Here is a 72,089-nt window from a genome sequence, read left to right as displayed (position 1 = left end):
AAACATGAGTTTCAGGATCATTTAGGATATGATTCATGCTGGAACAACTGCAGAATTTTTACTTCTCAATTCTCTATTCGAACAATATTTTACTATTGAGATATTTTCATGTATTCAGTTAGAGCTCGTGACTCTGTACTACCTAGTCTTGGGGATTTGTTGTAATTATTGTCGTGTTGGCTTGTATCACCTTTATTTTCGCATTTATATTACACACTGCTTCATAATATCATGTCTTATTGGTTTAATTGTCGTAAGTGATCAACTTACCTAGCTTTAGAGACTATGTGCCATAACGATCCTTAAGGTGGAATTTTTTGTCGTGACATTCAAGTTGGATCTTGGGGGGCTCGGGTGAGCTTCGGATTGGTTTCAGATCATTTTTGGCCTTGTGAGTTTGCTAGTTTTTTTCTTGTGTCTCAGTGTGTCGCAATCGCAAAGGGAAAAAAATTGGGGGTTGGGATGGATACACTATGTGAACGCGAGAGGTGGATCGCGAATTCAAGGGCTTGGGGGGATTGCCCTTTGCGAATGCGAAAGGCCTCATGTGAATTCCTAGGCTTCTGGAGTGTATTGGGTGGAGAGGCAGCCCTTCATCGCGAACAGGACATATGGGATGCGAACACGGAGGCTTGGCTGGGAAGTGCCTACGCGAATGCAAAGAACAATAGGCCTATGTGCTTCGCAAACGCGTCAGGTGCTTCGTGAATGCAAAGAACACCTGACGCCTAGTTAAATAAAAGATAAAAATGGGATTTCATTGTTTTTTACCATTTATTAAACCTAGAGCTCGGACTAGAGAGATTTTTGAAGATATTTTCATCCCTACTTCATGGTAAGTGATTTTCAACTAGTTTTGATGTACTTTCATAATCACCCATTGATTTTTAACCTTAAATTTAGCGATTTTAAAGTAGAAATTGGGGGGTTTTGGATAGAATTTAGGAAGTTGTTAAAATTGAGATTTATTCTCTGAATTAATGTTGGATTCGAAAAAAATCATATAACTGGGCTCGGAGGAGAATGGATAATTGGAATTTGGTTTGAATCTCGAATTTTGATCAAGTGAGCCCGGGTTGACTTTTGTTGACCTTTTCATTTTAGTTAAAGATTGACTCTAACTCACGAGTGGCAGTTCCTCCTCAAAGACTTATACAAGTACATACCTACAGTCTTAAGGTAGTTTACCATAAGAAAAGGGTCGATCTAGTTTACTAAGAAACTAGTGGATGTGAAGGGGCATCTTGTCCGGAATTCTATGCTAACACAGGGCATATTCTCAAAGGGACAAAGATTACCAAGGTGCGCAACCTGAAAGTGAAATTTGATCTGCACACTTTGAATGCGTACTTGGGGTTTGATGATGTGGAGTCGAAGGAGTATTTAGAGAAGGTGGATCATAAGGAAGAGGCTAGATCATGGCTCACAGAGATTCTTGTACCTGGACCTACTCCCCCTTGGATAGGGCAGGTGCCAATCCTCCGGAACACTCTTAGCATCGAGGAAAAAGGATGGCAGACATTCGTGTGCACCATACTTAATCTGTGATTGAATGAGAACAACCTACCCCTTCCACGAGCTATATTAGTAGCCTCTATCGTGGCGGGGTACCCGATCAATGTGGATTCCCTGATGTCAGCGAATATCTACTTGTGGCACAGTATGGTAACACATCTTACCCTACCCCAACACTATTATTAGGTATCTGATGGATACCAAGGTGGATTCCATGCCATTTGACACCAAGGTCAAGCTGATAGGGCCATTTGATAACAAGGTCTAGCTGACAGAGCCATTTGAGTAGTATAAGCTACAAGATTCGAGGAACCCAAAGAAAAGAATTCAGCCATCTACTATTGTTAGCCAGTCTGATGAGTTAGTAGTGGTAGATATTTCTTCTACTTTGGCTGAGCCTTCTACTAGTGCCACGGCTGCTATCCCTGAGCCACCATCCTCATCTCCTACTACCGTGCCTGCTCCAGCTCCTAGCCGGTGCCTATGCCTACTAGTGTGTTGTTTGCCTTGCGGGTCTCTTAGACACGAGCCTCAACATCTAGATGCAGGCAGCTACTTCAAAACTATTTGAGATCTCCAGTACAATTGCAAGACATTCATCTTCACAGGCACCATCGATCCCTCAGAAATAGACAAGAAGCTCACCATAGTCTTGGACAACCAGAAGGTGATTATGGATACACTGTTAAAGCATGGTACTGTAATAGAGCAATTGACCAAGTAAGTAAAGAAGATGAGAAAGACAAAGGCTAGCAAGTAGTTGATGTACTTCGAGCTGAGGTGACCCGGATAGCTGAGCTCGAAGATTTACCTTTTGATATGCTACTAGACCCCGCCCAGCCTCACCCAACTCCATCTTCTCATGAGGATCTCGCTACTCATACTGAAGAGTCGTGCCTTACCTACGACACTGCTGAGGCGGTACGTGATATGTTCACCTCTCATGCAGCTCCCAGACTTGATGATAGCATTCAGTTTGCTGAGTCAGCAGGGAGTGATGCTGGTGGTGACACTGTGTTGACTGTGGACACTTAGGGAATCTCTTTGCCCTCTCTACTCTTTAATCTTATTTTGTTAAGCATTAGGGACAATGCTTCTTTTTATTCAGCGGGGTAGAGCATATTTGATGATTTCATACATTTGACAACCTTGGGATGTAATAATTGGATGATTTTACTTTTTGTTATCTTTAGTATTTGTTACATTTATTAGCATCCTTAGTTGTTTATCTTTAATTGTGTTTGTTTTGGTAGATTTTATGTTTTTCTTATTAGTGTTGATAATTTAACATTTGGTTTTCTTGGTGCAGCAGTTCTTTCCAAAGATTATAATTTGTGTAAACCAGGTAACTCTTTCCGATGGATAGTGTGATAACTTTCTTAAGGGAATGGGTTAGTTTCATATTTAGGTAATAGTAGTAGTAAGTAGTAATGAATAAAAGCCCTAACTAAGTCATTCTCTAAAAAGAATCATTCATGCTTCATGTGGCACCAACTTACTTAACTGCATGCTTATGTTTTGAAATAAGATTTTTGGAAGAAATATCTCTAGTTTAGTGGCGTTGAGGATCTTGAGTTGACTTTGATAATCATTAGGTGGTTAAATGGACCATAGTGATCTTTAACATGACTGTGATTGTTGTGGGCATTAGACTCTATCTTCTTTTACGGTCTAGTTGTATGAGAGGTGAGGATAATCCTTGTTGCTAGTCCAAGTACTTGAGTGAAAAGTCTAGAACTTGCCCCGAATGTGTTTCAAGACAAAATTCTAAGTTTGCTTGATTTGAAAAAATGATTGTAGGCTTTCCTTGGACCGTTTGAGATTTCTATGCCACCCTATGATTGTATCCCTAGTCAACTACTTTGAGCCTTATATCATTCTCTATTGAAAATCATGCTACAAGCTTTTACCCCTTTGATCATAATCTTCTTTTGGCACCCAAACCTTCCTTGATACTCATATGTAATAAGTGACTCAAAGCCAAAGTTTGGGGAAAAAGTGGAGGAATCTAAAAAGGTATCAAGGCATTGAAAGTAGAGAAAAGAAACGATCTACATGAAAAGAGAAAGTATGAAAAGAAATAACAAAAAGAAAACGTAAAAAGAAAATAAAAAATGAGATTAATAAAAAGCAAATGAGACAAGTATCTCTAGTATAAGCATCAAGGGAGAAAAAGAGGAAATGAAAAGTGGAGTGCTTAAGGAAGGATGTAATCACTTATCCCATATGGTATCCTACCCCAATTCAAAAGCCTTTATTACAACTCAAAAGAAGTCGTACTTGATTTTGATCCGAGTAAGCTTATATTAGTGGAGATCTACATGAGGAGCAACCCTATTATACTTGAAGCTTTACTTGTGGATTTCCTTTGTGAGAGAAGAGTGAATCCTTTATTTCTCTAGAATTTGAGTGTTAAATATTGAAGTGAATATAGAAAATGGAAGGTAGTGTAGGAAGAGCTTAGAGTCCACCATGATTTACACAAAAGAACAAGAGTCCTTGATGAGTGAAGCCAATTCTTGAAGCTCAAATGTCACTCTAGAGTTACATGCAAGTCGTATATGTTTGAAAAATTCACCTTATTGAAAATGCATGAATATTGTGGGTAATTATTGGTCCAAACTGAGTATGAATGACTATCACGACCCCAATCCCCGGTCGTGATGGCGCCCAACACGATGCTAGGCAAGCCCGACCAATTCTCACTCACAATCACTTATGTAGAATTCATTACCAATTAATAGGATTTAATGCTAGATTAACATGAGCATAACTCTGTAGTAATAGATAAACAGTACGAAAAATCCATAAAATATCACTATAGATCCCTCCGATCTAGTGTCATGAGCCAAGAGCCTCTAATACAAGTTTGTGTAGCGACCTATACATAGAGTTGTCTAGAATGCAGAAATAAAGAGGATAAGGGAAGAAATCGGATCCTGCGGATGCCATGCAGCTACCTCGATGACTCTGGAATAAGCTGAACAGCAGCAGAAAGCCCAAACTATGCCTCCGGGATACCTGTATCTGCACACATGGTGCAGGGAGTAAAGTGAGTACTCCAACTCAGTGAGTAATAGCAATAAATAATGACTGACGGAAAGAAAACTCGTAAAACACTACGCAGTTCTATATTAAAACAGTGAGAATATCAAAAACAGCAACTGAATCAAGAAGTCAATAAAAAGTCCCTTAAGCTAGTATTCATTTCATTTACTCCTCACGATAACTGAATTCATATTTGTACTGTTGCGGCGTGTAGCCCGATCCATATAGTATACTACTGTGGAGTGCAGCCCGATCCATATATATATATATATATATATATATATATATATATATATATATATATATTGTTGCAGCGTGCAACCCGATCCAAGAATAGTCGACTGCGCTCACTGGGGGTGTGCAGACTCCGGAGGGGCTTCTTCAGCCCAAGCTCTATACTACTGCGGCGTGCAGTCTGATCCATATAATGTACTATTGCGGTGTGCAGTCTGATCCATATAATATGCTACTGCGACGTGCAGTCCGATCCATATAATGTACTATTGTGGCGTACAGTCCGATCCATATAATATACTACTATGGCGTGTAGTCCGATTCATATAATGTACTACTGCGGCGTGCAGTCCGATCCATATAATATACTACTATGGCGTGCAGTCCGATCCATATAATGTACTACTACGGCGTGCAGTCCGATCCATATAATAAACTAATGCGGCGTGCAGCCCGATCCATAGCATATCAAATACCCTTACAATGGGGTTCTCGACACCTCTCAGCCAATATAGACTTGGCCTCTCGGGCACACTAAGATAAGACGGGGTTCTCAACCCACACGTTACTCTCATTAGGATTTAACAATTTTTAAAGCTAGTTCATATCATGTTTATCAGTTAAGAACATGACTGAGGGTATGATTTTGACTAGAAAAGTGAGGTCAACCAATACAAATGCCCCCCCTAAGGGTCCTACAGATCGGCACAAGGCCCCAAACATGGCAACTAGCCCATAATATAATGATATTAATTAAGTCTCAGTCAAAAGTGCAGTAGAGTCATCAAACGGGATGGACCGAGTCCAAATCCCCAGTAGTAAAAGACTCCACGCTCATCATACAGCGTGTGTCTCATCTCAACATAGCACCACGTTGTGCAAATCCGGGGTTTCAAACACTCAGAACATCATTTATAACCATTACTCACCTCAAGAAGGCCGAAATCCTAGCTCGCTACTCCCTTGCCTCATAAATCAACCTCCTCGAGCATCGAATCTGATCAAAACCACAAGTAATACATTACAATAGGCTAAGGGAATACAACCCAATCGAAAAGACTCGAAAAATATCGAAAATCACGAAGTTGGCAAAACTCGAGCCTCGGGCCCACTTCTCGAAAAATCAAAAAATTCACATAACCGGATTCCTTATCTCGCCACGAGTCTATACAAATCAAATTTACCAAAATCCGAGCTCAATTGCTCCCTCAAACCCCAAATTTACATTCTAAAAGTCAAGCCCTAATTCTTCCCTTTTTAATCAAATTTTCCATGAATTTAAGTGTTGAATCCACAATTAAATGATGTTTCTAGGCCATAGGACTCACCTCCAATTGATTCGCAGTCAACACCCTCTTTAATCCTCGTCAAAAGCTCTCAAGGTTACTCAAAAAGGGAGGAAATGGGTTTGAGTTTGCGGATGAAATATTTTTAACACTCTGCCCGAATCACTGTAGCTAACTCTATGCGATCGCATTCAAGCCCCTGCGATCGCATAGACCAAAATCTGCAGCTCCAGAATTAACCCTATGCGATCGCATCCTATCCTCTGCGATCGCATAGCACAATGACTTTAGCCTATGCGATCGCACACCTGCTCCTGCGATCGCATTGAACAAATTTCCACGAAAATCCCAGATTAGCTTTACACTGTGCGATCGCAACATCTGCTATGCGATCACATAGCACAACCAAACAGCCCCAAAAATCCTTCTATGTGGTCGCAGCCCTTGCTATGCGATCGCATAGAGCAAAATTGCTCTGCACTGACTGCTGCATTTCTGCAGCATTTTCCAACTTCAAAAATTCCCGTTAGCCATCCGAAATCACCCCGAGGCTCCCGGGACCTCAACCAAAAGTGCCAACCTGTCCTAAAACATCATTCAAACTTGTTCCAATCATCAAAACAACACAAACAACACCAAAACCATCAAATTACATCGGATTCAAGCCTAAATTTCTTAAAAACTTCCGAAATATGCATTTGATCAAAAACCCGACCAAGACACTTCCGAATGATCTGAATTTTTGCACACACATCCAAAATCATCTAACAAAGCTACTAAAACTCTCGGAATTCCATTCCGACCCCCGTATCAAAATCTCACCTACCAACCGGATTTCGCCAAAATACTAACTTCGCCAATTTGAGCCTAATTCCACTCCGGACCTCCAAAATCAATTCCGATCACACTCTTAAGCCACATATCAACCCCCGAAGCTAACCGAATCACCAGAAATCACATCCGAGCCCTCTAACTCAATAGTCAACATCCACTTCACTTTTCCAAAACAAGTCTTCCTTAAAGAGACTAAGTGTCTCATTTCCTATCAAAACCAATCCGATTCAACTCTAACACACCGAATACCGATAACGAAACATGAAGAAGCATAAAATGGGGGAAATGGGGCAGTAACTCACGTGACGACGGGTCGGGTCATCACATCCTCCCCAACTAAAACAAACGCTCATCCTCGAGCGGGTCTAAAAACATACCTGGAGCCTCAAACAAGTGAGGATATCTACTATGCAACTCCCGCTCGGTCTCCCAAGTAGCCTCCTCCATGGGCCGACCTCTCCACTACACCTTCACCGAAGCGATATCCTTTGATCTCAATCTCCGAACCTGACGACCCAAAATAGCCAATGGCTCCATATCGTAGGTCAAGTCATCATCCAACTGGACCATGCTGAAGTCTAAAACATGAGATGGGTCCCCAACATACTTCCGGAGCATAGAAACATGGAATACCGGATGCACACTCGACAGGATGGGTGGAAAAGCAAGCTCATAAACCACCTCCCCAATCCTCCGAAGCACCTCAAAAGGCCCAATGTACCGAGGACTAAACTTGCCTTTCTTCCCAAACCTCATAACACCCTTCATGGGCAAAACCTTTAGCAAGACCTTCTCACCAACCATATAGGATACATCTCGAACCTTCCGGTCCGCATAACTCTTCTGACGTGACTGAGCTGTACGAAGTCTTTCCTGAATCACCTTCACTTTCTCTAAGGCATCCTGAACCAAGTCTGTTCCCAACATCCTAGCCTCGCTAGGCTCGAACCAACCAACTGGAGATCTACACTATCTCTCATACAAGGCCTCATATGGTGCCATCTGAATGCTGGACTAATAGCTGTTGTTGTAGGAAAACTCTGCAAGCGGCAGAAACTCATCCCAAGAACCTCCGAAATCAATAACATAGGCGCGCAACATGTCCTCCAGTATCTGAATGGTGTGCTTGGATTGTCCGTCCGTCTGAGGATGAAACGTTGTGCTCAACTCTACCTGAGTACCCAACTTTCTCTGCACGGCTCTCTAAAACTGCGAAGTAAACTGAGTACCCCTATCTGAGATAATAGACACTGGAACCCCATGCAATTGGACAATCTCCCAGATAAAGATCCCTGCCAGCCGCTCCGAAGAATAGGTAGTACATACTGGAATGAAGTGCGCGGACTTGGTCAGCCTGTCCATAATCACCCAAATCGAATCAAACTTCATCAAAGTCCAAGGAAGACCACTCACAAAATCCATAGTAACTCTCTCCCACTTCCACTCAGGAATAATCATCTGCTGGAGTACGCCACCCGATCTCTGATGCTCGTACTTTACCTGTTGACAGTTGAGACACCGAGCCACATACCCTACTATATCCTTTTTCATCCTTCTCCACCAGTAGTGCTGCCTCAAATCCTGATACATCTTTGCGGCACCTGGATGGATGGAATACCGCGAGCTGTAGGCCTCCTCCAATATCAACTCCCGAAGCCCATCCACATTGGGCACACAAATCCGGCCCTGCATCCTCAACACGCCATCACCATCAATGGTCACATCCCTGGCATCATCATGTTGAACCCTGTCCTTAATGACAAGCAAATGTGGATCATCATACTGGCGCTCTATGACGCGGTCATACAAGGAAGACCGAGAAACCACACAACCCAACACCCAACTAGGCTCTTAAATGTATAATCTCACCATCCGATTGGCCAAAGCCTGAACATCAACTGCAAAGGGCCTCTTCTCAACTGGAATGTACGCCAAACTCCCCATGCTAACCGCCTTCCGGCTCAACGCATCGGCCACCACATTGGCCTTCCCGGGGTGATACAAAATGGTAATATCAAAATCCTTGAGCAACTCAAGCCACCTCCGATGCCTCAAATTAAGATCCTTTTGCTTGAACAAATGTTGGAGACTGCGATGATCGGTGAATACCTCACAAGATACGCCATATAAATAGTGCCTCCAATTCTTCAAAGCATGAACAATGGCAACCAACTCTAAGTCATGAACAGGGTAGTTCTTCTCGTGGGGCTTCAACTGACGAGAAGCATATGCAATCACTCTACCCTCCTGCATCAACACACAGTCAATCACAACTCTCGAAGCGTCACAATAGACGGTATAAGAACCTGAAGCTGATGGTAACACCAATACCGAAGTTGTGTTCAAAGCTATCTTGAGCTTTTGAAAGCTCTTCTTGCACTCGTCTGACCATACAAATGGAGCACCCTTCTGCGTCAACTTGGTCAAGGGAGATGCAGTGGATGAAAATCCCTGAACAAACCGGCGATAATAGCCTGCTAACCCAAGAAAGCTACGAATCTCTGTGGCTGAGGACGGTCTAGGCCAACTCTATACCGCCTCTATCTTCTTTGGATCAACCTGAATACCCTCGCTGGACACCACGTGACCTAAGAAAGCCACTGACCCAAGCCAAAACTCACACTTGGAGAACTTTGCATAAAGCTTCTCCTCCCTCAATCTCTGTATACCACTCACAAATATTGTGCGTGCTCCTCCTGGCTATGCGAGTACACCAATATATCATCAATAAAAACAATCATGAACGAATCCAGATATGGCCGAAAACATTGTTCATCAAATGTATGAACGCGGATGGGGCATTAGTCAGCCCAAAAGACATAACAATAAACTCGTAGTGCCCATATCTAGTCCTAAAAGCAGTCTTCATAATATCTGAGTCCCTGATCTTCAATTGGTGATAGCCTGAATGAAGATCAATCTTGGAGAATACCCTTGCCCCCTGAAGCTGGTCAAATAAATCATTGATACGGGGCAGGGGATACTTGTTCTTCACTGTCACTCTGTTCAATTGCCTGTAGTCAATGCACATTCTCATTGTGCCATCCTTCTTTTTCACAAATAGAACCAGTGCACCCCACGGGGACACACTAGGCCGAATGAACCCCTTATCCAGGAGTTCCTGAAGCTGATCCTTTAGTTCTTTAAACTCTGCCGGTGCCATACGATATGGAGGAATGGAAATGGGCTGAGTGCCCAGCACCAGGTCAATACCAAAATCAATGTCCCTATTCGGTGGCATGCCCGGCAGGTCTGCCGGGAACACATCGGAAAACTCCCTCATAACTGGAACCGAATCAATGCTAGGAGTCTCAACTCCAACATCTCTCACATGAGCCAAATATGATAGACAACCTTTTCCAACCATACGATGGGCCTTTAGAAAAGAAATCACCCTGCTAGGCATATAGTCAGTCACGCCACGCCACTTGATCCTCGGAACACCCGGTATAGACAAAGTGACTGTCTTAGCATGACAGTCAAGAATAGCATGACACAGAGATAGCCAATCCATGCCCAGAATAACATCAAAGTCCACCATGCTCAACAGCAATAAATCAACTCGGGTCTCCAGACCCCCAAGAGTCACCAAACACGACCGATATACATGGTCTACAACAATGGTATCACCCACCGGGGTAGATACATGAACAGGTAAGGCAAGACATCCTTGGGTCGTACCCAAATGATGAGCAAAATATGAAGACACATATGAATGGGTGGAACCGGGATCAAATAATACAGAGGTATCTCTGTGGCCGACTGAAACAATACCTGTAATGACAGCATCTGAAGCAATAGTATCTGTCCTGCCAGGAACTGCATAGAAACGGGCCTAACTGCCCCTTGATCGACCTCCCCCTCTAGGGCGACCCCTGGCTGCCTGACCTCCACCCCTAGCTGGTTGGGCGGGTGGTGAAGTAATTGGAGCAGAAGTCGAGGGATGACCCCTCTGCTGAGATGAGCTAGCAGCACGGCGAGGACACTCCCTCCGCATATGCCCAAACTCTCCACACTCATAGCAACTTCCGGGTGCTGGGAACTGGGACTGAAGGGAACCCCTCGTGCCAGAGTGGCTAGCTGATGCACTCGGCCTGAATGAACCCTGAGCAGATGGAGCACAAGACGAAATCTGTGCTGGAAGAGCACTGAGAGATGGCTGACTCTATTGATAACCCTGATAACCACGACCAAAAGATCCACCTCGATACTCAGGTCGAGTTGATTGAGCAAGCCTGAAAGAACGACCCCGACCCTGCTGGAACTGGCCCCTCGAAGAAGCGCCATTGAAACTGCCAGGACCTTGAGGCCTCTTGGCCTCCCTCTCCAAACTCTCCTGACGGCGAGCCGTCTCAATATCACGAGCAATATCAACTGCATCCTCGAAGGAAATACCCATAACTCTCTCTCGAGTCATCAGAATACGAAGGTGATAATTAAGTCCATCCACGAACCTCTTAATCCTCTCCCGATTAGTCGGAACTATCCATGAGGCATAACGAGACAACTCAGAAAATCTCGCCTCATACTAAGACACAGTCATATCTCTCTGGCGAAGCCACTCAAACTGTCTACGCAGCTCCTCCCTCTAAGACTGCGGTATCCACTTCTCCAAGAAGAGAGTGGAGAACTCCTGCCAAGTCAAAGGTGCTGCACCTGCCGGCCTACGCCGCTCATACGCCTCCCACCAAGTGAAGGCCGCTCCAGTAAATTGAAATGTAGTAAAAGCCATACCGTTGGACTCAAGAATCCTGTTGTCCGAAGCATACGCTGACACTTGTCGAGAAAACCCTAGGCATCCTCGCCCTGAGCACCACTGAAAGAAGGAGGCTGAAGTCTACTGAACCTCTCGAGACGACGCTGCTCATCGTCTGGCATAACTGGGACCCTGTACTCCGGAACGGGTACCACTGGCTAAGATTGAGGTGCCTCTGGAGTCTGTAACCCTGCACTACCTGCTCAGGCGTGCGAGCAACAGGGGTCTGATTGCCTCCCCCGGCCTGCGAAGTAGCTGCTACTGTGGTGGTTGAAACTGCCTAAGCCAGGCCTGTGCAAACTATCAAGATTTGGGCCAATGTCTCCTGGACACCCGGTATCACAATGGGCACAGTTGGTGCCTGCACTGGTGCTGCTGGAGCCTGGTCCTGAGCTGGGGCAACTAAAGGATCCACAGGTGTTGCCCTTGTTGCTCTGCCTCTACCACGACCACGACCGCATCCACGGCCTCTAGTAGCCTTAGTAGGTGGTACTGGTGGTCATCCGGCGCGTCTGGTAGCTCGAGTCCTCACCATCTATGAGAGAATGGAATAAAGAGAAATTTAGTATTTGGATCAACAATTTCGCACGACAAGAATTTCAAGAATGTGGAATTTTCCTAACAGGTTCTGCAGCCTCCCGAGGATAAGTACAGACGTCTCTGTACCGATCCGCGAGACTCTACTAAATCAGCTCAAGACTCGCGAGACCTAGTAACCTAGACTTTGATACCAACTTGTCACGACCCCAATCCCCAATCGTGATGGCGCCCAACACGATGCTATACAAGCCCGACCAATTCATCACTCACAATCCCTTATGTAGAATTTATTACCAATTAATAGGATTTAATGCCAGATTAACATGAGAATAACTCTGTAGTAATAGATAAACAGTACGGAAAATTCATAAAATATCACCATAGATCCCATCGATCTGGTGTTACGAGCCAAGAGCCTCTAATACAAGTCTGTGTAGCAACCTATACATAGAGTTGTCTAGAATGCGGAAATAAAGAGGATAAGGGAAGAAATCGGGTCCTGCGGATGCCATGCAGCTACCTCGATGACTCCGAAATAAGCTGAACAGTAGTAGGAAGCCCAAACTATGCCTCCGGGATACCTGTATCTGCACACATGGTGCAGGGAGTAAAGTGAGTACTCCAACTCAGTGAGTAATAGCAATAAATAATGACTGACGGAAAGAAAACTCGTAAAACACTACACAGTTCTATATTAAAACAGTGAGAATATCAAAAACAGCAACTGAATGAAGAAGTCAGTTAAAAGTCCCTTAAGCGAGTATTCATTTCATTTACTCCTCGCGATAACCGAATTCATATTTGTATTGCTGCGGCGTGCAGCTCGATCCATATATATATATATATATATATATATATACTGCTGCAGCATGCAGCCCGATCCATATATACATATATACTGCTGCGGTGTGCCGCCCGATCCAAGAATAGTTGACTGCGCTCACTGGGGGTGTGCAGACTCCGGAGGGGCTCCTTCAGCCTAAGCGCTATACTACTGCGGCGTGCAGTACGATCCATATAATGTACTATTGCGGCGTGCAGTTCGATCCATATAATATGCTACTGCGGTATGCAGTCTGATCCATATAATGTACTACTGCGGCGTGCAGTCCGATCCATATAATATACTACTGCGGCGTGTAGTCCGATCCATATAATGTACTATTGCGGCGTGCTGTCCGATCCATATAATATACTACTGCAGCGTGCAGTCCGATCCATATAATATACTACTGTGGCGTGCAGCCCGATCTATAGCATATCAAATACCCTCACAATGGGGTTCTCGACCCCTCTCAACCAATATAGACTTGGCCTCTCGGGCAAACTAAGATAAGACGGGGTTCTCAACCCACACGTTACTCTCATTAGGATTTAACAATTTCTAAAGCTGGTTCATATCATGTTTATCAGTTAAGAACATGACTGAGGGTATGATTTCGACTAGAAAAGTGAGGTCAACCAATACAAATGCACCCCCCCCTAAGGGTCCTACAGATCGGCACAAGGCCCCAAACATGGCAACTAGCCCATAATATAATTATTAATTAAGTCTTAGTGTGTAGTAGAGTCATCAAACGGGATGGACCGAGTCCAAATCCCCAGTAGTAACAGACCACACGCTCATCGTACAACGTGTGTCTCATCTCAACATAGCACCACATTGTGTAAATCCGGGGTTTCAAACCCTCGGAACATCATTTATAACCATTACTCACCTCAAGCAGGCCGAAATCCTAGATCGCTACTCCCTTGCCTCGCAAATCAACCTCCTCGAGCATCGAATCTGATCAAAACCACAAGTAATACATTACAATAGGCTAAGGGAATACAACCCAATTGAAAAGACTCGAAAAATATCGAAAATCACGAAGTTGGCAAAACCCGAGCCCCGGGCCCACTTCTCGAAAAATCAAAAAATTCACATCACCGGATTCCTTATCTCGCCACGAGTCTATACATATCAAATTTACCAAAATCCGAGCTCAATTGCTCCCTCAAACCCCAAATTTACATTCAAAAGGTCAAGCCCTAATTCTTCCATTTTTAATCAAATTTTCCATGAATTTAAGTGTTGAATCCACAATTAAATGATGTTTCTAGGCCATAGGACTCACCTCCAATTGATTCCCAGTCAAAACCCTCTTTAATCCTCATCAAAAGCTCTCAAGGTTGCTCAAAATGGAGGAAAAGGGTTTGGGTTCACGGATGAAATATTTTTAAAATTCTGCCTGGATCACTGTAGCTAACTCTATGCGATCGCATTCAAGCCCCTGCGATCGCATAGACCAAAATCTGCAGCTTCAGAATTAACCCTATGCGATCACATCCTATCCTCTGCGATCGCATAGCACAATGACTTTAGCCTATGCAATCGCACACCTGCTCCTGCGATCGCATTGAACAAATTTCCACGAAAATCCCGGATTAGCTTTACACTGTGCGATCGCAACACCTGCTATGTGATCACATAGCACAACCAAACAGCCCCGAAAATCCTTCTATGCGGTCGCAGCCCTTGCTATGCGATCGCATAGAGAAAAATTGCTCTGCACTGACTGCTGTATTTCTGCAGCATTTTCCAACTTCAAAAATTCCCGTTAGCCATCCGAAATCACCCCGAGGCCCTTGGGACCTCAACCAAAAGTGCCAACCCGTCCTAAAACATCATTCAAACTTGTTCCAATCATCAAAACACCACAAACAACACCAAAACCATCAAATTACATCGGATTCAAGCCTAAATTTCTTAAAAATTTCCGAAATACGCATTTGATCAAAAACCCGACCAACACACTTCCGAATGATCTGAATTTTTGCACACACATCCAAAATAATCTAACGAAGCTACTGCAACTCTTGGAATTCCATTCCGACCCCGTATTAAAATCTCACCTACCAACCGGAATTCGCCAAAATACTAACTTCGCCAATTCGAGCCTAATTCCACCCCGGACCTCCAAAATCAATTCCGATCACATTCCTAAGCCACATATCAACCCCCGAAGCTAACCGAATCAACGAAAATCACATCCGAGCCCTCTAACTCAATAGTCAACATCCAGTTGACCTTTCCAAAACAAGCCTTCCTTAAAGAGACTAAGTGTCTCATTTCCTATCAAAACTAATCCGATTAACTCTAATACACCGAATACCGATAACGAAACATGAAGAAGCATAAAATGGGGGAAATGGGGAAGTAACTCACGTGACGACGGGCCGGGTCGTCACAATGACTTACAATTGCCTCTTTGAAATAACCCTTCACTTAAGGGAGGTGTGAACTAATCTGCTTGCTTTAGGACAAACAAACACTTAAATTTGGGGAGTTGATAAATGTGGATTTTCACCACTTATTAGTACTTTCTTCTTTTAGTTTTTAGTCCGAAAGTAGTAATTTTTGTCTCTGAATCTAACAAAATTATGTGAATTGCAGGCATCCTGGAGGATTTGAGCTCAATGAAGAAACCTAACTAATAAAGGAGTATCCCAGCACAACAAGTCAAATAGGAGATGTGCAATGAATTGTATAGTCCGCACAACTTATTCTGCAGCCACAATTGAAGATGCGGCTCGCAGAAAGACAAGTACGGCCGCAGACTTACCCTTTAATCCTTAGAGGAGTTTAGCAGATGTTGTGGTCCGCACACCAAATTATGCGGTCGCAAAAGACGTTCGCATTGACAAGCTTGGAAAGATCAGAGAAGCTGTAGGGGACCAAATTTGAAGCCTCCTTGAAGCGTGGTACGCAACCAAATTGTGCAGCTGCAGAAGCTGAAGTGCGGTCACATAATTTATTATGCAGCCACACAATCCCTCCCACTGAAAGAGAAAAAGAAAAAAGTATGCTCCGCAGCCAAATTGTGCGGCTGCAGAACCTCCCGAAGGGTATTTTTATCAGAAAATTTCTGGGCACTATAAATATATGAGAAATACTTTTTAGGGAAACTTTTATACTGTAGCAGATGATAGCGGTTAGAGTTAGCTATTTTGGAAAATGGGTGACTAAAATAAGAGAAAAATCATTACTTTTTTCTTTTAATTTTTGTTTTATGTCTTCAATTACTTCTTCTTTTTCATTTTCAATGACTTTTTGCATGAGCAGCTAGATTCTATTTGGGCTGTGACCCAACCCTAGTGTGTAAAACTTATGGATATTTAAGATTAATGCTTGTTATTGATGGGGTCTATATTATTTAGTGTTGTTTATATTTTATATCTAGAATTAATGGTTGCAAACGTTGATTCGTGCCTATTTGACTTAGTTCTTATCTGAGAAAGAGGAACATAGTCTAGGAAAACTTGGCTAACAAGAGATTGAACTAGTTGAGGTTTTGATTAGTTTGATTAAAGGATTTGGACTAAAGATAGGGATTATTCCACTTGAACTCATATCAATTGATTAGATTGCCACCCATTTGGTCTTGAGAAAGTCAATTTGGGCATAATCATTCTTTGACCGAGAGGTATTGAGTAGGTACTTGAGAACTGAGAGTCATAACACACCCCAATCTACCCAACAAGCATAGATTTACTTTACCCATTAGGTTTACACCTAGGTGAAGGTTACATCCCTAGTCTTTTCCCTTATTTGATAAAAATACCAAAACATTTCATTTACTAGTCGCTACTATTTAGTTTAATTTCTTAGAAGTCAACATAGATAACAATCTCTCACTGTTGTTTGAAAGATAAATCTAGTTATTTCAATTTCCTCTCTTAAGTGTTTACCTTAGCATCGATCTAAACTCCCTATGAATTCGACCTCGACTCGCATTGGGTTTTTATAATTGGAACGACCGTTTCATACTCATTATTAGGGTGTAAGTTGGACATGATCACAAGGCCTCAGCAAGTTCACTTCAAATGACTCTTCCTCGAATCAAATGCATCAACAAGAAAATGAAGGAGGAGTACGAGTATGAAGTCAATTTTACTAGTATATCAGTATGTGTGAGTTTGCTTCTTATGATCCAGTGAAATAAAGGAGAGTGGAACTTTGGGTGTGGCACTTCTAGATTCAAGAGTCTATACAAAAGATATTTCAATTGCTTTCAGTCGAAATTTGAAACTAAAGTGAGTTGAATCTTCTCTTTCGAGGATCAAGGTCCTTTGCTTCCTATTTGTATTCTGCAAGACCTGTCAAGTGGGCAGGGTCACCACTAAATCGAACCCCTGAAAATGGACCCTTAAACAGTCATATCCACCTATTATTCGGCCGGACTAGCCCCGAAAATAATGAGCTTGGGCTGGTTCCAATTTTTTTTAAAAGAATTATAAGAAAATACACGTTACTTCACATCATAACAAAAAATGACCATATTTTTAAGTTTTATCCGACTTAGCACATATTGTACATATTTTGAATGTACTAGCACAAGCATGACAACCCATATTTCAAAATTTGTTTTCTTAAGACCACTCCTTCTAAAAGGTAAGGAGTTAAATGTAGTTGGTAAAGTTACCCATTTCATTTGATGTTAAAACAAGAAAAACGTACTGCAAAAACTAAGAATTTTTTTGTTCTAGAGCCTCATGGCTTTTGAGATTCTTCACGATTTAGTTTTTTAATATTTGAGTTAAATTTTAGATCCGGGGTTTTAGAGTTTGTTAGTTGTTTGGATTAGGTGTTGCTCCAGTTGATTAAAAATATCAAAAGGAGTTCAAAACTTAAATGTGAATCAATTTGCAGTAGATTTGAGCTAGATTTGAGTTAGATTTCAGAAGAGGCTCAAGGAAGAAGACGAAGTCAGTTTCGGTATAATAGTGTATATGGGTGTATGAATACCTCTTATACACTATTATACATCTTTATACAAACATCTGTAGACGAACTTCTTTCCGATTTTCAGTTGCAATTCTTATTCAAAACCAGTCCAAATCTTCATTAAATGACTTCAGATTTTATATACAACCTTCTTATACTATATCTAACAAATCTAACTAATATCCAACTCCAAATTTCTCACAAGACCGGATTCGAAATTTAAACCCATTTATTTAAGCTTGTTCACAATGGGGGACTAGTACAATCTTCATTAAATGACTTCAAATTTTGTATATAACCTCCTTATACTATTTCTAACAAGTCTAAACAACATCCACTCCAAATTTCTCATACATACCAGATTTGAAATTTAAACCTACTTATTTATGTTTGTTCAACAATGGTGGATTATCTTAAAAATCTAGTTTTTACCACCCAAATAGATTTGATTTGTTGAACTAATTTTTGAGTTACAATCTAATTCGAAGATTAGATTAAAAGCTTGAGTATCTTTTTTATAAAATTAAAGAGTAATTTCGAGAACCTATTTGGAGTTAGATGTTGAATCTTAGCCTATTATTTTTGGGCTACAGCTTTGTAAAGTTAAATATAGGCCACCTAGTTGTAATGTATGTGTATGAGTTATATTTATGTGTAATTTTTCCTTTTTTTAATCATGAACTAGTGAAAAAACCCAGGACCAACCGAGACCAGGTTTTATATTCCATTGCACTTGTGATGTAGTAGTAGTAGTGTAGTACTATCATAATTTTTGGATGCACCTAGTTTTTATCTTCGAATTTTTGTTTTTTTTCTTTTGTATGCAATTTGGTAAGGAAAAGATGATATTTGTTTTTAATTAATCCGGTGAATTAGACTAAACAGAAACATGGCACTGAAATGGCATATCAATAGATTATTTACTACTCCATAAATTCCTATATGTATAATTGGACAGGCAGATTATAGCTCTATGGGTTGAGCCTGCATCTAGGGCAACTAGAGGAATTACTGCTTAAGTGAATTACCGTTAGTCTTTTTTTAATAAAAAAAACCAAAATTTTACATCGGGTTAGTTTTTTACTTTTCGGAAAAACTGAGTAACTTTTCTCCTCTATGTGCTTGTTGCTTTTCCTTGGAAATGTTTTGATGAATATCTATAGAAGGAATTAGTCGGCAACCATGGGAAAATTGGATATTTAAGTTTGTGGTGGTGGTTTAATTAGAGGTCACCCTGCTATTTGTTTTCACTGTTTTCATGTCGCATTAGATGGAAAAGGACTATTGTTACGATCCGGAATTCCCTGAGATTTTGATGGCGCCTAATATTTAACTTCCTAGGCAAGCTAATATTAGAGGACTTTAACGCCAATTTTAATCAATTCAGATAAGTAAAACCAATTAAACCGAAATGGAACTAAAACAAAGTACGAAGTGGCATAATAACCAACAATATCTAAGTACAACCCGGATCTGGAGTCACAAGTACACGAGCTTCTAGAGTCTCTACAAATAGGGTTTGAAATAAGTACAACTGTCTCGAATGAAAAGAGCAAAAAATAGGGGGAAATGGAAGGGGACTTCAGGGTCTGCGGACGCCAGTAGATCTACCTCGAGTCTCCAAGTAAGCTGATCCGAGATGACGCACCTCACAGATAGCTGGGACCAGTACCAAAACATGCACAAGAAGTGCAGAGTGTAGTATGAGTACAACCGACCCAATGTACTCTGTAAGTTTCGAGCCTAACCTCAACGAGGTAGTGACAAGGCTATGACAAGACACCCACGTAATTAAACTTGAGCCGATAACAATATGTGTACAACATAATAATAAATAAACGCTAAACATGTACTATTGGGAGGGGACAAGCGAAAGAGGTACAAGATATGGTAACTACAACATGGAATGATAACAAGAAGCGGTCAATAAATCTTCAATAAATAAAACGAATAACATAATGAATGAAACTGCACGGCATCACCCTTCGTGCTTCTACTCTCAGCATCACCATGAAACAATAATAATGGCACGACATCATCCTTCGTGCTTTTACTCTTAATCTCTCCATAAAATGATAAATACAACACGATATCACCCTTCGTGCTTTTACTCTCAATTTCATCATGAAACAATAGATACGACACGGCATCACCCTTCGTGATTTAACACTCTTCCTACCATGTAACAATGAACATATAACAACAGGGAGATAGAATCAACAAGATCAAGTCTTATGTCAATAATAGTTCCACAATACCGGCCTCAACTTCAGCAACAATACTCAATTATCACGGATAGCCTATAAATACGAAAAGAACGATCAATTTAAAAATTAACTAGTCTAAGCATGGATATCATGATCAAAGAAAGAAATAAATTACGAGAAACAAGTCTCACCCGCATGCTTTAACCCAACAACAACGCATAAGTACTCTTCACCTCACATATATGTTGTACCCAGCATATAAACAAGTAGCAAATTGGCAACCAAGTCCTAATCCCTCAAGTCAAAGGTTAATCACGATACTTACCTCGCTCCAAAGATCAACTTAAAGCTCAACAACGGCTTTCCCTTTCAAACAAGCCTCCGAACCAACCAAATATAGCAAATTATCAACCAAACGATTCAAAATAAGCCTTAGGAACTACCCATAAATAAAAAAAAGGTTCATTTTAGGTCATTATTGAAAAAGTCAACAAATGGGCCCGCTTTGTCCAAACCCGAAATTTGGACCAAAACCCGATTACCCATTCACCCCCGAGCCCGGTTATGTAATTTGTTTCGAAATCCGACCTCAATTTGAGGTCTAAATTTTAATTTTACAAAAATCCCCAATTCTATTCAAACCCCCAATTTCCACCTTGAAAATCCTAGATTTTAGGTTGAAATGTTATGAAATGCAATGGAAGATTGAAAGAAAATAAGTTAGAATCACTTACCTATAAATTGGGGAAGAAGGGCTCTTGGGGAAATCGCCTGTAGGGTTCTCTAGGTTTGGAAATTTGAAAGAATGAGGAAATTCCCGTCTAACTCAGCTTTTGACCAAGCGCAAATGTCGCAATTGCTTCAATTGTGAACCCCGCGAATGCGAGGTTCTCTTTGATAATGCAAAGTCCCAACATTTTTGCTATCATCGCATTTGTGATGATTTATTCGTAAATGCGAACTGGGCCATACCATAAATGTGACCCAATTGATCGCAAATGCGAACAAGTTTCCCCGGTCCCACTTTGCAATTGCGAAGTAATTGTTTGCAAATGTGAACCTGTGGTGCCCAGCTATTCTTTGCAATTGCGAGGAAATAGATTGCAATTGCGAACCTGATAGTGAGCTTGCCTCATCGCAAATACGAAGCCTGACCTTGCAATTGCTAGGTCTGAGGCTAGCACCAGAACTGAAGAACACCAGCTACTTTTCTAAGTCGAAAACTCACTCTGTGGCCTATTCAAAACTCACCCAAGCCCTCGGGGCTCCAAACAAAATATGCACACAAATACAAAAATATCATATGAACTTGTTCGCATGAGAAAATCGCCAAAACAACACTTACAACTATGAATCGGACACCAAATCAAATGAAATTTTTAATGAAACTTAAGAACTTCTATTTTAACAATCGGACGTTTAAATCACGTCAAACCAACTCCGTTTTCACCAAATTATGCAGACAAGTCATAAATATAGTAATGGACTTATACCTAGTTTGGAACCAAAATACGAACCCGGTATCAACAAAGTCAAACATTGGTCAAACCTTGAAATTCATCAAGCCTTTAAACTTTAAATTTTCGACAAAAAGCGATACCTCGAGCTAGGGACCTCCGAATTCGATTCCGAGCAAACACCCAAGTCCCAAATCATGGTACAGACTCACCGGGACCGTCAAAATATGAGTCCGGATCTGTTTTCTCCAAATGTTGACCGAAGTTCAAGTCAAATGAATTTTAAAGGCAAAATTTCATATTTTATTAATTTTTTAACATAAAAGCCTTCCAGAAAAATACCCGGAATACGCACGCAAATCAAGAAAGGCTTAAAGAAGCTATCAAAGGCTTCAAAATATAAATTTAAGGTTTAAAACTCTAAATGACCTATCGCATCATCACAACTACTTATGAGGACGCTTATTTCTGCACCTAAGTTATGCGTTAGGATATAAAGCTCCTATTAATAACCATGGAAATGGTGGTCAAAGCTAACGTGAAGGAGGAATATAGAAGGAGAAAATTAGAGAAGAAGAGAACTAGCTCACTTCATTTTTTCAAAACTGTGTTATATCCTACAGTATTTAACAAACTAACTATCTCTAACACTAACTGACTTTTACTAACTCCTAACTAGCTGAGTCTAGTTAATATTATGCATAAGCTTAACTGTAGTTAACTATCAGCTTGTCACTTAGCTGCTAGCCAACACCCCCTCAAGCTGATGATTCAAACAATTTCTTCCGTCCCATTTTGTTCAGTAAGTATTCATGTTGAGCTTTTCCCAGTCCCTTTGTGATATTGCTCTTGCACCCTGTGTCATTACTTGATTTTTTGTTTTGTTTACTTTATAACTTTTACTCTATCCTTATTGCTGCACGGTTTCCTTGACAGATGAGAAATTCCATTACTCGGCTCTGTTTGAAGGTTCAATGTATACATTTGTGTTTCTGTGGACTCCTTCTCTCAGCCCAAATGATGAAGAAATTCCCCATAGTTTTATATTTTGCAACTTTCATGTTGGGAAGTTCATTTGCAGCCCGTCGTATGGCCCAGAACTCACCTAAAGTTTAGAGTTACATGCAAATTGTTTTTGTTGTAGCTTCTGTATCTCTCTTGTTGCCCATTCTACCCTAAGTAATTGTGTTGCATATATTCCGGTCCTTATATTTAGTTACCAGAGCAATTTTTGAGCTGCAATACATAATTCTTATTTCAATTCAGCGATCTGATTTTTTGACGATTTTTTATGTCAATTTGAAGGTCAATGCTTTGCCCCATCACTGTGATGTTTGGCATTGTGCTCAATTTTCCTCTTTGTTGCATCCACCTAGTATTGAACTCTACACAAGTTATGCTTAGTTCAATACCAAAAACTAAACGTTGTATTATTGATATCTAACTTAAAAGGTAGTTTCACCGAATTTAATTTGTTGATTGTGGGATAAAAATTCTTGTATTAGCAAAATGTAGATAACAGTATTTAAAGACATAACAATTTATTGCATAAACAATCTCTGCACTACAATCTTCCTGTAAAGCAAACAACATTTTTCGTGTTTGGTGGAAATGAATGACCACATAATAGAATTATGCTCGTAGCTTGGCATTCCATTACCGTGTTAGCAGTTGTTTGTGTAATATTATTCTGAATTCGAGGTTGGGAAGGCAACCTGCTTAGAGCGTTGATTCCACTTGAAACTATGAGAACTGGGAATACTCCAGGCAAATCATTTTCATGGACAACAATAGGTGTACAACTTATGCAAACTATATTAACTTATCATGGTTAAGTGATGACTTAATGTTAGAAATATACTGGTTATTTCACTTTAGTTTTTTGGGACAAAAATATCTTGAATTGTTCTGAAGTTAGTGTAGACACTGAAATTTTAACAAATCAAGATAAGTCTTAATTTCAAGACAACTTTTGAAATATTAGGAGTCTATTAGGGTTACTTGGTGGCTACTTCACCCAAACCCTAATTTATGTCTATAAATAAGGCTACATATATCCTTCAAAGACGATCTCGAAATTCCATAAAAAATCACGGAATATTCATAGAGAAATCAAAGACATCAAATATTGTCTTTCTCAAAGTCGCCGAAGTGATCAACGGATGTTCTTCCTTTTTATGGAGATCAAATACACTTGAGGAAGGTCAGTGTCATCCTACATTCGAGAAATACACCGCTAAGGCCCTCGAATCACGGAGATAATCAGGAGAGAAGAATCAAGGAAGAAACAGAATTGTACCCACAATTATTTATCAATAAAATTATGTTTCTTCATATTTATATTGTGGTTGCAATTTATTTTTGTACCACAAATATTTTGTAGCAAACAAATTGGCATGCCCAGTGGAACCAATTCTGCCCTTCATCTCTTCCTCCTGCAAATCAAAAACTTCAAGTTTCAAGATTATCTGTTGCGATGGTCGGGTACTTCAAGTCTCGTCTTCAAGTTTCAGCAAGCCTACACCTCGACAAACCTTGAAGTAGGGGGCATTTGTAGACACTGAAATTTTAACAAATCAAGATAAGTCCTAATTTCAAGACAACTCTTGAAAAAATAGAAGTCTATTAGGGTTATTTGGTGGTTACTTCACCCAAACCCTAATTTATGCCTATAAATAAGGCTATATGTATCCTTCAAAGACGATCTCGAAATTCCATAAAAAATCATGGAATATTCATAGAGAGATCAAAGACATAATATATTGTCTTTCTCAAAGTCGTTGAAGTGATCAACGGATGTTCTTCTTTTTCATGAAGATCAAATACATCTAAGGAAGGTCAGCATCATCCTACGTTCGAGAAATACGTCGCTAAGTCCCTCAAATCACGGATATAATCAGGAGAGAAGAATCAAGGGAAAAACAGAATTGTACCCACAATTATTTATTAATAAAATTATGTTTCTACATATTTATATTGTGTTTGCAATTTATTTTTGTACCACAAATAATTTATTGCAAACAAATTGGCACGCCCATATCACGACCATAAACCTGGACCCGATCGTGATGGCTTCTCTCGTGAATACAAGGCCAGTCGACACTTCCCATTTTTCCAATTATTAACAATTTAGCATTTAGAAACAATCTAAACATGAATAGATAATAAGTAGCAGATAATATCATAAATACGCGGAAGAACAACCCAACACAGCCCTAACCAGGGTGTCACTAGTCATGAGCATATGTAAGTTATAATACAAATCCATTAAGTCTATAAACTAGTACAACTGTCTGAAATAGGATAGAACTGATAAAGGAGTAGAGACACGGGGTTGCGTGCGCCAACAGCTACCTCGTGAACTCCGAACGTCCCCATGAAGCTGGATGGATCAGCACTCAGGAGCGGAACCAGCTACGTCTGAATCTGCACACAGGGTGAAAGGAGTAAAGTGAGTACTCCAACTCAGTGAGTAACAAATGTAAATAACGACTAAAAGTAAGAAAACATGTAAGGCACAAAGCATTCTATAAAGAAGCAGTAAAACCATTTAGAATCAGTAAATCAGTGAAAGGTAGGAAAAATCCTTTAACTCAAATGTAGTTTCATGAAAAGCCTTTTTCAATAATTAAGCAGGTAACTGACAGTCAATTATGAAAAGTAAACACATAACGATTTGCCCCTCGTGTATAGTATCAACAAATCCGCCCCTCGGGCAACATCTCAGAACAGTACCAGCCCCTCGAGCAATCACATAGAACAATACAAGCCCCTCGTGCTCAATCTCACATCACAATGGGTACCCGCGCTCACTGGGGGTGTGCAGACTCCTGGAGGGGCCCCTTACGGCCCAAGCGCAATAACAAGCCATCTCGTGGCATCAAAAACTAGGCCCTCGGCCTCATATCAATCAAGCCACCTCGTGACATACATATCTCAGGCCCTCAGCCTCATATCAGTATCAGTGTTTCCTCACAACATAGGCCATCGGCGTTACACAGTCAAAAATCCTCACAAGCCCCTTGGGCAATAGTAAAACAGTGTTTCTCAGCCCAAACGTCGTATAAAAATATCATTTAAGTCTTAACATAGAGTAAACATGGCTGAGTATAAAAATAGTGGAAAATAACATGACTGAGTTCAAGTATAAAGATAAAACAATGAGAAAATATCAATAAAAAGCCCCGAAGGGTTCAAATAGTTGGCACTAGGCCCAAATATGGCATTCAGCCCAAATAATGATGATAGCAAATAGTTTTCAGTCAAATACGTGGTAAAATCATCAATCGGGACGGACCAAGTCACAATCCCCAATAGTACACGACCCCACGCTTGTCATCAAGCATATGCCTCAGCTCAATATAGCACTACGATATGTAAATCCGGGGTTTCAAACCCTCAGAACATCATTTACAATCATTACTCACCTCGAACTGGTCAAATCTCTAGCTCGCGACGCCTTTGCCCCTTGAATCGGCCTCCACTCACGTCGAATCTATCCAAAATCAGAACGAGAATGTCAAAATATGCTAAGGGAACGAAGCCCAAACGAAAACAATCAATAAAGGGCACAAATCCTAAAATTACCAAAACCCGCCCCTCCGGGCCCACGTCTCAAAATTCAAAAATTTCACATCAACGGATTCCTTATCTCCCCACGAGTTCATACATATCAAAAACATCAAAATCCATCCACAAATGACCCTTCAAATCCCAAATGTTTGGTCTCAAATTTCAAGTCCTAGCTCTTCAATTTTAGGCTTAGATTCCATGATTTTCTAGGTGGAATTCACATAATAATCGAGTTTTTAGTCCAAAATTCTTACCTCCAAATGTTTCCCCTTGAATCCCTCTTCAATCTCCTTCAAAAACCTCCAAAAACGATCAACTATGGAGGAAATAAGCCCCAAAATCGCGGACAAGACGAGCTTAAAAACATTCTGCCCATGCATTTATTCCTTCTTCGCGAACGCGGTCAAACCCTCGCATTTGCGAAGCATAAATTTACTTTGACGAACTTTCCTCTTTCGCGAACGCAACATGACCATCGCGAACGCGATGGTTCCTCAGACATACACTTCGCGAACGCACTCCATCTCCCGCGAATGCGATGAACAACTTGACCTCAAACCCAGCTGACCAAAAGACTCTACACGAATGCGAGGGTCCACTCGCGAACGCGAAGGGAAAAATCCCTGCAACAGCTTAACATAATTTCTGCAATAATCCTTAACTCCAAAATGATCCATTCGACCCCTCGAAACTCACCCGAGACCCTCGTGACCTCAACCAAAGGCACGAACACATCCTAATACCTTATTCAAACTTGTTCCAATCATCAAAACACCTCAAATAACATCAAATCACCCAAAACACATCGGATTCAAGCCAAATATCCTAAAAAATTCCGAATTCCCCTTTTGATAAAAAACCCAACCAAACCACGTCTGAATGACCTGAAATTTTGCACACACATCCCAAATGGCCCAACGGAACTACTGCAACTCTCGGAATTCCATTCCGACCCCTATATCAAAATCTCACTTTACCAACCAGAAATCCTCAAATTATTAACTTCGTCAATTCAAGCCTAAATCTACTCCGAACCTCCAAAACTCATTCTGATCACGCTCCTAAGTCATAAATCACCTCCCTAAGCTAACCGAACCATCGGAAATCACATCTGAGCCCTCTAACACATAAGTCAACATCCGGTTGACTTTTCTAACTTAAACTCACTCTAAAGAGACTAAGTGTCTCAAACCTTGCCAAATCCTTTTCAAATTCGATTCGACCAACCCGATACCACAAAACACGGATAACGAAGCATAAAGAAGTAGTAATAGGAAAAACGGAGCGGTAACTCATGAGACGACTGGGCGGGTCGTCACAACCCTGTGGGACCGGTTCTGCCCTTTATCTCTTCCTCCTGCAAATCAAAAATTTCAAATTTCAAGATTATCTGTTGCGATGGTTGGGTACTTCAAGTCTCGTCTTCAAGTTTCAGCAAGTCTACACCTCGACAAACCTTGATGTAGGGGGCATTTGTGACACTGAAATTTTGGCAAATCAAGATAAGTCCTAATTTCAAGACAACTTTTGAAACATTAGGAGTCTATTAGGGTTACTTGGTGGCTACTTCACCCAAACCCTAATTTGTGCCTATAAATAAGGCTACATATATCCTTCAAAGACGATCTCGAAATTCCATAAAAAATCACGGAATATTCATAGAGAAATCAAAGACATCAAATATTGTCTTTCTCAAAGTCGCCGAAGTTATCAACGGATGTTCTTCCTTTTCATGGAGATCAAATACATCTGAGGAAGGTCAACATCATCCTACGTTCGAGAAATACGCCGCTAAGGCCCTCGAATCACGGAGATAATCAGGAGAGAAGAATCAAGGGAGAAACAGAATTGTACCCATAATTATTTATCAATAAATTATATTTCTTCAAATTTATATTGTGGTTGCAATTTTTATTTTTGTACCACAAATAATTTGTTGCAAACAGCTAGAATTTTTAGTTTAAAATTTTAGGACAAAATAAGTAGTAATGGCTAATCTCTAAATAGCATCACTGAGAATGACTATGTGTACACTTGCCCCAGAGTTATACTGGTTGATTTCTTGACCAATTTCTTTACTGGTTAGGTTAAATTAGAGCAAATCAGAGTTTAGCAAGGTTTGAAGAGAAGATAAAATGAGCAGGACAAAACGCTCTAATCAGCTTTTTTTACCCAATAACTATAAAGTCCTTGGATAGAGACGAAGTTGGGGCTTAAATTTACATTCAAAGATTAATGAACACATCATATTACATAATAAACATAGAAAAATATTGAAATATTACCATTACAAAGAAATAAAATTTTGAATAAGATACAAAAAAGGGTTAGGTGCTTTTTTATGTATTTGCGTAAGTCTTGTTCACTTGATAGACGTGTTGGTAGGAAACAACAAGTAACCAAAGAAATAGTCGTAAACAGATTGAGTTACACCAGCCGGCTTCAAAATCCCCAATGAAGAAAAGGATCTTGTCCAAAATGCCTAAATTGGGTTCCAACTTATCATCTTTATAGTTAGCTAACGAACCAGAGATGTTGATATTCTTGAATCTAAATGTTTTTGAATTTCAACCTGGTGTATAAGGTAGTGATCATCTCCTTCCCTTATAATCTTGAGAAAATTTTACATAAGAATAACTGGACTCCAAATTTTTCAAATTTATAGCCCATATTTCAATTTACAACCAATTAGCCTAAAAATAATAGGCGAATACTCAGCATTCAACTCCAATATGTTCTCGAAATTATTATTTAATTTTTAAAGAATATTTCTCATGGTTTTAGGTTAATTTTCGAATCAGTAACTGTGACTCAAATATTAGTTCAACAAACCAAATCCATTTGAGTGGTGAAATTTAGATTTTTAACAAGCTTAAAATGTGGGTTTAAATTCAGAATTTGATTTTGTGAGAAATTTGGAGTGAGTGTTATTTAGACTTGTTAGAAATAATATAAGGAGGTTGTATATAAAGTTTAAAGTCATGTAATAGAGATTTGGACTGGTTTTGAACAAGAATTGCAACAGAAAATCGTGGAAGAAGTTCGTCTACATACGCTTTTATAAAGGTGTATAAAAGTGTATAATAGTGTATAAGATGTGTTTATACACTATTATACAAGATTATACATAATTATACAAAAAACTGACTTCGTCTTCTTTCTTGCGTTATTTCTGAAATTTGACTCAAATCTTGCTCAAATCTACTCCAAATCACTTCAAATTTAAATTTTAAACTCCTTTTGATATTTTTAATCAATTGGAACAATACCCAATCCAAACAACTAACAAACTCAAAAAATCCTATTTTCGAAAGCAAAGATTTGAATGGCCTTCAATGGTGGACTTCTACTCTTCAATTTTCTTACATTGCAACCAGGTAACACAGGGGGAAAACAGTAATGGCGGACGACCCCTTAAAGCATATATAGAAGATGTGAGAAGAAGAGAGAGTGAAAGCAATGGTTGTGAAAATACAAATTTAACTCAATAGCTTTTCGAAGCATTGGTTGTAAGAACATAGATTGTCATGACCCGGATTTCCACCCTCGGGAGTCGTGATGGTGCCTACTTCTGAAAGTTAGGCAAGCCAAGTGTTATAGATTTTATTACCCTTTTTCCTAATCTTTTAACAATTCAATTTAACATGTGATCAACAGCGGAACGACAATAATAATAAAAGCAATGTGGAAGATGAAATCTGATAATTTAAGTACTAACAAAATTTCAGTAGAGAAGCACAAAGAACACCATAATTCAATTATGAGCAAGAATAAGGAAAACAATAACAAGTGCACAACATCACCCTTCGTGCTTTTACTCTCGTTCTCACCATAAATTCAATAGATTCGTCACGACATCACCCTTCGTGCTTTAACCTCACATAATCATGGCACGACATTATCCTTCATGCATTATCACTCATATCATAGCACGACATCATCCTTCGTGCTTTTACATTCATAATATCGGCACGGCATCACCGTTCGTGCATTAACACTCACTCACCAATATCACGCACGACATCACCCTTCGTGCTTCCACTTTTCCTTACCCAAGCAACAATCACAAGTAATTTGGGCAAGAGAATCAATAAAATCATAATAGAATCTCGGCAAAGAAACAATAGTATAACAATAATATCCCAGCAAGGAAAACAATATCAATGCCACGAACACAATCAAGCCTCAACTACCGCTTTACCTCTTGATTCCACCACCAACCCGCCTGTATCTAGCCACAATTTACTTAGTAATATTAATAAAAGCTAAATAAACCAATTCTAATTCATGAAAATAGGTTTTCTAATGATTTCCCCAAAAAGTCAAAAATTCGATCCCGGGCCCATGTGGTCAAAACCCGAGGTTCAAACCAAAACTCGATCACCCATTCACCCACGAACTCAAATATATAATTTGATTCGAAATCAGACCTCAAATAGAGGTCCAAATCCCTAAAATTTGAAAATCCTAAGTTCTACCCAAAATCACCCAATTTCCCATAAAAACCCCTTGATTTTGAAATGAAATCACGTAAAAATATGGATTAGATTGAAAGAAATGAGTTAGAAATGACATACTAATGATTTGGAAGAGTATGTGCTTTTGAACAATCGCCCAAAGATGTTTTAGGGTTTGAAGAGTTGTAAAAATGGATGAAATCATGTCTAAGTTATAATTTATACAGGTGGAGATGTCGCTATTGCGACCCTTTGGAAAATCTGCTATCTTCACAAATGTAAAGAAATTGTTGCATTTGCGACCCTTGAGAAATCCTATCACCTTTGCAATTGTGAAGGAAAGCATCGCATTTGCGATGGGCAGGCTTCGCAATTCCTACCCAAAGCTCGCATTTGCGAAGAGGGCCTGTCCAGCCTTGGTTCGCATTTGTGACGCCTGGGTCACATTTCCCAAGCCTGAGAGCTTCGCATTTGCGAATTCTGATCTCGCAATTGCGCGATCAGAGGCCTGGGCAAAAATACCAGATACCAGCTGAAATTTCCTAAGTCCAAATACACTCCGTGGCCTATCCAAAACTCACCCAAGCCCGCGGGGCTAAAACCAAACATGCACGCAAGTGCAAAAACATCATATGGACTTGCACGTGCGATCAAATCATCAAAATAACATCAACAACTATGAATTATACCTCAAATTCATGAAATCACTCAAGAACATTGAAATTTTCTATTTTCTGAACTATAGGTCCATTTTATACCAAACGAACTCTGATTCTTACCAAATTCCACAGATTAAACTAAATTATTATTTTAAACATGTACCAGACTCCAGAACCAAGATACGTGCCCAATACCATCAAGAAATTTCATCAATTTACTTCTAAAACCCTTTATATTTTTCCAAATAATTTTCTTTAAAAATTCTTTTCTCAGGCATGGGACCTCGGAATTCGATTTCGGGCATAAGGCTAAGTCCCATATTTTACTACGGACCCTAAGAGACTACCGGATCACAGATCCGGGTCCATTTACCAAGAATGTTGACAAAAGTCAACTTTAATCAATTTTAAAGGCCAATTTCTTCATTTTACTTAGATTTCACATAAAAGCTTTCCGGAAATGCGCTCGGACTGCGCACGCAAATCGAGGTTAGATAATTTAAGGCCTCAAAACACAGAATTTACTTTCAAAACGAGTGATGTCATCACATTCTCCACCTCTAAAACAACCGTTCGTCCTCTAAAGGACATAAGAAAAGTACATGAGTCGGAGAAAAGATGGGGATAGCGGTTACGCATATAGGACTCGGACTCCCAGGTCGCTGCCTCAACAAGATGACCCCTCCACTAAACACGAACCGAAGGAAAACTCTTCAATCTCAATTGACGAACATGCCGGTCAAAAATAGCTACTGTCTTCTCCTCATAGGACAAGTCCTTGTCCAACTGGACAGTGCTGAAGTCTAACACGTGGGATGGATCACCGTGATACTTCCGAAGTTTGGACATATGAAGCACTCGATGCACGACTAATAAACTCGACGGCAATGCAAGTCTGTAAGCCACCTCTCCCACTCGATCAAGAATCTCAAAAGGACCAATGAATCTAGGGCTTAGCTTGCCCTTATTTCCAAATCTCATCACGCCCTTCATAGTATACACCCAAAGCAACACTCGTTCGCGGACCATGAATGCCACATCATGAACCTTACGGTCGGCATAACTCTTTTACCTGGATTGAGCTGTACGAAGCCTATCCTGAATGATCTTAACCTTGTCCAAGGCATCCTGTACTAGATCTGTACCCAACAACCGAGCCTCTCCCGGCTCAAACCATCCAACCAGCGACCAACAACGCCTACCATATAATGCCTCCTAGGGAGCCATTTGGATGCTCGACTGATAGCTTTTGTTGTAGGCAAACTCCGCCAATGGCAAGAACTGATCCCACGAGCCTCCAAAGTCAATAACACAAGCTCGGAGCATATCCTCCAAAATTCTAATAGTACGCTCGGACTGCCCATCCGTCTGAGGATGAAATGTTGTGCTCAACTTGACTCGTGTGCCCAACTCACGCTGAACTGCCCTCCAAAAATGTGAGGTAAACTATGTACCTCGATCAGAAATGATAGACAAGGGCATACCATGAAGATGAACAATCTCCCGGATATAGATCTCTGCCAACCGCTCAGAAGAATAGGAATCTGCCACAGGAATGAAATGCACTAACTTGGTCAGCCTATCAACAATAACCTACACTACATCGAACTTCTTCTGAGTCCATGGGAGTCCAACAATGAAGTCCATAGTGATATGCTCCCACTTCTACTCAGGAATCTCAATCCTCTAAAAACAAACCACCAGGTCTCTGATGCTCCTACTTTACCTGCTGACAATTCAAACACAGAGCCACATATGCAACAATATCCTTCTTCATCCTCCTCCACCAGTAATGCTACCGCAAATCCTGATACATCTTAGCGGCGCCCAGATGAATAGAGTACCGGGAACTATGGGCCTCCTCTAGAATCAACTCTCGAAGTCCATCCACATTAGGCACACAAACTCGAATCTGCATCCTCAAAACTCCATCATCTCCTACTATAACCTGCTTGTAAGCACGTGATTTTTGCCCAATATGAGAATTACTCCCAAAAAATTCAAAAATAAAGTAATTTTTCTTGGTGTGCAATTTTGTGATATTTTGAATAATTATTTGTATTTATTTGTACATGTTTATTTGCTAAATTAATAAAAAATACAAAAATATGTCGCATTTTGCATGTAGGATTTAATTCTACAATTGTTAGTAATTAAAATTGTTTTACAAAAATTAAAAATTACAAAAATAGGCATCGTTTGCATTTTTAGCATTTAATGTCCAAATATACAATTTTATGCTTAATTAATACTTAATTGTGTGTTAATTGTTATTGGGAGTTAATTTGCGCCTTTATAACTTAATTTAGTTCTTAATAATAGTTTAAGTATTTTTATAATTTAGTTTTAGAAAAAATAAAAGAAGAAAAGAGAGCGAAAATATAAAGAAAGTCGGAATTAGGCCTCTTCTTCAATTTCAAGACATAGGCCCAAAAAATGGCCCAATCTTCCCTACGACCCAGTCCATTTCGAACTGGGTCGACCCAGTCCATAACCCAAAAGACCCAATACCCCTATCTTGCATTTCAAAGACACAAAAAAAAAAAAAAAAAAAAAACCAAAAACCCTAAAAATGACCTAAGTCATCCGCCCCCCCCCTATCATTCTTCTTCTTCTTTTCTTCTTTCTTCTCCAAACTCTAAAACACACATCCATGGCTGCCATGGCTAAGCTCCAGCAGCTTAATCTCCTTCGACACAAGCGCACACACCACCAAGAAGCCCATCTTCTCCATGTCAAGCTCAAAAGGCTCGTCCATGGCTGCGTCTTCGTCGTCAACCCATCGCCATGTTTGTTGCTTTTTCTTGCTGCCTCTGCGTCGTCCATGGCTTCCCGAACTGCTGCTCCATTTTCTCCATAAGCTGCTGAACGCAGCAGCAGTAGACGACCAGCTGCTGCCCGTGTCCAGCTGCGACGAGCAGCCATGGCTGTCCGCGACGCTGCCGCTGCTCCTCCTTCCTCCGCCGCTGCTTCTACTTCTTCTTCGTCTTCGTCGTCCTTCGTTCGAGCTTTGGTCGAGGCTTGGACAGATTTGTTTACAATCAAAGTTCGTCGTTGATTCATCTCCGGTTAGTTGTTTTTGAGTTTTATTTTTGTTCATATTTTGTTTGATATTTTCCGGATCCAAAATCGTTAAATGATTTAATCCTTGTTTTGTTCGTTGTTCATCTTTGAAATAATTTTCTATTGTGTTCATGTTGTTTGTTAAATTAATTTTCAGATTTCAAAATAGAAGTTTAATTAGTTGTTTTCATGTTTATTTCATGTTTGTATTATTGTTTAAGTAAGTATTTGTTAGTTTGATGTTTGTTAGATTCAAATTGAAATTTAATCAACTATTTCTTCAATTTGTTTCATGTGTTTATGTATTGTTAGAAATTGTTAATATTGTTAAGTTCAAGTTTAAGTTCATAATTGTTTCTTCGTCGATCTTGTTATTTGTTTAAAGAATTTAGTTGTATTAAAGGAATATATTGTTTTAATCGTTTAATCCGTCATGTTTGTTGTCTTAAAATAGATTCATTCATGTTCATACTTTGTTTGGATGATCTTGAATCCGAATTTTGTATAGTTTGATTTCTTGTTTACCATTTATGATTATTGCTTGAATTGTTCTCATAATCTTGTTTTAAGTTTAATATAAGAATTGTTTGTTGTAATGTTGTTAGAGTTGATTTTAAGTTCAATATGATTGAATTTAGAAATCTTCATACTTTGATTGTTGTTGTTGTTGAATCCGAAAATAGGATTGTTTGTTGCTAAAATATTGTTCAATCAAATTTTAGTTGTTCTTTGTTGTTCAATTCGTGTTCATGTGATTTGTTGTTGAAATGTTGTTAAAATCGTGTTCATGTGATATTGTTGTTATGATGTTCATCCATGTTCATATTGTTGTTTGAACATTGTTAGAAATTGATCATATTGTCTATATTTTGGTTAAGTTTGATTAATTGATGTGTTATAGCTGATGGGTAGTTTGGTAAATTTGTAGTACGTTCAGGGGTAGTTTGGTAATTTCAGTAAGGTCGGAAGGGGTAGTTTAGGAATTGTACATTTTGAAATTGTTTATTTGAAGCATGGGGGACAAAATGAAATGGGGTGGGTTGTGATATGATTATTTAATATAAAGGGGGGACAAGATTTAAATTAAAGGGGAATCTTGCATTATTTTAAATAAAGCATGGGGGACAAAATATAATGGGGTGGTGTGATATGTTTATTTAATGTAATGGGGATGAGTGGAAAGATAATGGGTTGGGTAGAGAAAAAGTATTGATTTAATTGATTAAAAGATTTATGGGATGGGATTATATATATGGGAAGTCTTGAAGACAAATGAGAAAGAAGAAGAATACAGATAGAGAGAAAAAAAACGGACAGAGAATAGAAGAGAGAAAAAATTCCGAAAAATATTTAAGTTTTCAAAATAAAAATAAAACTAAAAAAAAAATCTACTGCTTTCTTTCTTTGTTAGAAATTAGTATTAATGGTTGTTGTTTTATTTAAAGCTTAAAGCTTTTGTTTTTGGGATTACTACTCCACTGGTCTGTTACTGGGTTGTTACTGTTGCTGGGCAGTTGTTGCTATTGTACTGTTATTATTGCTGCTGATTCTCATCATCATTTTCTTTTGCTTCCAATATCAGGTACATATCTGAAAATTCATGTCATGAAAAGTTTCAACATGGCAAGTAAATGAAGTTTGATTATAAGGATGTTTTCTACTCATTTAAATTTTATTAGTTTAAGTTTCAGTTTTGTTTTAGTTGGTTAATATAGTATTAAATCAATTGGTAGATTAGTTCTCTTTCTTAATAACAAATGGCTTAGTTATTTTAGGAACGCGATCAACTCATTTCTTTTAATATATGAAATAATGTCAATGATTTTTTACAAAATATAGAGTTAGTGTTTGCAAATATTCGCATAGGCAGAATATAAGAATTGGTTTATTTATCTCAAACCCAATCTTCGTAAGCAAAATTAACCAAACAATTATAACTTTGGACTAAAAACAAGTATATGATAAGGATATGGGATTTACAAGCACGAATTGCAACATTTTATGTCAAGGATATGTAGAAATAGAATTCGCATTAAATGTAACAATAAAAGTTCTGCAGAAACTATTAATTTGTTTATCAAATTAATTCTTTTTCCAGTTTTATATGCGATTCAATTTTTGGATATGTTAATGTTGTATCCACGATAAAAATGGTAGTATTTTTAGTTACATGTTGTTTGTTTCTTTTTCATATCATTAATTCTTTAAAATTTGAATAGTTTTGAGGTATATAATTCATACGCGTAAAATAAGACTTGTAGCAACGCCTAATAAATTTTGAATTCTTTGTCAAGAAATTTGGTGGCATCCCAATCGGATTTTCTCCACGATTCTTACATTTAAAATAGATAGATGCAATAAACATTTATGGAAAATCTATACTACTATTAAGAATCTTTTGCGTGATTAGGGATGCGTTCGCGTAACCTGATTATATTTCTAAAAGCAATTCGGATTATGCGTTCGCGCAACTTCGAACGAACATTTAATAAAAAAAGGGGCTCTTCGGAGAATATCAATATTAATTTCATATAACTCGAGATGTGCGGTTCAATATTTAATTATACAAGAGCGACGAACGTTCATAATTTTATTTTAGCACAATTTCGAACTTAAGTCTTTTTTTTATATAATAAAAAAATTCGAAAAAAATAAATAAATAATAATTATTATATTGTGTATACGTACGCGTGACACGATTTTCACGTTAAAAAATATTAATATATAAAACGAATACACGTACGCGTGATTCGATTCGAAGAAGGGTTTTTAATTATAAACAATTTAAATAGAAGCGGTAACAATAAAATCATGCAATAAAAATGTATTTAATAAATCAAAATAATCAAGCCAAATATAACAGTTGAGCGACCGTGCTAGAACCACGGAACTCGGGAACGCCTAACACCTTCTCCCGGGTTAACAGAATTCCTTATCCGGATTTCTGGTTCGCAGAATAATAAACAGAGTCATATTCTCCTCGATTCAGGGATTAAAATTGGTGACTTGGGACGCCTTAAAATTCCCAGGTGGCGACTCTGAAACAAACAAACAAATCCCGTTTCGACTGTCCTTTAATTGGAGAAAACTCCCCACGCGCCCCGCGGGCGTGGCAAAAAGGAGGTGCGACAGCTCTGGCGACTCTGCTGGGGACAAAGACCCAGAACCACTGGTTCAGGGTTCAAGAATTCGAGCTTAAAATAATTGTTATAGTTGGCTTTATTTATTATCTGATTTTTTTACATGATATATGCCCAATGTGCTAAATGACACTTTTACCGCTTTAATATTATTTGAATTATGAATATATACAACTGCTACGAAACCCCCTTCTTTCTGAGTCTTCTAAATTTATGGTGCACACGTGCGCGTGGCCCACCTTTCTGTTAAAGTCATACCAAATAAGACGAAGTTGGGACAAGTAACTAGGCCGGGTAGACTTTCGTGCTCCCGGTACGTTGCCCCCGCTTCGGCTCAAACTGTCCGTTTGGGTAAGCCAGGGCTAGATCAATATGCCTCAGGTTTTTTCACTTAGAATAACTCAGCTTCATGCCGGATCCCTAGTAGGAGCGATTGTTTGCATCACGTGCATTTGACTTTGGAGACTCAACACAGGGGTTGGGTCTGTCTAGGACAGGTGTACCAAAAAAAAATGACCATCCTGATGCATCTTACTTGCTGCTACTTGCGCATTTATTTGATCCGGATTTGTGTGTTGACTGACTTTTGAATATGATGAATAATATTTTAAAATTGAAAAAAAAAGAAATAGCGGTTAGGGAATTGACTGTTTATTTTTGAAAAAAAAAAACCAATGCCCAAATACTGTCAAAACTCTGCCGAAATTTTGAGAAAATGAAAAAAAAATATTTTATTAGTTTGTTTTATTAAAACCAAAGAAAAAATAGAAAGAAAAAAAAATCGTTGTTCTGTCTTATTTTTCAAAAAAAAAATAAGAATAAAAATATATATATATATATAAAGGAAAATAGTTTGTCTTCCCCTGAAAATGACAATGAAAAAGAGTCTTACTTTTAAAATAGTTTTTATTTTATTCGTTTCTGAAAAATTCAAAATAATAAAATAAAAAGAGTCGCGTTGAAAGTGGTTTTATTATTTGTTGCAAATATATATATATATATAAAAATCCAAAAAGTTTTTCTTTATTTCCAAAAAAATGTATATATATCTTTATTTGTTGCAAAAATATTTGTCCTGCCCAAAAAGTCTGGAAAAGTTTTTTTTTTAGACTCCCAATTTTCAAAAAAAAAATCCAAAAATATTTTCCATTATTGACTTCTTTAGAATTTTTTTTTTTAATTATTAAAAAATATATATATTCGAAAATATTTTGATTCTTCTTTCAAAATTGAAAAGAAAATTCAAAATTCAAAAATATTTTTTAGAAGCATTTCTTTTATCAAAAGTAAAATTCCAAAAAAAAAAAATTCTTTAGAATAAAAAAAAAAACAAAAATGGAAATTCGAAAAAAAAAATTCCTTTTACTTTTGAAATTCTCAAAGTTCAAATCAAAAGAAAAGGAATTTTTACGAGTTTTTCTTTCAAAAAGAAATCGATCAAAAAAAATATATATATACTTCCTTTGAGCAGTTCTTTCACAGTTCCAATAAAAAAAATATTAGTTCATTTACTTATTCACGAGGTCCGAACTACGCAAGGTCTGATTCATGCGGGGTCATGATACGTAGGCAATCTCTATAAGATTCGACCACCACAATAAAATATATATAAGAAAATAAAATAAAATAAAAGTGAATAAAATTTTCAAGAAAGTTGGGACGACACAAGCAGTCGAGCAAATGCATAATAGAAAGGGGATATTTGTCTAGGAGCATTGCATCTCAACGTGTAATTATATATGTGTTAAATTCTCAAAAAACTAACAAGTTTGTTCATTTTCAGAATTCAAGCAGTTAGTTTCTCTAAAGAGTATACTGGCATATTATCATTATCACACGAGATCAAAAGGACCAATACCCGAAAGTATGTCTATCCCAGAGGTTGACACAGGTATTGAGCTAGAGGAGATGGATGTCGGGAAAATGAAAGAAGAGATGTTTAAACTCAAGCAACAAATGGCTGAGATGTACCAAGCCTGGTCTACAGGACAGTTACCCCCATCTTACCCAACTAACCCTGCTCCATCAATGACCCAAACTCAGGATAATATTACAACTGAATTATCCCCAAATTTCCCCATTTACCAACACTACCGAGGAACCACCTCTCAGACACCGCAGTCTCCACCTCCGAAACCAGTTTCATACTTTCCTCCACCTGTGACTCCTGTTTTCGTAGCACCTCCCCCGGCTACATTCCACAAATCTCCTAGTGATCCTACATTCCAGGCCCAGGATAACCAATATTACCTCCCGGAGCCCACCCTCAAGGCCTCCGAAATCTATTCAACTACTCCTCGTTTTGACCTCCCAACTGAAAGTGATAAGCCAGCCAAAAATACTGAACAAGAAGAGATGTTCAGGAAGGTCAAAAGTCTAGAACAATCATTCCGAGACATGCGAGGGTTAGGTGGGCAAGTCAGTGTAGCATACAAGGATTTGTGCTTGTTCCCAAATGTACAATTACCAATTGGCTTCAAAATGCCTAAATTTGACCTATACAATGGGCACGGCGACCCAGTAGCCCACTTAAGGGGTTTCTGCAGCAAGATGCGAGGAGCTGGGGGAAAGGACGAATTATTGATGGCTTACTTCAGTCAAAGTTTAGGCGGATCAGCTTTGGAGTGGTATACACGCCAGGACCATGGGAGATGGTACACCTGGGATGACCTGGCACAGGCATTCGCATACCATTTCCAATACAATCTGGAAATCATCCCAGATCGACTATCTTTGACAAAATTTGAGAAGAAACACAATGAAAGTTTCAGAGAGTACGGCTTCCGGTGGAGAGAACAAGCAGCAAGAGTGGATCCTCCTATGAAGGAGAGTGAAATGGTAGACTACTTCCTCCAAGCCTTGGAACCAACTTACTATGCCCATTTGGTTTCAGCGGTTGGGAAATCATTCAACGAGGTAGTGAAGATGGGGGGTATGGTGGAAGAAGGCCTCAAGACAAATAAAATTATGAGCTATTCAGCAATTAAGGCAGCTACTCAAGCTATTCAAAGCGGGGTAGGAGAAATCGGAAGAAAAAAGAGAGAGGAAGCAGCGGTAGTTGATTCAGGAATTTGGTCGGGACCCAGAGGTTCACCGCCTTACTATAATCAACAACGACCTCGCCAATCAACTTACCACCACAATTCATCCCAACACTACTATCACCCTTCAGAGCCCCATTCTTCTATTAACCAAGCCCAAACATACACTCAGCCTCCGGTTCGCTCACAATGGCACGCACCGGCTCCCCAGAACACACATACACCACTGCAAAACACCTATTCACCACCAAGAGCCTACAAGAACCCTCCAGGGGCAGGTTTCCGAGGAAATCAGGCTTTCAGAAATGAAAAAATACAAAGAACATTCACTGAGTTGGGGGAAACCTATACTGCTGTGTTCCACAAATTAAGGCAGTTAGGCTTGTTAAGTCCTGTTGAGCCCAGATTGCCAAATCCCTTTCCCAAAAATATGGACCACTCGGTAAGCTGTGAGTATTGTTCGGGGGCTCCCGGACATGATACCGAGAAATGTTGGAAGTTGAAACATGCAGTACAAAATCTTATTGACACCAACAAGATTGAGGTTCAGACACCAGAGGCACCCAACATCAATCAGAACCCGTTGCCGGCACACCTTGAAACCCACATGATTGAGCTAATGCACGAAGGAGGGAAGCTAAAGAAACCCTCACAAACAGTGATGATGATCCGTGTCGGTTCAAAAGAAATGTTAACCAGTGGGAAAACGGTGGTATAGTTGGAAAAGGTGGATGACAAGCCAGTTATGGTGGTGGGAAAAGGGTCCAATGAGGCAGATGTACAGTTTGTGGGGTTGAAAGCAAAAAATCCACAATTGAATGGCTACTCCTCTTCCTATACGAAGGGAGTCTTGGTAGTGGGCTCTGATTTTCTTTTTTGTTGTCTGGATTATTCAGGGTTGTAATCCAAATCTTTCTTGTGCTCGCCAAAGTGTGAAACCTTGCTATCCCGTATTTTAATATAGTAAAAGTTTTTTTTCCTCATTCCTTATATTGTTTTAATTTTTCTTCTTATTTTTCTCTTCTGAACAGTTCTCTTTCTACTGGTTCTAATGACATGGCATGCACGACGGATCTTCAGCCTAGTCTAAAAAAAATCAATCTGATTTCGAACTTATAGTACAAGATTGTGATGATAAGTCGGAATACGATAAGGATGAAGCCTTCGAAGAAATTAACAAAGAGTTGAGCCAATTTAAAAAAAAAAAAAAAAAAAAAAAAGCCCAACTCAAATGACACGAAAGTCGTCAATCTAGGGGATGCGGATGACATCAGGGAAGCTAAGATAAGCATCCACATGGAACCAAACATCAGGGAAGAACTAATCAAAGTACTTACTGAATTCAAAACATTTTGCATGGTCATACGGCGACATGCCGGACTTAAGCACCAATCTAGTGGTTCAAAAATTGCCCACTGACCTGGCATTATCCCCCGCCCAGCAAATTTGAGGAAGTTCAAAACCAACGTGAGTGGGAAGATTAAGGAAGAAGTGACCAAACAGCTGAATACTAAGGTTATTCGGGCCGCTCGATATCCTGATTGGTGGGCTAATGGGGTGCCAAAAAAAAAAAAAAAAAAAAAAAAAAAGAAAAAGAAGAAGACGGAAAATCCGAGGTGTGTGTTGATTATCGCAATCTAAACAGAGCAAGCCCGATGACGCTTTATGATCCACAGATATCGAAGGGAAATGCGTCGACATGGCTATCAATTCTGACGCAGTTAAGAGATATTATGATTTTTGGTAATTGTAATTGTTGTTTGTTTGTACTTAGCATTTATCAGAGAATGAAATGACGGAGGCAATTCTTTCTTCTATCCAAACACTTTGACCTTTGCTTCCCCTTTTAAGCCTTATTTACTCTTTCATACCCCTCTTTTGGGAATCAGTAATGAAAACGGAAAAAGTAATGATAATAAGAACAAAAAAAAAAAAAAAAAAAAAACAAAGGAATGGGAACTACGTTTGACCTGATTCCTCAAAGAAGGATACGTAGGCGCCTCACGGCTCGGTCATAGTGTAACATAGTGTGCATAAGGTAATATATTGTGACAAAATAAAAATCCCCAAGCAAGAAAAACTGGGGCAGAAGTTGGCGCTTGTAATTTTGGCAAGAAAGTTTGATTCCAAGAGTTGTACTATTTTACCCCTAAAAATTATTTTTGAACTTTTGATACCCCCTTCTCCTTTCAGCCATACACAAAAATCCCTATTGATGTCCAAAAAAGACCTCCCGATCAGTATCTGAGAAGTGCTAAGTCAATGCAAATGGAAGTCGGGAATAACACTCTGATCCCCAGCAAAGAAGAAGATCATAAGCTGGAACTGAATTGATAGCCGAAAGAATCCCCAACAGAGAGAGTCATATCGGCAACACTCCAATTCCCAGCTGAAAAATAAAATAAAATGAGAGAGTCTTATCGGTGAAAACCTTCACAGGCACCATAAGGCGACAGGAGTTGAGAGAAATGAGAGAGTCTTATTAGTGAAAACCCCTCGAAGGGCACTATGAGGCGACAAAACAAGATTGGCGGGAAGGATCCGCAAAGAGTTGAGTGCCTGTTTATCCCCAGCAACATGAGGCCGTCTGGAAGGTTGATTGATACAAATAGACTGGGTTGATTAATCCGGAATGCGCGACATGATCGTTGGAATCGGTTATATCATTCAGATAAGTTCTTTTCTTTCCTTTTCCCTAGCATTTGTTCAGAAAGACTTCTTCTTTTTTCTATTTTTTGAAATCATCACTTTTTCATTTCTTGGTTTAAAAGACTTACCTTCCCAGCAGTTTGTTTTTGAAAAGAATTTTCAGAGCTTACTACCAATTGCCAAAATGATGCAAAGCAAAATGCGAATAGGACACGCCAAAGATAAGGCGATAAAGAGAAAAGAAGTTGGTCGCAAGACCAAATGATGAAAGGGGCCTAGATCCCAATAAGACCAAATTTCCAGGGGAAGTTGGAGAAAAACAGGAAAACAACAGTTGAGAAAATTGTGGACCTAATTCCAAGAGGGCCCCCGGCAGATCATCGAGATGTAGGAGCATCCCCGACAGAATTTTCGACCAAGTTCCAAGAGGGTCGGACAACATAGAGTGGGGAAGGGAGAAAGGGAAAAAACCATCCCAGTAGGAGTATCATAACCAACCACCGGGTTTTTAAACTAACAAATTTTGTTTGGTTTGAAACAGGTAAATGGAATGGCAGTGAAGACCATAAGGGAAAATGCAAACTGGGGCAGAAAATTTTCTTTTCAGTTAGAAAATTTTCTGGAAATCAGGTACCCATTTGGGGAAGAATAAAGATAGCACCAAGGAAGTGGTCTTTGAACCAGGGTTTCCCCCAACATAATAAGCTTCCAATGGAGGAAGTTGATCCCCAGCAGACAGAACAAAGAGATGACATTTGTGCTCAGAAAAGCAAAGAGTCATTATCCTCCCCAGCAGCTTCCAAAAGAATGAAGCATCGATTTGAAGGGATAAAATTCCCCAGCAGCGTTATCCTCAACAACGTTATCCCAAGAAGATAACACTTTTATCCCCAGGAGTGTTAAAAAAAAAAATTGAATTTGAAGGAAGGAAAGAAAGGAGACTCCCCCAGTGGTATTATCCCCAGCAATCAGGCGTCCACCTGGAGAACAAGGAAGAGCAACGGAAGTATTAGAAGTCAGGCATCCACCTGGAGAACAAGGATGAGTAATGAAAGAAATAGCAATCAGGCGTCCATCTGGAGAACAAGGAAAAGCATCAAAACTGGGGCAGAAGATTTTCTGCCATGGTCGAAAATTTTCTCGGAAGAACGAGGAAATCAATTCAAGTTTTAAGAGATAGCAAGACAACAAGATTTGGAGAAAAACAGTCGGAGGTAAGACAATTCCAAGATGTTGAAAATTGGGTTCATCCGCCCTCGAATAGGATATTTGGGTTCATCCGCCCTCGAATAGGATATTTGGGTTCATCCGCCCTCGAATAGGATATTTGGGTTCATCCGCCCTCGAATAGGATATTTGGGTTCATCCGCCCTCGAATAGGATATTTTGGGTTCATCCGCCCTCGAATAGGATATTGTTGGGTTCATCCGCCCTCGAATAGGATATATTGGGTTCATCCGCCCTCGAATAGGATCTTTTGGGTTCATCCGCCCTCAAATAGGATATTTTGGGTTCATCCGCCCTCGAATAGGATATTTGGGTTCATCCGCCCTCGAATAGGATCTTTTGGGTTCATCCGCCCTCGAATAGGATATTTTGGGTTCATTCGCCCTCGAATAGGATATTTTGGGTTCATCCGCCCTCGAATAGGATATATGGGTTCATCCGCCCTCGAATAGGATATTTTGGGTTCATCTGCCCTCGAATAGGATATTTTGGGTTCATCCGCCCTCGAATAGGATTTTATTTTTAAAAGTTGTTGAAATCTTGCCAACCTAAAGAAAGGAATGTTGATGTATTGGTTGAAGACAGGAGCCCGTCTGAAGAGAGGAATGACATTCATTTTTAAAGTTGTTGTTGAAGTTGGGAGCCCGCCCATAGAACAGAGGCATACATTTCATTCTTTAATTTTCAAGCATCGAACTTGGGAGCCCGCCCAGATAACATAGGCATACATTTCAAGTCTTTAATTTTCAAGTATTGAAGTTGGGAGCCCGCCCAGATAACAGAGGCATACATTTCAAGATCAAGTCAGAGGACAATAAAACAGAGGGTTACAATAGGAATCCCCAGCAGGAAACAATAAAATTCCCCGGCACCGGGAAACAGAAGGTTGCAACAAGAGGTCACAGCACAAACTCAAGTGCATGTGTCAAAAAGAAGAAAATCACCGGAAAAAATGCAAGCAAACAAGAAAGCAAGGCAACAAGAAAAATTGCAGTATAGCTTAGCTTCTTGTTTTCTTTTAAGCACGTTGTAACAAGGAGATCGGTAAGCAGTAGTAATAGCATGCAACAACAGTAACAGTGCAGTCCAACGGTAGTCCCAGCTACCAAAGTTTCCGAACTACATTGACCTGATTCCTGTTTAGCCCAGGATATGTAGGAAACCTTTGAAGCAAAGGTTCGGTCAAATCTTTTTCAAAAAAATGCTTCAACGGAGTACTCGGATGGGCAAAAATCGCTCGCTTTATCTTTGCACGAAAACCCTTCGTGTCTCCGGGCAAAGAGGGGCAGCTGTAAGCACGTGATTTTTGCCCTATATGAGAATTACTCCCAAAAAATTCAAAAATAAAATGATTTTTCTTTGGTGTACAATTTTGTGATATTTTGAAGAATTATTTGTATTTGTCTGTGCGTGTTTATTCGCTAAATTAATAAAAAATACAAAAATATGTCGCATTTTGCATGTAGGATTTAATTCTACAATTGTTAGTAATTAAAATTGTTTTACAAAAATTAAAAATTACAAAAATAGGCATCATTTGCATTTTTAGCATTTAATGTCCAAATATACAATTTTATGCTTAATTAATACTTAATTGTGTGTTAATTGTTATTGGGAGTTAATTTGCGCCTTTATAACTTAATTTAGTTCTTAATAATAGTTTAAGTATTTTTATAATTTAGTTTTAGAAAAAATAAAAGAAGAAAAGAGAGCGAAAATATAAAGAAAGTCGGAATTAGGCCTCTTCTTCAATTTCAAGACATAGGCCCAAAAAATGGCCCAATCTTCCCTACGACCCAGTCCATTTCGAACTGGGTCGACCCAGTCCATAACCCAAAAGACCCAATACCCCTATCTTGCATTTCAAAGACACAAAAAAAAAAAAAAAAAAAAAACCAAAAACCCTAAAAATGACCTAAGTCATCCGCCCCCCCCCTTCTTCTTCTTCTTTTCTTCTTTCTTCTCCAAACTCTAAAACACACATCCATGGCTGCCATGGCTAAGCTCCAGCAGCTTAATCTCCTTCGACACAAGCGCACACACCACCAAGAAGCCCATCTTCTCCATGTCAAGCTCAAAAGGCTCGTCCATGGCTGCGTCTTCGTCGTCAACCCATCGCCATGTTTGTTGCTTTTTCTTGCTGCCTCTGCGTCGTCCATGGCTTCCCGAACTGCTGCTCCATTTTCTCCATAAGCTGCTGAACGCAGCAGCAGTAGACGACCAGCTGCTGCCCGTGTCCAGCTGCGACGAGCAGCCATGGCTGTCCGCGACGCTGCCGCTGCTCCTCCTTCCTCCGCCGCTGCTTCTACTTCTTCTTCGTCTTCGTCGTCCTTCGTTCGAGCTTTGGTCGAGGCTTGGACAGATTTGTTTACAATCAAAGTTCGTCGTTGATTCATCTCCGGTTAGTTGTTTTTGAGTTTTATTTTTGTTCATATTTTGTTTGATATTTTCCGGATCCAAAATCGTTAAATGATTTAATCCTTGTTTTGTTCGTTGTTCATCTTTGAAATAATTTTCTATTGTGTTCATGTTGTTTGTTAAATTAATTTTCAGATTTCAAAATAGAAGTTTAATTAGTTGTTTTCATGTTTATTTCATGTTTGTATTATTGTTTAAGTAAGTATTTGTTAGTTTGATGTTTGTTAGATTCAAATTGAAATTTAATCAACTATTTCTTCAATTTGTTTCATGTGTTTATGTATTGTTAGAAATTGTTAATATTGTTAAGTTCAAGTTTAAGTTCATAATTGTTTCTTCGTCGATCTTGTTATTTGTTTAAAGAATTTAGTTGTATTAAAGGAATATATTGTTTTAATCGTTTAATCCGTCATGTTTGTTGTCTTAAAATAGATTCATTCATGTTCATACTTTGTTTGGATGATCTTGAATCCGAATTTTGTATAGTTTGATTTCTTGTTTACCATTTATGATTATTGCTTGAATTGTTCTCATAATCTTGTTTTAAGTTTAATATAAGAATTGTTTGTTGTAATGTTGTTAGAGTTGATTTTAAGTTCAATATGATTGAATTTAGAAATCTTCATACTTTGATTGTTGTTGTTGTTGAATCCGAAAATAGGATTGTTTGTTGCTAAAATATTGTTCAATCAAATTTTAGTTGTTCTTTGTTGTTCAATTCGTGTTCATGTGATTTGTTGTTGAAATGTTGTTAAAATCGTGTTCATGTGATATTGTTGTTATGATGTTCATCCATGTTCATATTGTTGTTTGAACATTGTTAGAAATTGATCATATTGTCTATATTTTGGTTAAGTTTGATTAATTGATGTGTTATAGCTGATGGGTAGTTTGGTAAATTTGTAGTACGTTCAGGGGTAGTTTGGTAATTTCAGTAAGGTCGGAAGGGGTAGTTTAGGAATTGTACATTTTGAAATTGTTTATTTGAAGCATGGGGGACAAAATGAAATGGGGTGGGTTGTGATATGATTATTTAATATAAAGGGGGGACAAGATTTAAATTAAAGGGGAATCTTGCATTATTTTAAATAAAGCATGGGGGACAAAATATAATGGGGTGGTGTGATATGTTTATTTAATGTAATGGGGATGAGTGGAAAGATAATGGGTTGGGTAGAGAAAAAGTATTGATTTAATTGATTAAAAGATTTATGGGATGGGATTATATATATGGGAAGTCTTGAAGACAAATGAGAAAGAAGAAGAATACAGATAGAGAGAAAAAAACGGACAGAGAATAGAAGAGAGAAAAAATTCCGAAAAATATTTAAGTTTTCAAAATAAAAATAAAACTAAAAAAAAAATCTACTGCTTTCTTTCTTTGTTAGAAATTAGTATTAATGGTTGTTGTTTTATTTAAAGCTTAAAGCTTTTGTTTTTGGGATTACTACTCCACTGGTCTGTTACTGGGTTGTTACTGTTGCTGGGCAGTTGTTGCTATTGTACTGTTATTATTGCTGCTGATTCTCATCATCATTTTCTTTTGCTTCCAATATCAGGTACATATCTGAAAATTCATGTCATGAAAAGTTTCAACATGGCAAGTAAATGAAGTTTGATTATAAGGATGTTTTCTACTCATTTAAATTTTATTAGTTTAAGTTTCAGTTTTGTTTTAGTTGGTTAATATAGTATTAAATCAATTGGTAGATTAGTTCTCTTTCTTAATAACAAATGGCTTAGTTATTTTAGGAACGCGATCAACTCATTTCTTTTAATATATGAAATAATGTCAATGATTTTTTACAAAATATAGAGTTAGTGTTTGCAAATATTCGCATAGGCAGAATATAAGAATTGGTTTATTTATCTCAAACCCAATCTTCGTAAGCAAAATTAACCAAACAATTATAACTTTGGACTAAAAACAAGTATATGATAAGGATATGGGATTTACAAGCACGAATTGCAACATTTTATGTCAAGGATATGTAGAAATAGAATTCGCATTAAATGTAACAATAAAAGTTCTGCAGAAACTATTAATTTGTTTATCAAATTAATTCTTTTTCCAGTTTTATATGCGATTCAATTTTTGGATATGTTAATGTTGTATCCACGATAAAAATGGTAGTATTTTTAGTTACATGTTGTTTGTTTCTTTTTCATATCATTAATTCTTTAAAATTTGAATAGTTTTGAGGTATATAATTCATACGCGTAAAATAAGACTTGTAGCAACGCCTAATAAATTTTGAATTCTTTGTCAAGAAATTTGGTGGCATCCCAATCGGATTTTCTCCACGATTCTTACATTTAAAATAGATAGATGCAATAAACATTTATGGAAAATCTATACTACTATTAAGAATCTTTTGCGTGATTAGGGATGCGTTCGCGTAACCTGATTATATTTCTAAAAGCAATTCGGATTATGCGTTCGCGCAACTTCGAACGAACATTTAATAAAAAAAGGGGCTCTTCGGAGAATATCAATATTAATTTCATATAACTCGAGATGTGCGGTTCAATATTTAATTATACAAGAGCGACGAACGTTCATAATTTTATTTTAGCACAATTTCGAACTTAAGTCTTTATTTTATATAATAAAAAATTTCCAAAAAAATAAATAAATAATAATTATTATATTGTGTATACGTACGCGTGACACGATTTTCACGTTAAAAAATATTAATATATAAAACGAATACACGTACGCGTGATTCGATTCGAAGAAGGGTTTTTAATTATAAACAATTTAAATAGAAGCGGTAACAATAAAATCATGCAATAAAAATGTATTTAATAAATCAAAATAATCAAGCCAAATATAACAGTTGAGCGACCGTGCTAGAACCACGGAACTCGGGAACGCCTAACACCTTCTCCCGGGTTAACAGAATTCCTTATCCGGATTTCTGGTTCGCAGAATAATAAACAGAGTCATATTCTCCTCGATTCAGGGATTAAAATTGGTGACTTGGGACGCCTTAAAATTCCCAGGTGGCGACTCTGAAACAAACAAACAAATCCCGTTTCGACTGTCCTTTAATTGGAGAAAACTCCCCACGCGCCCCGCGGGCGTGGCAAAAAGGAGGTGCGACACTGCTTGGCACCACCGTGCTGCACTATGTCCCTAAGGGCACATAAATGAGGATCATCATACTGCCGATCTCTGATACGCTCAAATAATGAAGAACGAGCGACAGTGCAAGCTAACACGCGGTTGGGATTAGAAACATCCAACCTCACAAACTGATTGGCTAAATCCTGAACATCCAAAGCAAGCGGTCTCTCACCGATCGGAATTTACGCAAAACTACCCATGCTGAGTGACTTCCTACTTAAAGGATCAGCCACTACATTGACCTTCCCCGGATGATATAGGATGGTAATATCATAGTCTTTCAATAGCTCCAACCACCTTCTCTGCCTCAAATTTAGCTACTTCTGCTTGAACAAGTACTGTAGATTCTTGTGATCCGTGAACACCTCACATGACACACCATATAAATAGTGCCTCCAAATCTTCAGCGCGTTAACAATGGCTGCTAACTCCAAATCATGAATTGGATAATTCTTCTCATGAATCTTCAACTATCGCGAAGCATAAGCAATGACCTTGCCATCCTTCATCAACGCCGCACCAAGTCCAATGCAAGACGCGTCACAATACACTGTATATGGCCCTGAACCTATGGGAAAAACCAACACTTGCGCCGTAGTCAAATCTGTCTTGAACTTCTAAAAGCTCGCCTCACACTCATCCGACGACCTGAAATGGGCACCCTTCTTGGTTAACCTGGTCATCAAGGCTGCAATAGATGAAAAGCTCTCTACAAACCGACGGTAATAGCCTGCCAAACCTAAGAAACTCCGAATCTCATTAGCTGATGGGGGTCTAGGCCAGTCTTTGACTGCCTCAATCTTCTTAGGGTTAACCTGAATACCCTTTGCTGATACAACATGACCCAAGAATGCAAGTGAACTCAACCAGAACTCACATTTTGAAAACTTAGCATATAACTGACTGTCTCTCAAAGTCTGAAGAACAACTCTTAGATGTTGCTCATGCTCTTCCCGGCTGTAGGAATAGATCAAAATATCATCAATGAAGACTATCACGAATGAATCCAAGTAAGTCTTGAATATTCGGTTCATCAAATTCATGAAAGCTGCTGGGGCATTTGTTAACCCGAATGACAAGACCAAGAACTCATAATGCCCGTACCGAGTGCGAAAAGTTGTCTTAGGGACATCGGATGCCCTAATCCTCAACTGATGGTAGCCAGATCTTAAGTAAATCTTCAAAAATACCTTGGCACCCTGAAGCTGATCAAACAAATCTTCAATCATCAGCAATGGATACTTGTTCTTGATTATAACCTTATTCAACTGCCGATAATCTATACACATCCTCATCGATCCTTCATTCTTCTTAACGAACAACACTAGCGCACCCCAAGGTGAGACACTAGGTCTAATAAAGCCCTTATCAAGCAAGTCTTGCAATTGCTCCTTCAATTCTTTCAACTCCGGCGGAGCCATACGGTAAGACAAAATAAAAATGGGCTGAGTGCCCAGAGCCAAATCAATGCAAAAGTCAATATCCCTATTGGGTGGCATACCTGGTAGGTCTGAATGAAATACCTCAGGAAACTCACGAACAACATGCACAGAATCTGTAGAAGGAACCTCGGCACTAGAATTACGAACTTTTGCCAAGTAAGCCAAACATCCATTATCAACCATACGCCGAGCCTTCATATATGAGATAACCATGCTGGTAGAATGACCAGGAGTCCCTCCCCACTCCAGACGAGGCAACCTCGGCAAGGCTAATGTCACAATCCTGGCATGACAGTCCAAGATAACGTGGTAAGGTGATAACCAGTTCATCCCCAATATGACAACAAAATCAACCATATCCAAAAGTAACAAATCTAATCGGGTCTCAAGACCCCCAATAACAACTATACATGAATGATGGACACGATATACCACAATAGAATCATCCACCGGTGTAGACTCATATACAGGAGCACTCAAGGAATCACTAGGCATGACCAAATACAGTGCAAAATAAAATGACACATAGGAGTATGTAGATCCTATATCAAATAGAACTGAAGCATCTCTACTACAAACCAAAACAGTACCTGTGATAACTGCATCGGAGGCCTCAGCCTCAGGACTGGCTGGAAGAGAATAACATCGGGGCTGGACCCCACCACTCTGAACTACATCTCTGGGATGGCCTCTTGCTGGCGGGCCTCCACCTCTAGCGGCCTGACCTCCACCTCTAATACTTTTACCTCCACCTCTAGCACCTCTACCTCCACCTATAGCTGGTTGAGCAGGCGGTGGAACACCCGGTGCCTAAACCATGGCACGGGAACCTTGATGCTGAGAGCTTCTCGGTGCTCGAGGGCAAAATCTAGTAATATGCCTTGTGTCGCCACAAGTATAACAAGTCCTTAGCTGCTGGTACTGACGACCTTGAAAACTCTGGAATGGAGGCGCATTGATAGGAGCTAGCGATGCATTGTAGGGTAACTGATCAGAACACTGCATATGAGAACCACGACCACCTGGGGCATCTGAGAAGCCTGTAGTGCTGAATGAAATGGCTTGGAGGGATGGCCCCTACCAAAAGATCCCTGCCCCAAGACAAGGCACCACTGAACCTGCCCGAATGACGAGGCCTCTTGTGAGACCCCTGACCACTCCCCTGTGATAGAACTATCTCAACTCTCCTAGCCATATTGGTCACATCCTGAAAAGAAATCTTGCTCCCCATCTTCTTATCCATCTGCAATCGAATAGGATGAACGAGTCCCTCAATGAACCTCCTTACTCTCTGTCTCTCAGTGGGAATTATAAGAAGAGCATGACGGGCCAAGTCAATAAATCTGGTCTCGTATTGAGTGACAGTCACAGAACCCCGCTGGAGACGCTTAAACTGCCTCTGATAGTTTTCCCTCTGAGTGATAGGAATAAACTTCTCCATAAATAGCTAAGAGAACTGATCCCAAGTCAAATCCGGTGACTATCTGGTCTAGCCAAACAATAATCTCTCCACCAAGTCTTGGCAGATCCAGAGAGACGAAAAGCAGCAAAGTCGACCCCATTGGTCTCCACTATCCCCATGTTCTGTAAAACCTCATAACAACTGTCCATATAATCCTGGGGATCCTTAGAAGATGTACCACCAAAAGTGGTAGTAAAAATCTTGGTGAACCTGTCCAATCTCCACAAGGCATCAGCAGACATAGCTGGCCCCTCACCAGTTTGTGCCACAACACTTGGCTGAGCTACCCCAACTGGCAGAGCTGCTAGAGTCTGAAACTGGGGAGCCATCTGCTACGGAGTGCTAGTAGCGGGAGTCTGTATTCCTCCCCTATACTCAGAGACCGCTGGTGATACAAGAATCAAGTCTGCATGGGCGACACTCCCATAAGGCCCACTAGATGGACCAGAGCATCCTGAAGTACTGGGGTGACGATGAACCCCTCTAGGACCTGAGCTGGTCCTGCTAGAACTTTTTGGGCTGGAACCTCATCGTCAAACTCAACCAGAGGCTCCATCGCGGGTGCTGCTGCTCAATTGCCTCTGCCTCGGGCCCTAGCACGACCTCGGCCTCTGCCCCTCGCATGAGCTACTACTGGCGGCGTGGGCTATCGGTCAACTGATGAAGCAGTACGTGATGTTTAGCTTAAAGTATATATATTTTTATGTATATCGTCTTATATCTTATTCTTGTTTCGTGAATTTGGGATATTAAATGTTATGAATTATATTGATTTGAAGTGTTTTTACTTGTAGGAATGATCGGGAGATGCACCTTGGAGCAAAAAGACACGCAAGAAACATTGGGGAGCAAGAACATCTCAGAATTCTTCATCTTTTCTAGTATTTTTCAATTAATCAAAACTTATGCAATTGTTTGATTACATCACGAGTGGCTAAACACCCATTGTTCTGGAATTGTGATTTAGCCATGAATATTGTTGTTTAACGTTGACTTGACCTTGATTATAATTCACCAATATATGGTTGTTTCTTCAATTCTGTGTTTAATTGCTTAATTGTCTGGCCAGCAGTTAGGTTCTATTTACTATCTATGCTATGCTTGGGAAAGCCATGTTTAGATTAGAGAAGAATTGAAGAGACCATGATCTTAACCCTTAGGGGGAGCGAATTTGTGGTTAGGATAGGAATATACCTAGTCACCGTGCTTAATTAAATATCTTGATCTTAATGCGTTCTTAATAGATTGATTTCATAGGAATATAGGCATTAACCTATTGAGAATAGGTGAGTAGTACTTCGGGAGAAGGCTATGAGAGCATTTATCGATTAATTAGAAACCATGAGTTTATATGAAAGGGAGAGTTAATTAGAACACAATACGAATGGTAAATCTATCACAACTCTGGAATATTTGTCTCTACTGAATACACAACAATCAACTTGTTACTTGATAACTTTGTTATTATTTAGAATTGTAGTATAATATAATCATATTATTGGACTTTGATTTTAGCTGGATTGAATAACAATTTTAGTGATTTAGTGAGTAGTTTACACAAGTCTCTATGGGTTCGACACTCAACTTATCATTATATTACTTATCGACCACGTATACTTGCGTGTGCGTTTGGGAGCAACAAGTTTTTGGCGTCGTTGCCGGGGACTTGAATATTAGCTGCTTGCTAGTTTTTACTTTAATTGTCTATTTCATCAAGTCTAACATTACTTGATTGTTGCTCGGATTTCAGGAACTTTGATTGAATGCGTAGGGTCAGGAGCCAAGACCGACTTAAAGGCTTTGATCTTAAACCTGAGAGAACATTTTACAGGAGGTTGAGGGAAGCAAGGGACACGAACAATATTCAGGCACTTGTTCAATTTCTTGTGGACATGGTAGAGGAGAAACCCATAGTTGTTCAGGAGGTGGCGATGCCCAGCATTGCTAATGTCACCTCCAGTATAGTGAAGCCCAGGATCACTGGGCACTTTGAACTGAAACAGAACATGATCCAGCTGCTTCATGCAAACGGGCAATTTATGGGTCTTCCACACGAGGATCCACATCAGCATATTCTGAACTTCTTGGAGATTAGTGATACTTACACCAGTAACAGGGTCACTCCAGATTATGTGAGTCTTACATTTTTTTCCATTCTCTCTGTTGGGCGAGGCTAAGCGATGGCTAAAAGCAGAACCAGCTAATTCAATTACAACATGGAATGATTTGGCAAGAAAATTTCTAGCAAGGTTCTTCCCTTCAGGCAAAACTGCAAAGATCAGAAGTGAGATAGTTGCCTTCAAACAGAAAGCGGGAGAATCTTTATACTCAGCTTGGGAAAGGTTCAAGGGGCTACTCAGAGACTGTCCTCATCACAATCAGATGAATGAAGTGTTAGCTCACACTTTCATAGAAGGGCTACATTTTGAAACAAAGATCGTGGTAGATTCTGCAGCTGGGGGTCAAGTGTTGGAGAAAAGCTTTGACGAGATATATGCATTATTGAACAAATTCTCCAAGAGCAATCCGGATTGGCAAGGAGAGATAGGAAGACACACAGTGCAAAAGTCTACGGGGGTTCTTGAGTTAGATGTCGTCTCAGCATTATCAGCACAGATTTCTACACTGACCAATCAAGTCAACCAGATGAACTTGAGTATCAACAAGCAACAGGTACAACAGGTTCAAGGTTTTTGTGAAATATGTAGAGAGGGGCACACGAGCGGCATATGCCCCGTAAATCCAGAGTCTGTTTGCTTTGTGGGTAATTCAAATAGGGGTCAAACAAACCAATATGGGAACACTTACAATCCTAACTGGACGAACCACCCAGACTTCTCTTGGGGTGGAAACTAGGGCACTCAGAATCAATACAGGCCTCAAGCACCTCAACAACAATATCACCACCTCAGATTTAATAACAAGCGAGTCCTACAAGTCACCTTGAAGACATGTTGAAAAAAGTGATGGCTGAACAGCAAGCCCTCTCTCAGAAAGTGATGGTTGAACAGCAAGCCCTCGCCACAACAGTGAGAAATTTGGAGCGTCAAATGGGACAGCTTGCCAGTACTCAAAACACTAGACCACCTGGAGCTCTTCCAAGTGACATTGAAGCAAATCCTAGGGCGGCCATTCATGCCGTGTCGTTAAGGAATAGTAGAACTAGAGGAAGTTCTTTCTAAAAAAAGGAAATAGGTGACTTTTAATGAGAGGCCAACCACTATAGAATCAATATCAGAGAAAGCTAAGGATCCCGAAAAGCCAGCTGGAGAGGCGGTGGTTGAGCAACCCCCACAATGGGTTGCAAGGCCACCACCTCCATTCCCTCAAAGATTGTAGAAATTAAGAGACAATGCCGCATATAAAACATTTCTTGATATCTTGAGGCAGGTGCAGATTAATATTCCATTGGTTGACATCTTACAAGAAGTACCCAAATATGCAAAGTACATCAAGGATATTGTGGCAAATAAAAGGAGGCTAACCGAGTTCAAGACTGTGGCACTCACTGAGGAGTGCAGTTCCAGAATTCAAGGCAAGTTACCTCAGAAATTGAAGGATTCGGGTAGTTTCACTATCCAAATCTCGATTGGTAAACATGATGTTGGGTGAGCTTTATGTGATCTTGGAGCCAGCATCAATTTGATGCCGCTATCTGTGTTCAGACATTTGGGGTTGGGTGAGCTACGCCCAACAACAGTTATCTTACAGTTAGCTGATTGCTCCCTTGCTCATCTTGAGGGAGTGATTGAAGATGGTCTAGTTCAAGTGGGTTCCTTCATATTCCCTGCCGATTTCATTATCTTGGATTACGAGCCTGATCAGGAAGTCCCATTTATTTTGGGGCATCCATTCTTAGCCATGGGCTGAGCTATTATAGATGTCTACGAATGAAGGATGACGATGAGAGTGGGTGATCGAGTGGAGCTCTTTAATGTTTATAGAGAACTCAAGTTACCAACCCACTATGAAGAGTTATCCATGATCTCTGTGGTGGAGAGTGATGCCACACTGTTAGTACCCTATATGAGCCCTGCAAATCCTGTTGAACGAGTGTTGATTGGGGATGTAGAAAATAGTGAAGATGAAATAATAGGAGAAATTGAGCAAGTACTGGATATATCCTGCAGTTATGTACATGGGTTTAAAAAATTTGAAGAGTTGGACAGGCCTGCTACTCTGACCCTTCCCAGGCCATCTATTGAAGAAACTCCGAAGCTAGAACTCAAGCCACTCCCAGCACATCTGCGCTATGCTTATTTGGGGAACTCTGAGACATTGCCCGTGATTATTTCGTCCAGCTTGACCAGAACTCAAGAAGAAAAATTGCTCAGAGTACTTTGTGAGCATAAAAAGGCCATTGGGTGGACTATAGCTGACATCAAGGGTATTAGTCCATCGTTTTGCATGCATAAAATCTTTTTAGAGGACGGTCACCGCCCCAGTGTAGAGTAGCAAAGGAGATTAAATCCCATTATGAAAGAGGTGGTGAAAAAGGAAGTAATCAAGTTGCTCGATACAGGTATCATTTTCCCTATTTCTGATAGCAACTGGGTAAGCCCGGTTCAATGTGTGCCCAAAAAGGGAGGTATGACTGTAGTTGAGAACGAAAAGAATGAGCTAATCCCCACTCGCACTGTTACGGAATGGAGAGTCTGCATTGATTATAGAAGGCTCAACAAGGCAACTCGCAAGGACCACTTCCCACTTCCATTCATCAACCAAATGCTAGACAGGTTAGCCGGGCATGAATATTATTGCTTCCTTGATGGTTATTCGGGATACAATCAGATCGTCATATTCCCAGAGGATCAGGAGAAGACTACTTTTACTTGTCCTTATGGAACTTTCGCCTTCAAGCGAATGTCGTTTGGTCTTTGTAATGCACCAGCCACTTTCTAGAGGTGCATGATGGCTATTTTCACCGACATGGTGGAAAAATTCATGGAAATGTTTATGGATGATTTTTCAATTTTTGGGTCTTCTTATGATGATTGCTTGAGGAATTTAAGCAAGGTGCTAGCCCGTTGTGAAGAAACAAATCAGGTACTGAATTGGGAAAAGTGTCATTTTATGGTACAAGAAGGCATCGTGTTGGGTCACAGGGTATCTAGGAGCGGAATTGAAGTTGATAAGGCGAAGGTGGAGGCAGTTGAAAAATTACCTCCACCTGTTTCAGTGAAAGGTGTTCGGAGTTTCTTGGGACACGCGGGTTTCTATCGGCGCTTTATTAAAAAAAATTCGAAAATTTCTAATCCTCTGTGCAGGCTGCTTGAAAAAGATGTAACTTTCAACTTTGATGATGTTTGCCTCAAGGAATTTGAAGAACTTAAAAAGAAGTTGGTGACTGCTCCCATTATTGTGGCAGCTGACTGATCTTTACCATTTGAACTTATGTGTGATGCGAGTGACCTTGCTATTGGGGCAGTGCTAGGCCAGAGGAAGGACAAGGTGTTTTATTCCATCTACTATGCAAGTAAGACTCTTGATAATGCACAACTGAATTACACCACCACTGAGAAAGAGTTGTTAGCTGTAGTGTGGGCCTTTGAGAAATTTCGGGCGTACTTGGTGGGAACGAAAGTCATAGTCCATACCGATCATGCAGCAATCAGGTATTTGTTTACAAAAAAGGGATCTAAGGCTAGATTGATGCGTTGGGTTTTATTGTTGCTGGAATTTGATGTGGAAATACGAGACCGAAAAGGGACAGAAAACCAAGTAGCTGACCATCTGTCAAGGTTGGAAAATCACGATCACGTGGAGTAGGGTGGCCAAATTAAAGAAGTCTTTCCTGATGAGCAACTTTTTGCTATAACCCAAGACCCTCCCCCATGGTACGCAGACTATATGAATTATCTTGTGAGTGGGGTACTTCCTCCCGAAATCCAATCTGAAGCTAGAAAGAGGTTCTTACATGATATGAACTTCTACTACTGGGATGAGCCCTATTTTTATAAGCAATGTGCCGATCAGTTGATGAGGCGATGCATTCCTGAAAATGAGGTGGAATTAGTGTTGTATGATTGTCATGCATCCCCTTATGGGGGCCATCATGGAGGAGATAGAACAGCTGCAAAGGTGCTATAATCCGGTCTCTTTTGGCCGACTTTATTCAAGGATGCCCATGCATTCGTTAAGAAATGTGACCAATGTCAGAGAATGGGTACAATCACAAGGACGCATGAGATGCCTTTAAATAACATTCTAGAAGTTGAGTTTTTTTATGTGTGGGGGATAGATTTTATGGGGCCATTTCCACCGTCCAGAGGAAACAAATACATTTTGCTAGCAATTGACTACGTGTCAAAATGGGTGGAGGCAATTGCTTTGCCAACGAATGATGCCATGGTGGTAACTGCTTTTGTGAAAAAAGAACATATTCTCGAGATTTGGGACTCCACATGCCTTAATTAGTGATGAAAGGACTCATTTTTGCAATAGATTGTTGAATAACCTTCTAGCTAAATATGGAGTTCGCCACAAAGTTGCTACAGCATATCATCCTCAAACAAGTGGGCAAGCTGAGGTGTCAAACAGAGAAATCAAGCAAATATTGGAGAAAACAATGAGTGTGAATAGGAAGGATTGGGCTGCAAAGTTGGATAATGCCATATGGGCATATAGGACTGCATATAAAATGCCAATTGGAGCATCTCCTTACAAGCTGGTTTATGGGAAGGCATGTCACTTGCCCGTTGAGCTTGAACACAAGACATACTAGGCCATTAAGAAGCTGAACATGGACCTTGAGGCCGCAGGTGAGACAAGACTTATGCAGTTGAATGAGTTAGACGAGTTCAGGCTGCACTCTTATGAAAATGCTAAGCTATATAAAGAAAAGACAAAAAGATGGCATGACAAGCATATCAAGCCGTGTCACTTTGAGCCAGGCCAACAGGTCTTATTATTCAATTCTAGACTATGACTATTCCCTAGGAAGATAAAGTCGAGATGGTCAGGTCCTTTTGAGGTGGTGAGAGTCACTCCCTATGGTGCAATCGAGCTGCGAGCTTTAAATGGTGAGAGGAAATTCTTGGTGAATGGTCATAGAGTGAAGCATTATTGGGGAGGAATGATTAATCGTGAGAAGACCAAGGTTGTACTCGCTGATGAGTAAGCGAGACTCTGTGTCGTGCCGCGACATTAAATCAGACGCTTGTTAGGAGGCAACCCAATTTTTATTTGCTTTCCTAGTTTAACGTCTTACTTTTTATTTTTAAGATAGGTAGAGTATTGTAATTTCTTTATAGGTATAGAAATTCTAGAGGTAATGGTGTAGGACGTGTAAATTGGGTATATATAAGGCTCGGGGGATCGGGATGTTTATTCAAAAAACAAAAATCAGCATAAACAGCGCCCAGGTTAGCGCCCAGCGCTTCCTGGGGCGCCCGAACCAGTGTTCCAAGTAAACCTTAGCGCCAGGCAGGGCGCCAGGCAGGGCGCCAGGCAGGGCGCCAGGCGCCCAGTTGGGGGATCAGGATACTATGGCTCGTGATAGCACTAGCAAAGTCAAAGGCATTGGAAAGTCCTCCACCACCTCTCCGGTGACCAAAAAGCGCAAGCAGGTAAAAGCTCTTCACGGCAATCGAAGGGGAAACAGGTCGCCGAGGGATCTTAGTAAGTGCCATTAAGACCGAGGCCTCGTTTGGACTTGGTTGATGCTGCTGCTATAGCTTGGCATAAAGACTTCGTGTCGTCCGGTCGGTACATTTCTGAGATAGGGATTAATACCACAGCCTTAGAGAAGAAATTCCCGGATATACTTGACAGGTTGCAAGCTCTAAAGATGGACAAGTTCTTGGAATGCCCGGGGCCTGCAAACCTGAGCATGGTACGAGAACTGTATGCTAACTGGGATTATCGAAGAAGCACTTCACGTGTACGAGGAAAAGATATGCCACTGGGTAGGGAGTATTTGTGTGACTATTTAGGGGTTGAGAATGCCGACCCAAGGAGGCTCCAACGCTTGATCCGGAAGCCGAAATATGAGCAAATCCGTCACACTCTTTGTGGCGTAGAGTCTAATGCTAAGTGGATACGGAATAAAGGAAACATTCACCTCTCTATGGTCCGCTCAGACTTCAACAACACTGCCAAAGTGTGGCAGAACTTTGTGCAGGCGAGACTAATGCCGACGGAGCACAGCAGTGACTGCACTCGAGCTAGAGTGTGTTTCATCTTCTCCTTGATGATTGGCCAACCAATTAATGTAGTTGACATCATGCTCAATGAGATGGCCCACACAAGGTTTGGGCGACAGATTCGGCAGTTCTTCTTTGGCAATTTACTTACTCAGTATATGATGTTTTGCAGAGTGCCAGAGTACCCCAAACATGATGAGGTGGTGGAGGCGCCGTCAGGTCTTATGGAAATCACATATGTGGTTGAGGCATCGTCCAAACTCACCCCCGCTGCTCGGATGGAGCGAGAGGAGAACTTCAAAAGGTACATTTATAACACTTTGAACTTGCTCTGAGCAGGGCTGGCATAACAGACGAGGAGCGTATGCATTTGCGCGATGACTTGTCCAGAACGTCCAAGGAGATGTTGGGGATTCCACCGGGCAGCCCCGTTCACCCGTCTGAGGACATTAACTTTGTAAAAGGTTCGGATACTGAGGATGAGGATGGCAATGCTGCTATGGGGCCCATGAATTAGGTGCCTTTCGGACCGGATGATAATGACCCCAGCACTGCTGGGGAAGGGGGCTCTGATTGACAGGGAGTTTTTCTTTTCACCCTACTTTGTTTTTCATTTTTGCTTGCATCGAGGGCTATGCATAGTTCAAGTGTGGGGTGGGAGGAATACTACCTGTGTTGTAGTTGTATATTTTGTATTAACTTGTTTTGTTTTGTTTCTTTCCGTAGTTCTAGTGTAGTTAGTCTAGTTTAGTATTAGTTTCTTTAAATGAAAAAAAAAATTATTTGAAAAAGATCGGAGTTTTTTCGACGATGGATCTTTTGGACAATTTTCTTGAGGGATAAAAGTCCGATTTAAAAACACCAAAAAGATTTTTGTTTTTTTTTATGTGTCATTTTTTTTTTAGAATAGCTAGGTAGTATTCCTTGGTTTTTCTTTGGGCACCGGTTCTTTTTCAAGGGTGTAGCTTGAACCGGGCACTTTAATTTCTTTTTAGGAGTAGTTTAGGAAGGACCTGAGTCGTTCTGAGATACTCATTGACATGGTTGATGCTGGCACATTAGGCTATGACATACATTCTATTTTTCCGTGTATTTGGTTTGAATTGTGAAGTAAAGGAAATAGCCTATTTTGTGACGCCTTTTCTCAGTTGTCTGACTTGTATGCCGCATAGTTCAATGTTGCTTAAATTTCTCATTTAATTGTGCTTGCTTGACTTGAGAGTTGAACAGAACCATCTTGATTGAGTCATGTGCAACGTGTGTGTGAGGATTTGTGATTTTCTATGCTATCATGTGTAGTCTAGAACTTGCCCCGTGTGTTAATTGAAGCGAAATTGTAAGTTGTGCTAATCTAGGAGATAACATAGGCTTTTTCTTGCTTGATCATGGATGTGCTTGTCACATAATAATAGAATTTTCCGTTGCTAGCCTCTTTGAGCCTATAGACCTTTCTTTTGGCACCCACATTACAAGCCATCCCCTATTTTGTTCCTAAGGCACTTAGTCGCTAAAAGAAGTAAGGTTAGAGATTGGGGAGTAGATTTTGAGTGGAACCATGGAAGGGCCCGTTGGTGCACTAAAGTTGAAATCAAAAGTCACTAGCCGATGAACTTTAATGTATGGAGTGTGTCAACAAAAAAAAAAGAGAAAGGAAAAGAAAAATTGCAAGAAAAGAAGAAAAAAAATATGATAGTTCGAATAATGGAGAAAAATATACACCTCCAATTCTTATTGATTTGTGCTAGTGAAAATATAGAAGTGCTTAATTGAAAAGAAGGCTATGTTGCATATGGTTTGAGGCAAGTAAATTGGTTGAGAAGAATATGTGCTTGAGTTATGAATGTAGTGTATTAAAGTGCTTAGGAGGGTTAGTCACTATTTCTAAATGCACCATACATGTCCCTTAGCCTACATTACAACCATAAAGTCCTAATTGATCCTAGATTTGGCTAGCTTAAATTAGTAGAGACATACACTACGGGCAAGCTTATGGTACGACCACGGGATGCATATGAATTCTTTGTGAGATTGAGTGAATTTTGTTCAATTGTGTGATGTCCTTAATCTATATTCAAAAGTATATTTGAATGTGTGGACCAATTTATACTCACTCTTTTGTTTGTTGGTGAGGGCACATGATCTCATGAATGATTGTTAATGTTGTAAACTTTCTTGTTGGGTAAGTGCACGAATTGAGGGAGCTTAGTGGTTGCAAGTCGATTGTTGAGGTTGGGTGGTGACGAATAGGTTGTTGGAATTTATTGAATTGAAATATTATACTTGGGTGTGCTTAAACGGGAAGAATGTGAAATTTTGTGTGTTCATGGTTACGTGCCGGTATTGATTGTAGTCAAGAGTATAGTGTGTGGTTGAAAGTTAAGGTGCTCCTCTATGGTTGAATTTTGTACATAGTTGGGGGTTTATTAGATTATCCTATTGCTCGAGGACGAGCAAGAGTCTAAGTGTGGGGTGTTGATGTTTAGCTTAAAGTATATATATATTTATGTATATCGCCTTATATCTTATTCTTGTTTCGTGAATTTGGGATGTTAAATGCTATGAATTATATTTATTTGAAGTGTTTTTACTTGTAGGAATGATTCGGGAGATGCACCTTGGAGCAAAAAGACACGCAAGAAACATTGAGGAGCAAGAACATCTCAGAATTCTTCATCTTTTCTAGTATTTTTCAATTAATCAAAACTTATGCAATTGTTTGATTACATCATGAGTGGCTAAACACCCATTGTTCTGGAATTGTGATTTAGCCATAAATATTGTTGTTTAACGTTGACTTGACCTTGATTATAATTCACCAATATATGGTTGTTTCTTCAATTCTGTGTTTAATTGCTTAATTGTCTGGCCAGCAGTTAGGTTCTATTTACTATCTATGCTATGCTTGGGAAAGCCATGTTTAGAATAGAGAAGAATTGAAGAGAGCATGAGCTTAACCCTTAGGGGGAGCGGATTTGTGGTTTGGATAGGAATATACCTAGTCACCGTGCTTAATTAAATATCGTGATCTTAATGCATTCTTAATAGATTGATTTCATAGGAATATAGGCGTTAATCTATTGAAAATAGGTGAGTAGTACTTCGGGAGAAGGTTGTGAGAGAATTTATCGATTAATTAGCAACCATGAGTGAATTATATGAAAGGGAGAGTTAATTAGAACACAATACGAATGGTAAATCGATCACAACCCTGGAATATTTGTCTCTACTGAATACACAACAATCAACTCGTTACTTGATAACTTAGTTATTATTTAGAATTGTAGTATAATATAATCATATTATTGGACTTTGATTTTAGCTGGATTGAATAACAATTTTAGTGATTTAGTGAGTAGTTTACACAAGTTTATGTGGGTTCGACACTCAACTTATCATTATATTACTTGTCGACCACGTATACTTGTGTGTGCATTTGGGAGCAACAGTACGTGTTCTCACCATCTGCGAAAGCACAGAGTGGAACTTCAATTAGCATTGAGAAATCAAGTTGCACGATAGGAAAGAATATATGTGAAGTTTTTCCTAACTCTGTAGCCTCTAGGAGATAAACACAGACGTCTTCGTACCGATCCCTCAGACTCTACTAAGCTTGTCCGTGAATTGTGAGACCTAAGCAACCTAGAGCTCTAATACCAACTTATCACGACCCGAATTTCCCACCCTCGGGTGTCGTGATGGCGTCTACTCGTGAAATCTAGGCAAGACGAGTGTTACAAATTTTATTAGCCTTTTTCCTAACCTTTTAGCAATTCAATTTAACATGTGATCAATAGCGGAATAACAATAATAATAAAAGCAATGCGGAAGACAAAATCTGATAATTTAACTAAATACTAGTACAAAATCCAACATACATCTCTACCCAGAATTTGTGTCACAATGTCACGGACCATCTACGAATACTACAAATAGTGGTCTGAATAAAAAAATATACAAGTCTGTCTCTGAAATAAGTAAAAATAGAATAGAAAGGATAGAAGGGGACGCTAAGGCCTGCGGACATCTGCAGGACTACCTCGGGTCTCCACTAGACTGAAGGCAGCAACCTCTCTATTGTCCAAATGCTCCAGTACCGGGATCTGCATACAGTGCAGAGTGTAGCATCAGCACAACCGACTCCATGTGCTGGTAAGTGTCGAGCCTAACCTCGGCGAAGTAGTGACGAGGCTAGGAAAAGAATACCAAATAAACATGTGCAGTTAACTCGTATACAGCAACTAATAATTATAGAAACTAGCAGTAAAATATGGGAGGGGGAACATGATGCACTGGATATGAAACACTAACAGAATTTCAGTAGAGAAGCACAAAGAACACCATAATTTGATTATGAGCAAGAGTAAGGAAAACAATAACAAGTGCACGACATCACCCTTCATGCTTTTACTCTCGTTCTCACCATAAAATTAATAGATTCGGTACGACATCACCCTTCATGCTTTTACCTCGCATAATCATGGCACGGTATTATCCTTCGTGCATTATCACTCATATCATGGCACAACATCACTCTTCGTGTTTTTACATTTACAATATCGGCACGACATCACCCTTCGTGCATTAACACTCACTCACCAATATCACGCACGACATTACCCTTCGTGCTTTCCACTCTTCCTTACCCAAGCAACAATCACCAAAAATTCGGGCAAGAGAATCAATAAAATCACAATAGAATCCCGGCAAGGTAACAATATCATAAGCAATAATATCCCGGCAAGAGAAACAATATCATAAGCAATAACATCCCGGCAAGGGAAACAATATCATAAACCTCTTCTCATTTCCACAATCACTTCACAACATAAATCTCAACTTGAGACAATGCTCTACAATGTTCAATTACCAAGAATACTTCCATAAACCTTGTTCAACATTAATAATCATCATATTAAGCATGGACAATATATAATGGAGTCACAACATTCATAGTATAAGACTCACGGGCATGCTTGACACCGACGTATAGATACTCGTCACCACACCTATACGTCATACTCAACGATTAATACATAGCAAATAAGACCACGACTCGTATTCCCTCAACCTAAGGTTAGACCAAACACTTACCTCAATGCCACAAACACAATCAAGCCTCAACTACCGCTTTACCTCTTGATTCCACCACCAACTCGCTTGTATCTAGGTAAAATTTACTAAATTATATTAATAAATGCTAAATAAACCAATTTTAATGCATGAAAATAGGTTTTCTAATGATTTCCCCAAAAAGTCAAAAATTTGACTCGGGCCCGCTTGGTCAAAACCCGAGGTTCGAACCAAAACCCGATCACCCATTAACCCACGAACTCAAATATATAATTTGTTTTGAAATCAGACCTCAAATCAAGGTCCAAATCCCCAAAATTTGAAAATCCTAAGTTCTACACAAAATCACCCAATTTCCCATGAAAAACCCTTGATTTTGAAATGAAATCATGTAAAAAGATGAATTAGATTGAAAGAAATGAATTAGCAATGACTCACTATTGATTTGGAAGAGTATGTGCTTTTGAAAAATCACTCAAATATGTTATAGGGTTTGAAGAGTTACAAAAATGGATGAAATCCCATCTAAGTTATAATTTACACAGGTGCAGATGTCGCAATTGCGACTAGGGGTTCGCAATTGCGACCCCTTGGAAAAACTATTATTTTCGCAAATGCGAAGAAATTGTCGCATTTACGACCCCTGAGAAATCCTGTCACCTTCGCAATTGCGAAGGAAAGCATCGCATTTGCGATGAGCAGGCTTCGCAATTCCCACCCAAAGCTCGCATTTGCAAAGAGGGCCTGCCCAGGCTTGGTTCGCATTTGCGACGCCTGGGTCGCATTTACCAAGCCTGAGAGCTTTGTATTTGCGAAGCCTGATCTCACAATTGCGAGATCAAAGGCCTGGGCAAATATACCAGATACCAGCTGAAATTTCCTAAGTCCAAATACACACCGTGGCATATCGAAAACTCACCCGAACCCTCGGGGCTCCAAACCAAACATGCACACAAGTCCAAAAATATCATACGGACTTGCTTGTGCAATCAAATCATCATAATAACATCAACAACTATGAATTAAACCTCAAATTCATGAAATCACTCAAGAATATTGAAATTTTCTATTTTCTGAACTATAGGTCCATTTTATACCAAACGAACTCCGATTATTACCAAATTCCACATATTATACCAAATTATTATTTTAAACTTGTATCGGGCTCCGTAACCAAGATACGGGCCCAATACCATCAAGAAATTGCATCAATTTACTTCAAAAAGCCTTTATATTTTCCAGCAAATAATTTTCCTTAAAAATTCTTTTCTCAGGCTAGGGACCTCGGAATTCGATTCTGGGCATACACCCAAGTCTCATGTTTTACTACGGACCTTACGAGACCGTCGGATCAGAGGTCCGGGTCCGTTCACTAAGAATGTTGACCAAAGTCAACTTTAATCAATTTTAAAGGCCAATTTCCTTATTTTACTTAGATTTCACATAAAATTAAAGATTTTCAGAAATGCGCCCGGACTGTGTAGGCAAATCGAGGTAAGATAAAAAGAGGTTTTTAAGGTCTCGGAACACAGAATTTACTTTCAAAACAAGTGATGATCTTTTGGGTCATCACACAGATTTTGAATTTGCTAGTGCTTTCAAAATATGTACAATATAGGCTAGGTCGGATAAAACTTAAAAATATGGGGCATTTTTTGTTATGATGTGAAGTCATGCATATTTTATTATAATTCTTTCTATAATCTTCAATTCCCTGAAAAACCATTCATGTAAAAAATTATGTTTTCTAATCCTGGTCTCATTAATCTTCAAAGGATAAGTAATGTTTCTGGAAAAGAACTCTTATAGACTTCGTTTCTCTCAACTCCTCTCAGGCGAGTTTAAGTTCTGTATAATGACAGTAAATTTTTTGCCATACAAATGTTATACTATATCTAGAATTACAAGTTTCAAAATTTTTATTTTTTATGTAACTTATGCGTAAATTGTAACAAAGAGAGCGTGTGTTTGTTAAGTTCTCCAAATATGATTTTTTAACTACGTCTATCTAAAAATTCTTTATGAATAAAATAAACTTTACAGGGTAATATTTGGAAATGTTTTTTTTCAGGTCTAATTATATTCTTGTATTGCATAATCTTATACTAGAGACTAATATATATGAATCTATCTCTAAGCTAATTTAGCGGGTTGAAAGCAACTAGCTATAAGTTGGTCGGATGTTCTTTCAAATCATAATATAATGTGTACTGACTTTAACAATTAAACAAATTATATATATTTGACAACGTAGAAAACTTTTATATCAATAAAAATTACCTGTTGCCACATAAACCTAATCATCTCCCTTCAAATATATATTACCATTCTCTCTGCATCAATGTTCTATCTACAAAAGTTTGGACAATGATTTAGAAAGGAAAAAGGAAAACCAAGGACTGGACTGTGAACAAAAAATGTCAGGATTGTTAATTAAGCTAAGACAAGGATTTATATGCATGAACTTGGCAACAAGAAATCCTGCTAAACTGTCCTGTCCTGATCTCACAAAACAGGGAAATACCAGTCTTGAGAATATCTCACTTTCTACAGATCCACTACATGCAACATCTGAAAACAGGGAATCTTGCAACTGTCGGGAAAAGTTCCCAACCATATAGGCAAAGATAAGAGAATATTGTACCATATGAAGTTTTGGTGATGATAGTTGATATAACTCCAGAGGATAAAACAAGTACTAAAATCTCAAGATCCATGATGATTTTGTCAGACATGCCGCCTTCTTGTTATCCAAGCAATGCAATTGGACTACTCCGTATGGCAACAAGAGCATCAACTTAAGGGCTAGAAAGCAATCTACTCCAAGTGCAATCTGAAAGTACAAGAGGGGGGGTGAATTGTTTCCTAATTAAAATTTAGTCGACTAGTATGGATATTAGTTAACTAATTCACGAGACAGAAAGAGTAAAAGCAGTAAAGAGCAATGGTAAGACACACACAATTTATACTGGTTCAGTACCATTGTGGTACTTACATCTAGTTTCCTTGGGTCACAAGAGTTCCCTTAAGATCATTGAATAAATTTACACAATTGATGGTAATTTTTGTGTTTACCATTAACATATAGAATCAGCAATTGAGTTCTAATTAAGTTACACAACTTTCTTTTGTACTCTAGATCTCTCTATCTTTTGAGACACTGATAACTCAGAATTACAGTGTTTGAACTAAGAAGTAGATAGATTTGGAATACTCTTTTTGTAGTTACGTAATCTTCCTATTGAGAGAGCTTCCTTTTTATACCAGAGAAAAGAGTCGTTAAATTCTTGTTAGAAACGAGAGGCATAAGATCTTTAATTAAGGGATTTAACCCTAGAGATGCCTCTTTGAATCTTGCTCTTTGACTGGCCCAGATTCGAATGTGACCTTCCATGTTACAGCTGATTTCAAGGAGGGATTAATTAGTGAGCATATTCTTCGAAACTGGAATGATCAAGATTGGTAATCTGAGTTCCCTTGATTGAGTCAAAATGCTTCTTGATTGACCATTAATGATTGTAACTGAATCTTCGTTCAATCCTTGATTAGGGACGAGTCAAGCTACCTCTTAATGATCATTAATGCAGTAACTAATTCTTCCTTCTTCCTTTATTTTGAATCCAGTAGCAATCTTGCTAATCATCTTTATTCTTTCCTTTTTGTTTACCCTGAAAATATAACATAAGATAATATTGACATCATTGAAACTTAAATTTAAAACCTATCAGTCTCCCCCTTTTTGATGATAACAATCAAGAGGGTGTAAACAAGATTAAAGAATCTTAAGATACTTTCCTTTAGGAGTTGCTCCCCCTGAGCTAGTGAGTTGCTCCCCCTAAGCTAGTGCTTCCCTTGATTTGAATTGTTCCTTCAGCAGAGGCTTAAGTTAGTACAGACCAAAAAGTAATAGTCTAAAAACCACAAAAACAAAAACAAAAAAAACATAAGTTGTTTGTCACAAAACAGCCAGAGATAATTAATGATGTCCCAGAAAGTATTTGAGGGTGTTGATCACTTTGGTGCAGAAGGAGTCATAGGAGTTTTCAACATCTTTGATGAGCTTGTCCATTTTTCAGGCATGGAATTGAAGGCCCTTGTTCCTTGTATCCTTGTAGCCCTATGTCTATCCGGAGCTTTGCTACATCTGTACCTGTCTCCTTAGTGACTTCTCTAATTTTATCTACTTGTTCTTTCATTCCTACCAGCAGCAGCTTGACTTCATCAAGTTGTTGTTGAATGTGTAGAAGACTCTAGGAGGTAGTCGACTGATGGACTGGTTGATCAACTTGAACATCTACAGGAGTTGGAGCACTTTTAACATTGGCCCTTTTAACCCATCCATTTTCAACCAATGAGTAACCCATTGTAGAGAAGGCAGTTTTATCATAGGTACTGGAGATGTGCTTGGGGTAAAGGATGCTAAATCAACCTTCATAACTTCCATAATATAAGAGACAAGAATGCCATAGGGCAAACAAGCAGCAGATAAGGAAATATCCCTAATACTCTCAAGCATATATTGATGGATCCACACAAACCAACTAAGACGCTTGTTGTTGATCAGACAGTAGAGGACAAAGACATCTCTAGTAGACAATTAACTTAGGGACCCAGACCTGAGAAGTAAAGTAGTGGCAATCATGTGGTCCAAAACCCGGTGTTCAAATTTCAAATTTTTGGGGCCAATGTCAAGGGGATTATCAGACAAAAAGGTTTTTTCTTCTTCAAGAGACACATCAAAATCTTCGGGCCAAGAATTTTGGACAAAGACATCATACGCACTAAATTTGGCAGAAAAGATCTTTTCAAATTGGTAGGAGTCCAACACAATTCTAGTACCTAAGACCATAGACTCTAAGTCATCCTTATCATTCACAAACAGATTTGCATAAAACATTCCCATAGGTTTTTCATACACAGAATTTCCAAGAGTGTCAAACACAGGGGAAAGGTGTTGGAAATCAAGAATTTCAGTCACATCACAGTGAAGACTTTGCATAAGAGAGAGAGTTACACATCATCCATAAGCCATAGATTTTGACTTATAGGACTCAAACCTTGCCTTTTCACTGGGTCCATAGAAGATCAACTTGTCTTCTGGACCGAAATCCAAGCGTTCTACCTTGCCTTTTTGCATGCAGCCTTTTTGGGGGTTTGCTCCATGGGTCATTTTCTGGCCTTTTCTAGCTAATGGATTGATCTTCATATGAAGCACTGTTATCATTATCAGTCTTGAGTAGGTCTAAATTAGTAGATGATTCTACATCCACTGTTCCTTCTGTGTTGGGAGGTTTTTGAAACCTACGGCTTCTTCTGGTTGCAGAGGAAGTGTTTCTTCTGGCCATGGAGAAATCGGAAGGGTGTTTGGTAAGTAATAAGGAAGGTGTTTTGGGAAGATAGAGAATTTTATCAAGGATTTGAGAAAAGTGAAGAGGCGTCTTGGTTATCGAAAGGGTCAAGTACAGATGGAAGTGATGGTTTGGAATGACTGCACGTAGTAATTACACCTTCATAGTAAAATTGATTAGTACATGGATAATTAAGGAAATAAAATATACTAAAAAACATACAGAATAATTTAAACAATAATTACACCTGTGAGATTTTAGTGGATTATTGTTTTTGTTGTTGTAAACAGGCAACTGGTTTACAAATTTGGCAGAATGCCAATCTTTTTTCGAAGGATACAAAATATCTCTTCTAAAAGAGGTTTAGTGAAGATATCCGCAAGTTGAGAATCAGTGCTAATGAATTCTAATGCAATATCATCTTTTGCAATATGATCACGAATAAAATGATATCACCTTTTGCAATACGATCACGAATAAAATGATGTTTAATTTCTATATATTTCGCCCTAGAATGATGCACAAAAATATTTTTAGATAGATAGATAGAATTAGTGTTGTCACAAAAAATAGGAGTAGCAGTAAGACATAAATCATAGTCAAGGAGTTGATGCATGATCCAT

The 72,089-nt window shown here is 39.3% G+C and overlaps 1 protein-coding gene and 1 non-coding gene across 2 annotated transcripts; both read right to left on the bottom strand.

The window, feature by feature from the left end:
• Positions 1-50,617: 50,617 nt before the first annotated feature.
• On the bottom strand, positions 50,618-52,883 carry LOC138874816 (uncharacterized). Its single transcript, XM_070153601.1, has 3 exons — positions 52,465-52,883; positions 51,191-51,725; positions 50,618-50,815 (listed from the first exon to the last, which is right to left on the bottom strand). Exons 1-3 carry the CDS (start codon positions 52,881-52,883, stop codon positions 50,618-50,620), a joined length of 1,152 nt encoding a protein of 383 aa, XP_070009702.1.
• Positions 52,884-55,178: 2,295 nt separating this feature from the next.
• LOC138876617 (small nucleolar RNA R71) lies at positions 55,179-55,283 on the bottom strand. The gene has a single exon (XR_011401962.1). It is a non-coding gene; the product is annotated as a small nucleolar RNA R71 (small nucleolar RNA).
• Positions 55,284-72,089: the final 16,806 nt, after the last annotated feature.

Source organism: Nicotiana sylvestris, chromosome 8 (genome assembly GCF_000393655.2).
Source record: "Nicotiana sylvestris chromosome 8, ASM39365v2, whole genome shotgun sequence".
NCBI classification, from domain to species: Eukaryota; Viridiplantae; Streptophyta; class Magnoliopsida; order Solanales; family Solanaceae; genus Nicotiana; species Nicotiana sylvestris.
Note: the sequence above shows the minus strand (reverse complement) of the source record. Positions and strands in the feature narration are given on the sequence as shown.

Bases quoted from the DNA above. Each gene is read 5' to 3' on its own strand.
- LOC138874816 (XM_070153601.1), bottom strand. From the start codon at position 52,883: ATGGAGAAGTTTATTCCTATCACTCAGAGGGAAAACTATCAGAGGCAG. The intron at 51,726-52,464 runs GTGGTCGTGGTT...CTGTCATGCCAG, and splicing joins AGGCTTCTCAGATGCCCCAG to GATTGTGACATTAGCCTTGC. The intron at 50,816-51,190 runs GTATTTTTGAAG...AAGGGTATTCAG, and splicing joins ATCAGCTTCAGGGTGCCAAG to GTTAACCCTAAGAAGATTGA.